This window comes from Salminus brasiliensis, chromosome 20 (assembly GCF_030463535.1).
Source record: "Salminus brasiliensis chromosome 20, fSalBra1.hap2, whole genome shotgun sequence".
Taxonomy (NCBI): Eukaryota; Metazoa; Chordata; class Actinopteri; order Characiformes; family Bryconidae; genus Salminus; species Salminus brasiliensis.
Genome location: NC_132897.1, coordinates 31,572,258 through 31,634,800, shown reverse-complemented (window position 1 = coordinate 31,634,800; position 62,543 = coordinate 31,572,258). Strand labels below are relative to the sequence as shown.

General features: G+C 43.9%; 3 protein-coding genes across 3 annotated transcripts in view; all 3 read left to right on the top strand.

The window, feature by feature from the left end:
- The window catches only part of LOC140541713 (annexin A1-like), a 6,367-nt gene extending 5,764 nt beyond the window's left edge, over positions 1 to 603 (top strand). Inside the window, exons 12-13 of the mRNA XM_072664475.1 lie at positions 32 to 154; positions 424 to 603. Coding sequence (XP_072520576.1) covers positions 32 to 154; positions 424 to 483 — 183 coding nt within the window. The 3' untranslated portion in view covers positions 484 to 603. The remainder of the gene's footprint in view (positions 1 to 31; positions 155 to 423) is intronic.
- A 1,919-nt stretch (positions 604 to 2,522) lies between these two features.
- On the top strand, positions 2,523 to 9,552 carry anxa1a (annexin A1a). The gene is made up of 13 exons (XM_072665223.1): positions 2,523 to 2,595; positions 3,561 to 3,631; positions 5,151 to 5,235; positions 5,421 to 5,515; positions 5,823 to 5,936; positions 6,181 to 6,271; positions 6,409 to 6,488; positions 6,611 to 6,667; positions 7,116 to 7,209; positions 7,544 to 7,639; positions 8,481 to 8,539; positions 8,655 to 8,777; positions 9,392 to 9,552. Exons 1-13 carry the CDS (start codon positions 2,538 to 2,540, stop codon positions 9,449 to 9,451), a joined length of 1,083 nt encoding a protein of 360 aa, XP_072521324.1. The 5' UTR covers positions 2,523 to 2,537; the 3' UTR covers positions 9,452 to 9,552.
- Positions 9,553 to 11,218: 1,666 nt separating this feature from the next.
- On the top strand, positions 11,219 to 39,239 carry mfsd3 (major facilitator superfamily domain containing 3). The gene is made up of 6 exons (XM_072664591.1): positions 11,219 to 11,433; positions 12,675 to 13,449; positions 23,421 to 23,568; positions 29,727 to 29,827; positions 31,637 to 31,746; positions 36,045 to 39,239. The coding sequence occupies exons 2-6, from the start codon at positions 12,759 to 12,761 to the stop codon at positions 36,246 to 36,248; spliced, it is 1,254 nt and encodes a 417-aa protein (XP_072520692.1). The 5' UTR covers positions 11,219 to 11,433; positions 12,675 to 12,758; the 3' UTR covers positions 36,249 to 39,239.
- The last annotated feature ends 23,304 nt before the right edge of the window (positions 39,240 to 62,543 follow it).

Below are 62,543 nucleotides of genomic sequence, written 5' to 3'. Positions count from 1 at the left end.
GCATCGATCTGTACTACTTTTTATTTTGCAGGGCTCTGGGCACAGAGCGAAGATCCTCACCCGTATCATCGTGAGCCGCTCTGAGGTGGATCTGGTGCAGATTAAGCAAGAGTACAAGAAGAAGTACGGCAAGACCCTCTACCAGGAGATTATGGTAAGTTCTGACTGGTGGGTGCAAACGAATGAGCACATGACGTAGGAGGCGGACACCAAAGAAAGTTGTAGGACGTAGAAAGGTGTAGGATAGTGGGTTATAACTTTGCCTTCCCAATGCCTGAGGAAGCCCACCAAGCTACACCATTAGCGTCCTTGGGCATGACGCCTAACTCTACATTCTTCTGCCTGGTATACTTTAGGGACAGAGCTAGTGTTGACTTATTATTGATATTCATATTGACTTGAGCTTGTGACCTGTCACTTTAGGATGACGCCCAAGGAGACTACGAGAAGATCCTGCTGGCCCTGTGTGGAAGCGATCAGTAATACACCATATTACCCTCCATCCTCGACGACGAGAGTCAACGTTTCTGCTAACAAACCATTTGGGGAGAAGAAGGACTGTAATCACAACCTCTCTGATTAATAAATCTTTTGTTCAGTGCCGCTTCTGCGTTCTGTGGTCTGTTGCAGGGATTACATTCCATAACACACAAATGGCTGCAAATGGGAGTCAGACTCCAAGATAAGAAAAGGCCATTGTTAGAGGTGTAGAGTGGTTTGAGCATTCCTGAGTGGTGGACAGGGATTGGCCCCTAGTTCCCTAGTGATGCCACAGTCATCCGTGACTGGAATACCAGTGAGCCTTATTGTCCTTGGGTAGGATGGCCCTCCCTCTCCCCCCATCACTGAGTGCGATGCCAGCCAGTGTGGGCCTCTGTTCACTGATGTGACAGAACTGGCAGTAAGTGCTCTCTTCCAAGCATATTCGAATCAATGTGAAGGTTGGCTTCATGTGACTGATGGTACATGGTGATGGCAATTACCACAAGACTTAAGGCAAATAAATGGAATGTTCCCAAAACCCAGTTGACCTCAACCTAGTTGCCCGAATCTGTAATTCTAAGGATGCCTTTTCTGCCGCATTACGTCATGGGGAAACATCCTCAGTGCACAACAAATGAGTAGGTGAGAAGTACTGTTTGTTAAGGTATAACTAAAATGCTTTAGAAGAAGCGTGTTTGCTCAGTCCTGTTAAGAGGCATGGACCGACAAGCCTGCAGACTGTTGGAGTATCAGTCGGACAACCACACCTACTCACATTCTTACAAGGCTGCCTTTTCACCTGTAAGAAGGGGGGGGGGGTTATCTTTTTTAGAATTCTACACAGACATGCCTGAGACGTCGCACCTGAGACGTCTTGAGTTGATGTCGCAAGCAGGCCGTCAAGCATGGGATATTAACCTGTGACTGATAACACTAAACCTGGCTGTTCAGTGAAGTTTTAATAAAAAATCACAGATCTTTAGGGTTCACTGGGGTTCTGATATCTCGGACAGAGTTACCAACTCTGGTAAAGGTGCACGTATTTGTCACTGTACAGTGTACAGTGAAATGTGTCCTCCGCATTTAACCCATCTGGTAGTGAACACACACTCACACACACACACATGTGTTAGGGGCAGTGAGTACACACACACACACACCCAGAGCGGTGGGCAGCCAACTCCAGCGCCCGGGGAGCAGAGAGGGTAAAGGGCCTTGCTCAAGGGCCCAACAGTGGCAGCTTGCCGAGCCCGGGAATCGAACCCACAACCCTGTTATCAACAGCCCGGAGCTCTAACCGCTGAGCCACCACTACCCCTATGTGCGGGGCGTGGTGGTGGGGGGTCGTATCTAGCCGTGCCGGTATGGTGTGGGCATGGGCAGCAGGCCGCTGACCTTCCCGGCTACAGTGCTGCTCCGGGACCTCCTGTCTGTCCTAGCTTTAGCTCTTCAGGTTGCGCAGACCTGAAGAGATGGTGGAGCCTCTTTTGGCCTTGTGAATGATCAGAGTCATGCTGGCGTAATGCTGGAGTTACCATGTTATTTTTGCTCAACCAAATGACTACACTAATATTACTATATTAAAGTGGTGGTGGTAGGAATCGGGGCCCATTGTGTCTATAACATGTATATAGCCATTTTATTTACTATAAAAAATGTAATGTTGATTATGGAAACACTTTATATATTCCTATGCCATGACTGCATTATTAAAAATTGGCTATGATTCGTTTACATCAGCGCTACTTCATTAATTATGCAGAAATTAGTTTCAATCATTTCAATCGACTTCTTTCGCCTGTTGCTAGGTGACCACGCCCACACGCCACCCCCCTCCAAAACCCAGGCGACCAGGCAAACTCCAGCAACACCCGTTACGTCAGTGGGGCGTTATTTTCTCTCCCCCACCCGTTTCAGCTTGATTGATTGGAGAAATGATCTCGCAGCCAATCACAGCGCAGGACATCGCGGTTCGGCGGTGCTAGCAGCCAATCCCGGCGCGGGAAGGCGGGGTTTGGCGGAATACGGGTGGGCAGAAGGAGCGCTGTGTATATATGCGGAGTCGCCCGCCGCTTCTCTCCGAGTCTCCGCCGTCGCTCAGAGCCAACCTCGGTAAGTGAGGAGGGGAGAGGAGGTTTAAGATTTTTAGGTTTATTATTTTTTTTTAGGGATTTCTGGAAGCTTTTAGAGGGAAAAAAGTTGTTTGCTAGTTGCTGTATTTCCACACGGCCGGAGTTGACTTTTTATTTTCACTCATTTCTCGGTTCCACCTTAAGTGCTGCTGCTGTTCCCCTCTGGTGCCCCAGGCGCTGTGATGGAGCTGCTGCAGCATTTAAGGTGGACCGCAGAAATAAACAGCGCAGCTGGCTTTCAGCTTCAAACGCCTGGTTTAATAAAGGTGCTCCTGCAAAGAAAGAGGCTTTTTTTCTCAGCTTTTAAAGGTTGTTTAGGAGTTTGGACTAGAGTTGCTAAACTGCTGGGAATGGTTGCCTATGTGCAGAAAGGCGTGGTCCTTCCTCTGGGCAGAACAGGTTTGGGAGCCATGTGGTGAGAGATGAGCTGGGCTTTAATGATTTGATATGGAGATGAAGACTGTGAAGACTGATCTATGCTGAGCAAACTTTGGTTGGTCGTAAGGACAAGCAGCAGACCGGTAAAGGGGCATGCTTGGCATCTGCAGTCCTCAGGTCAGGTCCTCAGTCAAGGCCTACTTGCTGGTTGATGTCTGATGTCTGAGCTTACAGCTGATCTGGAGAAACTTCTCAGTGGTGGTGAATGGGACCAGTCTAATGCCTCTGATGCAGGCCACATTATCGAACATCAGTTTTACTAGGTTGTTGATCTAAATCATATGACATTTGCCTCTATTTTACCATCGCTCACATTACGTATGACCTCAGGAGACGTCTGCAGCTTCACTGGTGGGTTTGAATGGTAATTAAAATGGCAGTAGGCATAGTGACGCCTGGTACCAGTAAGAATCCACTGTAAAGAAGCCGTGGACTTCGGTGAACTTCAGTGGAAAATCAGTGGACTGCACCTTTAAAACTTGACCACACTTTTTTGTTCTTGCGCAGATCCGCCAAACATGTCCTTCATTCAGGAGTTCCTCAAGCAGACCATCTATCTGGGCGCGCCCGATGACTTGGTGAGTTTTCGCAACAGTTTCTGTAGCTTTTTTTTTAGTTGTTTTTTTTTTTCCTCCTCTATTTGCCACAGTGTGTGGAAAAAATGAGAGAGAGAGAGAGAGAGAGAGAGAGAGAGAGAGAGAGAGAGAGAGAGAGAGAGAGATCAAGTGAGTAAGCAAATGACTCAGTTGAACTGAGATCAGAAGGAGGAGGGAGTCAGAGAGAGGGAGGGAGAATGAGGGAACAGGAGGTGGAGTGATGAAGGAGGAGGAAGAGGAGGAGGAGAAAAGTAGAGGGCGAGAAAGGGGGAACCAACATTGAGGAATGAATGAGTCAGAGGCATGCCGATCCCCGCCCATCCTAACCCCTCATCATTTCTGGTGGGAGAGGAAAAGGCTTTAACTGTTTGTGACCTCTCTGCACGCCCTGCCCTGTGGAGCCTGTAGCCTGCACCTCCACCATCTCTGCATGTTTCCAGCACCAGCTGTTTATAAACAGTACGTCTGAAACAGTACGTCACTACTTACCCCGCAGGCAGGGTTAAATGCAGCGGACTGATGGGCGAGTCGTAGCGTTCAAAAAGTACATCCACCCGCCACTTTTAGAGGGTCGTCTGGCCTCTTGGCACATTGGAAAAATAGAGTTGGGGGCTGATAATGAGCGTGCAAAGGCGGGAGAGTAGGGAGCGGCCCATCAGAGGCTTTTCTGTGGCGACCAGTGGGAGCGTTGACCTGCAGAAGGGAAAGATTCTTTTTTCTGGTTTTCAGCCTCTTTGGGGCACAGCAGTGTAGTTTTTTTTTTTTTTGTCAATTGTTTTTTTTTTTTTTTTTTTTTTTTTTTTTAATTACCAAATTTTGAAACTAATTTGGTTCTGCCAGTTAACCCACCCAATCACAGTCCCCCTCCACCAAAACATGCTAAGCCTGCCGCTTTGTGCCACCGTCAAACAACCGACACGCCCGGAAAGGAAAGGAATGGGTGCCCAGCTCCACCACACAGCTAACAAGCTCTACCCACCTGCAGAGAAAGTCCAGCTGGTTGTGCTCTCTCGGAGCCACTAATGGCAAAGCGGCGGTGGCGGCAGTGGTGGTGGTGGTTATTGTTGGACAGTCCAGTCCAGACATTCTAGTAGTAATTCAGTGCAATTCTACAATGTAGTTTGTCAATCTTTCCAACCTAAATGCACAAAAATATCTGCATCCAAATAAATATAATTGGTGAAAAGAGGCATGTATAGTATGTTTCTGATGCATACAAATGTCTGAAAGAATGCTCCTGCTCCTGGACTCGCGACTGTATGGGATGTTTTGAGATATGGAAAGCTTCAGTCGTGCTGTCTGTTCTATCTGCGCATGAGATGTGTCTGCCCCTTTCTCTAAAACTACTCGTTGTCTTTCAGTTTCCCCACACACACACAGTCCTGTGTGTGTGTTTGTGTGTGTGTGTGTGTTTGTGTGTGAGGCCTGTTGGCTTTGAACCAGGGTGTGGCTGGTGTTGAGGTCTTGTAAAGGGGTTTAACACAATGTGTTTGTTGGGTAGGGTTCCCAGGGGACTGTGAAGCCTGCTCCTCAGTTCAGTGCCAGTGGAGACGCTGGAGTTCTGGACAAAGCCATCAAAGCCAAAGGTTAGTAGGACTTTAGCACACATTGGCACTGCACAGCCACATAAATGCACAGAGACCCACACACACACTCCTTATTTGCTTGAGTTTACAAGGGATCCAAGCACCAAAGGATGCCTTATACTTAAAGAATTGTAGAATTGTCTTTATTTGTATTGCTAATGTCTGCTCTGTTGCGGTTGTTCCAGGCGTGGATGAGGCCACCATCATCGAGGTGCTTGCGAAGAGGAGCAATGACCAGCGGCAGCAGATCAAAGCCGCCTATCAGCAGGCCACTGGCAAGGTGAACTCTCTCCGGAACTTTGCACAACAAACCTTTTACTCCTGTAAACTTGTGCAAGTTAAAGGTGTGAGCTATGAAAGGCACTCCTTCGTTAAAGTGGCATGTTTCTACACTGACTTCTGCAAGTAAAACCATAAGACACACTCACCCAAAGTCTATACAAGACTCGCTCCCTCAGTGAAGTCGGGGAATCTCACTGACTCAGCCACTCAGCCACTCTGCTAAAGCTTCACACTTCCACTGGTCATCTAAAATCACACGTTTGGAGAGATCTAGTTGACTAACCTTGTGTCTCCTGTGTTCACAGACTCTGGATGCGGCTCTGAAATCTGCTCTAAGTGGTGAGCTGGAGGACGTGGTTCTGGCCCTGCTGAGGACTCCGGCCCAGTACGATGCCCAGCAGCTGAAACTGGCCATGAAGGTAACTGACCACTCCATATATATATCATATGATTATATGACCATGTATATGAAGAGTGTAATCTCAAAGACCTGCGTATAAGCCACACATGGAATGTATGTTGAATGATCCCATTTTCGATCTATTTATTTATTTATTTATTTATTTATTATTACAATACTGAAGTTGAGTTCGTATCTTCATACACACTCATGCTGCTCGCGCTTATTGCCATCCCTACCACCATCTCTGTCTCCATGTTTAGGGCTTGGGCACAGATGAGGACACCCTGGTCGAGATCTTGGCCTCCAGAAACAACCGGGAGATCAGAGACCTCAAAAAGGCCTACAAGGATGGTAAGCTGATGTTAGAGCTTTTTGTGTTGATGGCACATAGCTGAGAACTAACGTAGGAGAAACCGGTATTAGTCAGGGCTGACCAAAATGGGTGATTTGTAAAAGGGGATCTGTCCTGATGAGTGACTCTTCTGCAGAGTTCAAGAAGGAGCTGGAAGACGACATCAAGTCTGACACGGGCGGAGACTTCAGGAAAGCCCTTCTGGCCCTCTGCAAGGTGGGCCGTTTAGTTTCGCACGTAAAGTTTGTGTGTTTGTGTGTGTGTGTCATCCTGTGTTTGTGTTTGTGTATGTGTGTTTAGGGAATTACATCACATCTGTTTCTCATGTACTCATGCAGGGTGCCAGAAGTGAAGAGAGGGCTGTAAATGAGGACCTGGCAGACAAGGATGCTAGGGTAAGTGTGTGTGTGTGTGTGTGTGTGTGTGTGTGTGTGTGTGTGTGTGTGTGTGTGTGTGTGTGTGTGTGTGTGTGTGTGTGTGTGTGTTGTAAAATATTCAACATTTATTTATTTTTTTCTTATTCATACAGAATTGTTGTGCTGCAGACATCAGAGATTTTGGGTGGAGCATTAACCTCTGGACGCTTAGAATTTTTTGCAAATTTGTATTTTGACCAGTCCTCATGTTTAGTATCAAAATACTTGCAATAGCCTGAGATTTAAGAATGATCATAAAATGACTTGTTAAATTAATTATTATTTTTTTTTTTTTAATTCAATACCTATTTTCTATAGGCTATGTTCTATTTAATGGCAAGCTTATTCACTATGTTCGTTTGTTTAGGCCTTTGAATCCAGTTGGGTCTGTTTTGAATGATGTCTCGGTCTCGTTCGGTCTTCGCAGGCTCTGTACGAGGCAGGAGAAAAGAGAAAAGGCACAGATTGTGCTGTGTTCATCGACATCCTGACCAGCAGGAGCGTTCCTCAGCTCAGGAAAGGTAGTGCCCTTTTCACGTTGCCAGTTGTGCAATACTGCAAATTTTCTAGATTTCTACAATTAGAGATGTTGAGACTTTGCTGAGGCATTTTAATGTGGGCGAATATTACTATTATTCCAAGTAAAAAGTAAATATAGTGTATTATTTATGCACTAATTTTTTATATTTATATATATATATATATATATATATATATATATATATACACACTAATATATAGTATTTTATATATATGCTTACTTATATTTACTACAGTAGTGGCACTGTAACCAGATGTCTGCTTTCCAGGAAACGTTGGTGTGTTTACCATGTCTTTTTGTTATTTGTCCTACAGTTTTCGAGCAGTACTCAAAGTACAGCAAAGTGGATGTAGCCAAAGCGATCGACCTGGAGCTGAAGGGAGACATTGAGAACTGCTTGGTTGCTGTTGGTAAGAAATTGGTTCACAGTAGTGACTTTTGAGCTGAATTTATATGATGTAATCATAGCTTCCAGTACAACCCACTTCTGTAACCTCAACTAAGACACATGGCCATGGCTGTTCAGTAAAGCTGTTTAGCTGTCTATTAATTTTTTAAGGAGCTTAGGAATTCACTGAACTTTCTGTCCTTTGGGTTGCCACTCCCTCTCAGGTCTGCTTAATTTCAATAGTCGGAAGGAGTGTATGTGAGGAATGATGTGTTGTAACGTGCAGAGCCCCTCTTGCAGTGTTTCTGGAATGTTGTTGGAAGGAGTTCAGATTTTGGTGATGAAATCTTTTGACTGAATTAACCCTGGTTTCCTGCTTGTCATGAGTAAAGGTGTATGGTCTTCATGCGATGCTGCTTGTTAGCATTTTAGTAGATGACCGCATTTCAAACCATGTAAAAAAAATAAAATAAAAAATAAATAAAGTTTGCAGACTTTAGCAGGGATTGCTTAACACTTTGAGGACTGTGTGTGATTTAGGAGTGCCTTTGAGCATTGCTAAGTGTTACAATAGCTCGCTGCATTAGCTTCACAGCTCTAGATAAAACAAAAGGAGTAAACCTGGGTCACTAGGCAAGCATTTGCATTTGACTTTGGTGGCTGTCGATTCTCCACAAGGGGGTGCTATTCGTACTCAAATAGCTTTTGGTGCATTGCATTAATAACGCTGTGTGTTCTTGATGGCCTAAATGCCATATACTGTACTACATTTTTCCTACACGCTACAAGATAACATTTTATGTTGTACCCTCATGGCTTGGGTTCATCACTCATCTATTGTCCCATATTTGTGTGTCTGCTAGTGAAATGTGCTGGGAGCAAACCTGCCTTTTTCGCTGAGAAACTCAACCTGGCGATGAAGGTAAGCGTCTTAAGTTTGCGTTATAGGTTTTGCGATCCTCTGAATATGCCCTAACAAATAGCTGTGCAGCTCAATGTGAATGCACATGGATTCAGACTGCTTTTCCAATTTGCAGGGCTCCGGCTACAGAGGGAAGATCCTGACCCGTATCATGGTCGGCCGCTCTGAGGTGGATCTGGTGCAGATCAAGCAGGAGTACCAGAAGAAGTACGGCAAGACCCTCTACCAGGACATTCTGGTAGGTACCGACCTGTGGGTGCAAGTTGTTGCAAGTGTAGTTTGCACTTTGAGCCACCAGTAAAAAACACACATTTCTGGACAAGCTGAGGGATACATAATGGTCACTGAAGGTGAAAGAAGCATGTGGACTGAGGCAGTACAGTAAAAGACAGGATTTTACACAGATATGACTCAGTGGCTCATTTCAGTTAGTCAGTGTGTCCAGCCTGGAGTAGCAACAGTCAACACACTTTTTGGCCGCACTCGTCAGTGCAATTAAGGACGCCGTTACAAAGATGTTTACATCTAAACATGCCTGATCTGATCAAAAAACAATAAAAAAATAAACCTTTGGTGCAAACAGCAAAAGTAGATTTGGAGAAATGATTGTGCAGAATTTCATGAAAAGAATATCTTTCCAACTGTTAAGCACAAAGTGGCTCAGTCCTGCTTTGGGCCTGTGTTTAAGACTGTGGCATGAGGAACACTTGGCTGGTAGTGGGAGGGATGGATTAACTTTTTTTACTGTATGAGTGTTACTGGTTGTACCGTTAGCCAGTATCATCAGCTTATGAGGGGTGTATGTATTGCGCTTTACTGATTGTTTTACTGACTTGTGATCGTTAATTTTAGGATGACACCAAAGGAGACTATGAGAAGATCCTTCTGGCCTTGTGTGGGAGCGAACAGTAAAACGCCATATCACCCTCCACGCTCTGTATCGTTTCTGCTAACAAACCGAAGAAGGACTGTAATCACGACCTTGCCCATGAATAAATCTTTTGTTCAGTGCCGCTCCTGCGTTCTGTGGTCTGTTGGAGTCAATCGCTTCATTAACTGTAAAGGCTGTAGGGAGTTAAACTGCAACGTGAACTACAAGATCTCAAGTCTGGGCCGTTCCAGAAAAGAGTGGTGTGAATGGGTGTGTCAAGCAGATGCTGATCTGATCAATAGGAAGCCTCTGGCTTCAGTGAAAAGGGTGGCGTCTCATGATGCTGAGCGAGACCGTCTGCATTCCTCCCCTGAAATCCGGAAGAATGCGGGCAACACCCTGCTGTTGAACTGCCGTCACTCTCACTGAGAGAACATGGAAGCGGTAGAAACGGGTCCCTATGGCAATGGCTATAGTTGATCTTTACGGGCAAACGTTTGTGTTGCCCTCATCTGTATGGTTCTAGTACACTGCAAACACCTTTACAGTCCATCAGACATGGCAGAGCAACAAGTTAGCAGCTAGTTGGCCATATCCCAGCAACCGCTTGGAGCAACATGGCAAAGTAAATAGCAAGACTTTCACATCCACCTTGCAAACCAGCTTGACCTGGAAGCAACACCCTATTAACCACATGCAATCACCATGCGACACCATAGCGGCATCTGTCTAGCACCCACCAGTGCTACCATAATACCATAGGGACTACATGCAAACTCCCTAGCAACCACATGGGAATGGCTGAATGCAGGCCTTGCTAGAGTTGCAGCTGCAAGGTGGTCATGGATTGTGTCATATCGTGGACACTAATAAAATACTAAAAGACTAATACAGATTACCAATAGCTAGGAACAGCGTAAGTGACTTTCCTTAAACTAATCAAAAAGCAATGATTTACTTGTTTTCTGCTACAAAATATTAGTAAAATGAATGACATTTATTGACAAATTTTAGCTATGTAAATTTCTATAGCCATTTTGTTTACCAATCAAACCCACCAGTGAACATACGTGTTTTTTTTTAAAGCTGTAAATATAACGATGATGGTAAATCATCGGGAAAGCCAGGTTTTCTCTGGGGACTACTTTGCCACATGGCATCCTACTAGCACATATCCTCCATAGTTTTAAAAAAACATGTTTTATGCAAATCCCTTACTTCAAAACATGTACAGAAAAAGTACATCAATGCCCAATGCGTCAGGCAGCATATTCATGGCCGTTCCCTGTAATAATTATCTTTGAGGTAGTCTTTCAAAGCATTAGAAGTTGGGTTCTGGCGTCTGGTTCCCATCATCCCCATTGTGACTAATTCTAACTAGTGCAAGTTTCTCCACAACGGAGCATTTCACACCGAACCACTGTGAAGGAGCTTGTTTACAGCTTAAGGAGTTAATTATTTTGAATAATTGGAAAGTCGAATGACATTACCCTTTAAGTGTTATAGGGTAGCAGGTATGTGGCCTCATTCAGGGGGTTCATTCAGATCACAGCAGACTGAAAAAGGGGGGGGGGGCACGGTTAGCATGCACCACCGCTGGAGCACCGATAGGAGCCCTTTTTTTTTTTAGCTTTTAGCAGGAGTGTGTCATGTCAGCACAAGTCAAAGTCATAAATGAAGTCTAATTTCTGACAGAAAGCCGCTGTGTGGTAGTGTGTGTGTGTGTGGTAGTGTGTGTGTCTCTCCCTCGCCGTGGCGGCGCTGTTGCGCGATCAAGCTGTGAGGAGCGTTTCCACTCCAGGGCGCTGATTGGCTCAGAGGCCGTGACGTCACCGCGCACCGGCGTGCTGGTACCGGAGGAGGCGGCGCTGAGGGGAAGGCTGTGGCGGCAACGAATGGAGGCTGTAGACAACTACTTACCTGTGCGTTTCTCTCGCGGAGGGCTGTGGAGACGCTCAGGATGCGGCGGCGTCTGTAGCGAGTACAGTCTGTGAGCCTGTCGGAGGGCCCCTCCTGCCCGCGGGTCAGTGGTCTCGGTAGAAAGCGTGTGCGGCGCTAGCGTTAGCTAGCGTTAGCTTCAGCGGTCACTGGCGTCGCTCCGTGCTTACGCTGTGGTGGTGATGATGATGTTCATTTGTGAATAAGCGTCATTCGCAGTGGTTTTACCTGCCGTGTTTACTGTGTAAGTTGTTAAAGCAGGGGGTTTATTGAGAAACCAGGCGCTTGCTAACGTACCTGAGGAGAAAGGGACGTGTGTGTGTAGGTGTAGCTGCGCGCGCTGTACGGGGTGATGGAGGTGAGGGTGCTCGGATAGCTAGCTAGGCTTTCCAGACGATTCTCTGAGGGTCAGTCAGTCAGTCAGTCAGTCAGTCAGCTAGCTTCAGAAAATATGTTGGGTTTGGTCTGCCCTAATATCAGTCCTGTCCATTCAGTCAGTCAGTCAGTCAGTCATTCATTCATTCATTCAGTATTGGATTCAGTACTATTACATCCTATAAGGCACCAACATGGTGTCAGTTTGGGCTAAATCCACCTGGATAAGCATTTACTGTTTATAAGCAGGGATGCTCAGTGATATCTGAGTAAAATCGAACTAAAAAAGTAACTAAACTAAAACATTTGAACGATATGATCATCGCTGCTGACAGATTCCTGTACTATTCCCCTAACTAGGTCACATAGGATCCCATAAGACTACAAGGGCCTGATGTTCTTCATGTACTGATCTGTTCATATATATCATTTTAATATGCCCTTTATATGTGAAGTCCATATCTTATGATGGGCTGGCACCTTGTTCCGGGGGGTATTTCGGACCCACAGAAACCCTGACCAGCAAGAAGCAGATGAGAAGATGAATGAAAGCTGATACTGATATGATTATTAAATGGTTTGGTTGCCTCACTGAATTACTCCAGATGTGCTGTTGTATTTAATTTATTGGCTTTAAATTGATCAAAACGTCTCTGAGTTGATCACATACTCAGTCATATAAATATTTAATCAAAAGGTAGGTACAGAGGTTTAGATTTTGATTAGATTTTACACAACTTGTTGTTTTTCTGTGTATTTTACAGTGACCCGCTGTATATTAGATGGTCTCAGTGGATTACGCCCATATAAATAGCGAAACCCAATGGCTGCCACTTTATTGATCAGCGTAATTTTAGCCATTTGACTCTTTATACTGTGTAAATTGCAAAGTCACAATCTAGTCTGTAACCTACGCTAATACAACTGAATCACTTTTGCCCGTTTCTCTAGATTAAGACCATGAGCTGAAGGTCCTCCCGCTGTCCTCGTCCGTCCTACCTTCCTCCCTCCATCCACCCCTCCCTTCCAACCTCCATGATGAACGACAAGCTGGTGTTTCTCGGGCTTCTCTACTTCATTCAGGGCATCCCGTATGGCCTGCAGTCGTCCCTGCTGCCTGTGTACCTGCGCGGCGCCGGCCACTCCCTCACCCGCATCAGCCTGACCAAGGTGCTGTACTTCCCCTGGGTGCTCAAGGTGCTCTGGGCGCCCCTGGTGGACCGGACGGGCACCAAGCGTTGCTGGCTGGTGGCTACCGTGGCCGGTCTGGCCCTCACGTGCCTGGCCAGTGCCACCGTGGCGCCCGAGTCGCAGTATGCGGCTGTGGCGGGCGCCCTGCTGGCCATGAACGTGCTGGCCTCGGTGCAGGACATTGCGGCGGATGGTGCGGCCGTGCGCCTGCTGCGGGGGCAGGGCGAGCTGGGCCTGGGCAACACTGCGCAGGTGGTGGGCTACAAGGCCGGCTCCGTGTTTGCTGGTGGTGGGCTGCTGGCTGTCATCGACGTGGCCGGCTGGGGCTGGATGTTCACCTTGCTGGCCTGCGTTTATGGAGGTGTGGCGCTGTTCGTGTGGGGCGCCCCCGTGCTGGACGGCGAGCCAGGCAGGACGCAGGTGGAGACGCGCAGAGGGTCCCGGGATGTGGTGCGCCCCTGGAGGGTGTGGAGGAAGCTGATGGCCGTTCCTGGGACGCCATGGACTATGCTGTATGTGCTCACCTATAAACTAGGTGAGTGTTTGAGTGCCGTGACACATACCACTACAGAGATTAGGGCACATCTCACTTACACTATTTCTGCAATTGATTAATCTAATGACACTAATTCAGTGTCCTAAGTCCTACCTTAAAATCTAAGCCTTCTCCCCCAATCTCAAACCGCTCCCTGCTCACTCTGCCTGTCCGCATTGCCTCCAATTGTTCGTTCATGTGGAGGGCTCGCTACATTAAGGGCTGTCCTAAAGTAATTTATGTGGCGGGGAAGTGGCCAGTTAAACCCTCTAACAGCAAGTGAGCATCACAGGTTGGGAAATGCTGGCCTATTAAGCTTAGGCTCACTGGGTTAGGGTGTGTTCAGAGTTGACAGATTTGGTTTGGTTAAACTTAGACCCTGTAGGTAACCCCACACATGCTCACTTCCTTTAGTAAATTACTGCCATAATTAACATCAGTTTCATAGGCCCTAAAATAAAGCCCTGTGGGACTCCACGAGACGTGATAAGTCAAATGGTTACCAAATAAGCCACGATAATAGTTTCTGCTTTAGGAATACTAACTAAATAATAGGTAATATATAACTCTATGGTTTAAGGGGTTATAGGAATAGTTTGGTGCAAGTCATAAAAACACAATTTGTCACTCACTAATGCGGTCAGTCAGCCAAGACAGGTTCGATATCTGAAGTTTTCCTTTTCAGTTTACTACAGAAGACGCTTAAGCTAAATAACTATCTGCATTAAAAACCTATTGAAAAGCTTAAACGACGTATTTTTTCAATGCCAGAGATAGACCTTATTTAAACATTTAGGCTCAGATTTGTACTACAGTATCACCCACATGAGGTCCTGCTGTGTAGAAGGGTGAATTTCTGCCTGTGGTAGCCTATAGTTAGATATTAGATTTAGATATTTGAGGAGTATCTACCGCAAATAGGGCTTTAATGTCCCACTTCCCCTTTCAAATTACATGCCATGAGAAGCACACACTCTACTTCCAACTCTGGAAAAATATTGAAATTTTTTTTTTTGAAATAATGACTGAAGTAAAAGTGCTTTTCTTAAACAACAAAGCTCCAGTAAAGGATAAGAGGGAAAAAATAATCCATGTTTTTTTTCTGTAATGAGGCAAAAAAATCCTGCCTGCAAACTGACTTAAGAATTTTTTTCTCACATTTATTATCTCGAGAAAATTAATTTGGAGGGGGAAAAAAAGTCTCTTCCAGTTGATTTTCCAGTCAGTAATAAGCAAACCTTAAGCGCACTACCTACTTTAGCCTGTAGATGTCAGCAACGGCATTCACTGTAATCTCCCCAAGCCCATTGTCCGTTGTGTTGGATGGTTGTTGTGGAGTGCTACAAGTTAATTCAGTGATGTGTTCGTTTCTAATGAAAATGGACTGTTTTACAGCATTTTATGTTGAATTGCTCTCAAATACAATATAACAGTGCTCGTCAACCAACACTGTTATATTGTGATCTCTGTCCAGGGGGATGCTGCGTCACATGGCTGGAGGACTCGTTTTGGTGAAATGTGTCTTTTTGAATGATGAATATAGTCAAACACAGCTCAAAAAAGAGTGTTTCATTGTCGTGGACCAATCCGAGTAAAAAGTGCTCAGTATTGAAGTTTTTATTGGGTGAAACACCTTGACATCCGTGGACCTCCGTGGACTGCTGAGAGTTGAGCGATTGTCCTCAACCTACATTGCAAATGGCAGTCATCAGGGACCAAGCACTCTGCACCATTATAGAGCTGACAAAATGATATACACTGTTTTTAAACTGGCCTCTAATTTACAGTATTGAGTATATAATTAACAGAAAGACTAAAATAATGGCAGTTGTCAGTCCAGTGTTGCTCAGATTATAGTTTTATGCCTCATTACTTGTGGTAACAAGCTCCGGAGGAGCCATTCTATACCCCGGTAGGTCCGTACATCTTTAAAACAATAGTGGTCAGCCACAAGAAGTAGCACTTATACGCCGATATCCAGAATGGCCGTCAGGGGAGGAGGTAGTGATGCAAAGTAACGAGATCCATTGCGTAAAGAGCTTAGGTAGGCAGCAGCACGCACTGATCCAATGTCCATTATGGCAGAGCAATTCTAAACTGCCTCTGGAAAGATAACCTGGGCGTTTCGATATCACTTTCCCATAGGTTATGGTATGGAGTGCTCTGTATCCCGTGTCAGGATTCAAATGCCTTCTGAAATCTAGCCCTAAATAGCCCGAAAATACTGACTGCAGTTCTCCTCTCGTGTAATATTGTTTATCTGATCTCCCTGCTTTATAAAAGTATTGGGACGACTGCTCGTTCATTGTTTCTTCCAAATAAAATGTTGTGTTTTGTTTTAGGAGACGGAGAGAAATTGACTTGTTGAGGCTGTTAAGGCTGGGCTAGTCGGAGGGGCCATTCTCAGTACTACTTATAAAGGTAGTACTGTATACAATACAGCCTATAAAGGGTGGCAGTTTACCTCTGACAGTGGCGGATTTTCTTCTCCTCAGGGTTTATGCTGTCTCTGGCTGCCTGTTTGCTTGTCGTTCTGGGTGCAGCTCCCTCTCTCACCACTAGATGGCTGTCTTTTCTCATTTCTTTGCCGTGGACGGTAGCGGCACCTTTAGTCGTGGATGCACAGACACACACATCATTACACAGAGCTGTGAAACGACACATGGCCTGCCCGCTCGACCTCTCGTAGTGCTGCTCCTCAGTTGCTGCTCTGAAAGTCAAGCGCCACATTTTGATTTGCGCTTTTGAAAGCGCTTTTCCCGTCGCCACAGGCTGCGCCAGCAGGCCCGGCCTTAGTGAATGAGCGAGCCTCCACTAGCTGAATTTGGCGTTTTGGCAGCAGAAGGGGATTATGTAAGGATTAGCGTCTCTTTGTGTCTGTGGCGTTTTCATCAAAACCGAAATGGAAAATATGTGCTCGCAGTCTGTGTGTGTTTGTGCCCGTGTTTGTGTTTGTGCTCGTCTCTCCAGTAGTGTGTAAATAACACTTAAATGAATTGATATGAAAACCTGTCTGTCTTTAGAGTAGGAGTTTGTGTGGGTGGAAGTTTGGAGTGTTTGTATTGGTGAGAGACGAGAAACCAAGAGAGAGAGACAGGCAGACACACTGGGGGAGAGAGTAAATCAGATGTGGCTCAGTAATCGGATAAGCTCTAGACAACGAAAGCAGGCAGGACATTAAGTGTCCAGGACCCCCTTAATCTGTCTTATGGTGCTTGTCTTCATCGCCACCCTCATCAGCACCACTGCTAAACAGCACCGCTCCAGTCGACTTTGTCTTCTTTGGTTGTTCTATAAGGATGTTATAACCAGATGTTCTCCGTACAGTGTTGTCAGGTCTAGCACGATTAATATGGTGGGCTGGACGCTGCCTCATTTGTCTTTGGCCATGATTTCTATTCACACTTGCTATGTTGCACAATAAGGATATTAAACATAACACAGATGGAGGTACATCTGTCTTACGTTTTATGATTTATTGATTTATTTTCATTTAAAAGAAAAATACTGGGCGAGGCTGACGACTTGTGCGGTATCTATGCCGGACAAGGCAGGAGATTGCCACCGTATGAATGCTGATGGCACGGTAGTGATGGGGGCTAACAGCGGGCTAACGCTGTGGTAGCGATGCTGGGCGAGGCTGTTGAGCCTACATGCTATCACTACAGACTTTGACACACATATGAATGCCACAGTGTGTCTTCACAAGAGGCAGTTCAGCAGTTTCAACAAAGTTCGCCAGTCACTCAGCCGGTCAGTAGGCGAAATTGCCTCTTCAGTAAGTCAGTCTTGTAAAAATAAGTCATTATTTGGACAAAATGAGTCTCTTACATTAAAGAAAAGAGGGAATGTATTGAAAGTATTAGTAACTACTGAGTAGTGCTAGGTGATATGACCTCAAGTAAATATCATAACCTCAATTATTTAATGATTTTATAAACAGTTTGATTGGCTCAGCTGGCTCTGTGTTTGAGTTCTGCTCAGTATTGGATCCATTTCACAAACTGGACATACCACTGTAGTATGTTTTTAAGGGGGGGGATACAGTGAGGAAAAGTATTAGCAGAATTAAACAAAGAAATACTCAACATTACGTCAAATAGAGGTTCTGAATGTTGATTTTGATACATTTTTAATGAATTGTTTAGCCATCAAAGCCCCCCCCCCTTAAAAAAAAAGAAAAAAAAAAAGACCTATGCTATTTTTCTCCCATTTTATTAAACACACTTTTAATTCTCTACTGCTATCCCTCTGAGACACAGCAGAACCTTTGGAAAACATTATTATTTATCCAGTGCATGAGGGTGATGTTCCCCATCACCCTCATCCACCCAACAGTGTTTAATTTTTGGCTGCGCTGTGTTAGTTTTCTGTATACAGAGTTCAGCACCTCGTCTACAAGTCCCAGCTGTCGCCCTGTGGAGCATGTTTGACTTCTGGATTCACCGTTTATCAGATCAGTTGATCAATTGGAACATAATTCTTTTGACTTAAATCTCAGAGGGGGGGACGGAGGGTGGGGAGGGAGGATTATCCGCACTTTTTTGTTCGCATCATTAAGACACTGAGCCGACTGCTGCACCTCTCTGGCCGGCCAATGAAAGGCCGGCGTGTGTTTGACCCCTGTGCTAGTGGAGGTGGAATCTGCGAGAGGGGTAAACTGAGTGGGACTGGTTGTTTTGTAGCTAGAGGAACTGATGTTAGGTCAGCGCTCTTACTGTTACTGTGGGCGATCGCGACTGATCTGACGAACACTGCTGCTTCAGGATGGGCTCCTCTTCTCTTATAGCAGCTTTGCTGTTTATCTGTTTGAGTTCGAGATGCCTTAATGGCACTTTCCCAGTGCTGGTCTTAAAGATTCTGATTCACCGTGGTGGTGCCAAACTGCTGAGGTGCTTAGGTGCTGTCACCACATCAAAAAAAAAAAAAAAATAGCTGCCGGTTTAGCCAACCTTTACCTCACCAATTCTTTGTCCACAAGGTTCCTCTTCTAAAGAATGAGCTCTGGAGCCAGTTGCACCAGTTGAACGCAAGTCTGATCGAAAGCCCCTACGTTCGAATTTTACGAGCCACTGACATTGAATCGGTTGCACCAAAACAAACAAACATGAAACCCACGTAGTGGATGCTACTTCTGGACGAGGGACATGGTGGAGTGGAAGAAGGGGGGCGCTCGGATGAGGGCAGGTGTAGATGTTCCCTGGGAAGGGTCCAGGTGGAGCCCGAGCTGTCCGGAGTGAGGATTGATGGTGGGATGGAGGGTGAAGATGGTCAGGCGGAGCGTGAAAGCATGTGGTCAGCGCAATGACAATAGACTGGAGAAAAAAAAAAAAGAAAAAGTTTTTAAATTAATTATTATTATTTATTCCCCCCCCCCCCTTTCTCTCGTCTATCGTTTAGAAGGCCTCAGTGCTGCCTGCCTAACCCCTCTGGAGCCTCTGCGGGGCGAGTGATGATGTTTTAGAGGGGGCGGGCAGACGAGGGTCAGTTTTTTTTTTTTGTTTTTTTTTCCTCCTCAGGAGGACTGCAGGGAGGCTGAGGGGGGGGGATGAATTAATGACGAGCTACCACATGGTGCTCAAAGAGAGGGAGAGAGAAAGCCAGGTACGCAAATGATGGATGGCCAGACTGGAGAAAAAGTGAGAAATGGAGTTGACCTATATGTTTACCGTTCTCCAGTCTATTGTGTTGCACAGGTGTGTGTTCACTTGGCCTTTCTTTAAGGTTTGGCTGTGATTACTTCATACACACACACACACACACACACACACACACACACACAGCTCTGTCAGTGGCAGATGTAATGGATGGTTCTCTGCGGATGCTTTCCTTTTGTCCACACAGTTATGTCATTGTGCTCTGCAGCGTTAAAGAAGTAACCCAGATCTGCTTTTACTCTCACAGGAATTCATGAATTCATTGTTTTTGTTTTACGAATGTTCGTAGGGGTGTGGTGCGATATACGCGCACACACACACACACACACACACACACACAAGCATCAGCCCAGTGACCTATATGAACTACGGTCTGCTTAGCTGCCGGTGTTACGGCAGAGGGTTGCTGTACTGACGGCCAACAGGAGAGAACCAGGTTACAATATCGAGCTGAGTCACCACTGCTTATCTTCACATCCATTTGCCCCTGTTAGCTTGAGTTAGCTTTATCCCTCTTTACTTTGACTTACGATCTTAAGAAAATCACTCACTGTCTTGATTGATGTCCACATTTTTTTTTTTTTTCTTGACATTTTACCCAGTTTTCTTCCCAATTCCGTCATTTCCAGTTCCCAACTGCTAGTTTGGACTCCCCGAGCACCCCATGCTATCAGTGCTAGATAGGTGGTGAAGGCTAGCACTGGCTTCCTCAGAGTTGCATTAAGCCAGTCGGCCACTGTTCTTTTTAGACACGTGCTGAGTGATGGGGGAGAGGGAGGGCCAGTTAAGGTGTGTGGGACTGTTGAACTACATCAGATGCTTCTAAACCCGCGATCAGACCGCAATCAGCAATGGAAAACCCTAAAGAACCCTGAACAAGTACATCAGCAGTCAAAAATAAAAGAACAGTCTCTTATTCATCAGAGGAGGATGTAAGCAGCAGCATATGATCTGCTTATGTCTTTTATGTCCCTCTCTCATTGCCATCTCTGTCAATCTCTCTGTATTTCCTGTTTTTCTGTTTGCCCTGCTCCCTTCTATTCCCCATTAGTTATCATTACCTGCACACTATAGCTCTCCGTCGCTCTCTGTCTTGTCTTTCTTGCGCTCTCTCTCTCTCTCTCTCATCCCCTCCCTCTCGCTCATTTCTCTCTCATTCTATCTCTCTCTGCCCCCCCCTCCTCCTCTTCTCCCCCCCATCTCTGTTTTTGTGGATGTCTAATGAAATCCCAGCTGAAATGGACAATTGTTGCTCTGAGATTATTTATAGAAATGAATAATCAGCCTTGTTGTTTGTTTTTTTTTTTTTTTTGTTTTTGTTTTTTTTTGTTTTTCAGTCCCCGCTTAAAAAAAAATAATTAGTTTGAAGCAGCATAGCCGAAAAAAAGAGAAGGGAACCAAAACCCTTGGAAGCAGACTGGAGAACGAGCAAGAACAGACTGCACACATCAAACCCCGTACAAGACGCCCAGCCTGAGTGCTCTGTAAAGCTGTGGTGTCTTTGGCGAGTTTGGGGACTCCTGGTCAAAGTCTTTGTTAGTGGGAATAATTAAGTGAGTAGAGAATGGGTAGATGTGTGTGTGTGTGTGTGTCTCTCTCTCTCTCTCTCTCTCTCCGATGCATCAGAGCCAGGTACAGTGTTGAGAGCATTAATTTCTTATAAAAGAAATTGGCTCCAGAGAACTTTGCAGTCCAACTGCAGTGCGCATCGAGCATCTATCAGCATGTCAGCATGCTCCCTAAAGCCCGATTGAGGGGTGAGTGCAACAACAGAGCAAGAACGGAGCGAAGTCACACACAAGGAGGGAACAGGCGACTAAATGTGAACGGCTAAAACGCAGCAGCCATTTCCAGATAGTCTCGTCCAAAGAGCATGGGAATTTCACCTAAGCGCACAGAACCGAGAGGGTAGTATCGATCTGATATGAAGAGGCGCTTGTTGTTGTTGTTTCCCGCTGAAAAGTTTTGTGAAGGAGACTGCTGGGGTGTTGTTGTGCCTAAAGAAGAGTGGGAAAGAGAGAGAGAGCGGGAGAGATTTGCTGAATGTGAAGATTACCTCTCCAACCCTCGCCTTGCCTCCAAACCCTCCCACCCCCTGCCCCCATCCCCCATTCCCCATTTTTGTTTCGTGTTTTTGCTTTTATCGACGAATCCTTTTACACGTTTCAGTGCCACCACCTCACACAGTCACTCCGCAGAGAGATGGCGGGAAGAGCAAAAAAAAAAAGAAGAAGAAATGTTGAAAGGAAATACCAGTCAAAGCGCTCACGTGGCGCTGTCAGCGTTCTGGCGGGAAATTTGCCGTGCGCGTCTGTCGAACGACGCTCTCTCTTTTTTTGATTTGCTTTTCCGTTTTTTGTTTGGCGCCACTCTTCTCGCTAGTCAGTCTCAGAGCTGTCAGTCACGCGGAAGCCAGGCTCCATAAATAATGCCGGCGCCGTTAAATAATACACGGCAGCGGCCTAAACCGAAGAGGCAGCGACGGTCTCTTTCGCGCTCGTTCCCGTTCATCACAACGCGCAACTGAAGAACAGTGGGGTTGAATGTTTTCTCTGATGGGTTTTCATTTTCCTCTCAACTGTCTGAATTAAAGTGACAAGTCCTTTTTCTCCAAAACAGCAAGGCTAGCCTTTGATCTCATTTACAGCATCAGTGAAGGAAAGGTAGCTGTGGGCAGGGACCCGTACAGGGGCAGCTGGATTACGGTACAGTCAGGCCCATAAATATTCGGATGTCAACATTCATTAGCATTATTAATTTTGTTGTCTACCACAGCACATAAAGTTAAATGTATAACTTAAAATAGTAAAATTACACAGAAAGGATTTACGTACACCCCCCCCCCACACACACACACACACTAATTTTTAGGGGCTCAAAAAGTATGTATTTGTCTCATATGTCCATAAGATGTAATTGCAGAGCAGTACAGGATGTTTGAAGGTGGTAGATGTTCTTGAACTGGCCAGCTGTGTTGTGAAGGTGTGTTTCTCACCAGGGAAACAATACTTTCCTCATCCATTGCTGCTGTACACCAGTGTTCTTCGGGACATTTCGGTGTTTCCAAGCCCCAGTGCATTACTTCTTTTTGAGAATGTACCTGGAGCAATGATCATTTGCTTTGATGGCAGCAACAGCACTTTGGACTTTCTTGGACTTGTTATTGACAGCCACCCAGTCCTGGAGTCCTAGAGCATAGTAGAAGCTGACTGGCATTGAATGGTGGTGCAACATCAATAGTTATGATTTTTCAGTCTAATGATGGTTTGCTTTGCAGTGACTGCTCTTTGTACTTGATATTGACTGCTACCCAGTCCTGGCTTCAGCGTAGTAGAAGCTGCCTCCAGCTAAATGGGTCAACCAGATGCTGGCTCAACCGCTAGGTGTAAGAGGCAGCTGTTAGCTTTGTTAGTTTTTGGTCCAAGGGCTAATGTATAGTTTCTTAAGTTCTTAAGTGCAAACATGATCTAGTGCACAGGTTCCCAGTCCTGGAATGCATGCTAATTGTGTACTAATTAGTAGTAGTAACTAGTTTTTAAGTGTGTAATGTATAATAAAGATAAAACTGTCAACGTTGAGTATACTCAGATATCCATGATGCATACTTGGAACCGGTCAATTTTTGAGTGTGGTTATGGTGGCTACTGTTATCCCATTACACACACATCTGGACCCATTAGAAAAGAATAGTGGAAAAAATATTGCAAGTACAGCAGCAACTTAACAAGAACTTAGGTTACATTATGTTTGTTGGCATAGCAAAGCTTTATCACTTCCTGTTTGAACAGAACGGATACTAACCTGTGAAACCCGCATTATTAAAATTAGCAATTGGGATTCAGCCCTGGTCCTCGAATAGCCCCTTCACCTACAATGTATAGGATGGAGAATACACCAGGATCTCTCTTTGGAGCCAAATGACACCTGTTGATACAATTGAGAAGCTGCTTTGTAGCTAATCATTGGGACTTTTGGGTGCTAGCCGAATGAGCTATTTGTTGAATTGGGTAAGCGGAGATTAGTTCTCTAAGGAGAACAGGGTCAAATCCTGAAGCTAAGTTGATAGCAGTCCAAGTTGTTGTCTCGTCACTGCAAGAGGACCTAATAGTTTGTGTTCTGTGAGAGCAGGGCATTTATTTTAGTTGATGTATTGTATATCATGTGATATCACTGCATGGCTGTGATCCTGACTTGCTTGTACAAGACAGAGATTCAAGCCCGATAATTGATTAGCTTGAATATCTCTAACCTCCTAAATAAGCATTTTAATAAACTGTATGAAGATATTTGACCCTAGATTCTGTCTGTCATCAGGTGAGCAAGGAGCCATCACCATGTTCCCACTCTTCCTGCTGGACCATCACATGACCTCACGTGAGCTCAGCATGTGGAACGGTGTGGTCGCCATGGCGTTCAGCATCTGCGGCTCCTCCGCTGGTGGCTTCTTACTGTCCCGTTACAGGTAACGTTGGCTTTGCTTTTGCTAATACAATTGCTAAAACACCTATAAATCTATATAAATCACCTATAATCTATAAATAAAAACAATAAAGTTAAAAAATTAAGAAAAAAATGTCAAGCATTAAAACCTAAGTGCACAGAAAAAGTGCTGTAGTCACTCTGGGCCAGATTTGACAGATCTCCTTATTTTATATGTGCTTTAAAACTTTCAAGCTTCATATTACTGGCCTAAAATATTCAGCAATTACACTGAACTGCTCAGATTTTATTTGCTATGTTGCATATGACAAACAAACAGACAATATATATATATATATATATATATATATATATATATATATATATATATATATATATATATATATATATTATTTTTTTTTTTCTTAATTAATTGAAAACCATTTTCAATTTAAATGTTTTATTATAAAAATTAAATTATTTTATTGAATTTAATGTGTATGTTTTATTCTGTTTAAGAATCAGCATCCATTATGCCGATCAGTTCATGTAAATAAATATCTGTGTTAAGAGGTCTGCGTTATCCCAAAAAAGTTATGTGCTAAAGCCTACACTACAGGACTCTTAAAGACTGGGTTTCTCACGCTTCCTGATTGCTATTTTTTATGGTGAATGTGAAAATGTCCGTTTCCCACCCGAGGAACAAAGCAGATTCTCATACAAATTGCTGTTCTGTTCCCAATCTGGGCTAAAATCAAGGCAAAATTTGGGTAGTGTGACCTTTTAATGACTTAAGATATGCAGCTTGTCTTACTGGTTTTCTGTGACGTATCTAGTCAGCGCCAATTCAGATGTCTCATCTGGAACTCTGGAATTGGAAGTTGTCTCATGACCTAAAAGCAAAGTCAGGAGCAGGAGCGTAGCTTAAGAGCTAAATAAGGAGAAATAATGAAATTACAATGTAAGAAATATCAGACTACAACAACAACAAAAAGATAACATTTTCCCCCCTCAAGGCTCGCTTGCTCGCTCACTGGCTTTTTCCTGTTTACCTTAGATCACTGTCTTTCTGTTTATCTGTTTGTCTGTCCTCTGTTCCCTTTCTCATTGCATTACCCAGTGAGTACCAGCACAAGTCTGTGTGTATATGTGTATGTATATATATATGTGTGTGTGTGTGTGTGTGTGTGTGTGTGTTCTAGTCAGACTAGCCCTCGGGAGAGAGAGCAATGGAGTAATGGAAGTAAACACAGCTCTGTCAGGGAGGTGTGAGCTCTAAGCAGAGATAGAGAGCGTGCGTGCCTATGAAGCTTATATCCCTTACAGTGCTGAGTACGTACAGCTTGTATTCTGCTACACTGGTCCACTAACAGGGCTGCTGCTGAAGCACAGTTTGTACAGTTATTCCTGATGGGCTTCTTCGGCAGCAAGACGTCAGACGACCAGAGTGACGTAGTGTTGTTTACTGTTCAGTGTTACCGTATACTCTTCCCCAGACCACCTCTAAAATACAATCCTCCTGATCCATCACTGAGAGCCATGCACTGCTCAATTATGAATGCGGTTCAGCTGCTAGTTTCTTGTTGGATCTCCTTTACCACTTTGAACATCTTACCCACCGTACTCCACCGTATACTGTCCTCCGTATGGTCTGCACAATCAGTAGAACCTCCAGATCTTTTTCCCGTACGACCAAGTATTACCTTGTTGCTTCTACCCAATGCCCCAGTTCCTATAATTTGGCAGGGATGGACCATAAAAGGACAGGGAACCCTAAAAATTTAATAATGAGGTTTTCCACCAGGCTTCCACCGGAATGCTTGAATATGGAACGAATCTTTCATAAATTGCATTGATAGCACTGATTGAAGCTACGCTTCCCATTGAGAATGAATAGGATATGCTCCTTTCCATAGTTCTTCCTCATGTTTTTTTAAAATTTGTCTGTATTTTGGAGTTCAGAGTAAGGGTTTTAATATTACAAACTTTATTATTATCCACATATTGAATCCCATTCAACAGAAGTGTTGAGTGTGTTTCCAACTGTAATTACATTTAAATAGTGTTGGAAGTCAAAACTAACTTTTTATCTGGGTTGATGTGCATCTTCACTACTTCTGTAAATAATTTGCGTACATTTTTGCTGTTTTCAGTCTTTCACAGCAAAACCAAAAGTTCACCCCCCCCCCCCCCTCTTATCTGAGGTGGCTGCTTTGCATTTCGCCGCCAGGCAGAAAGCCACTTTTCACACACTTAACCCACTATTGATGTTAGGTTACATAAGCCCCCCACACCTGCCCCCCTTTCGTATGATGGGTGCGGCCCCTTAGCTAACGTGACGTAATACGGCTCCGATAATAAGCTGAACCTGCTGCTTCTTTTTGAGGTGTGAAGTGTTTTCACACCGTTCCAGTCCAAACGTGGGTCTGAAATTATAATGTAGAGAGTGTTGACCACTGTTTAGCCTGCAATCACTGTTTGGCATTATGGAGCCAGTAGAGCATGCATGGCCGGCGGTGCTTTTAGACTGGCCTTTTATTAAAATAGATGTCTGGTCACAAAAGGGTAGTTTTTGGACATGACTTGAACTCGCATAGTTGTTTAATTCTGCAGTCTCGGAGTACCCCAGAGTTGTACCCACGAGTTTTCATGTCTGCATTAGCCTCACCAGTGCAAAACTAAAGAAGCAAACTTGAGATGCTGGACATTTCTTGGATTTTCTAGTCTGTTGTGTCCAGGCTTTTGAGCAGTACTGCTTTAGTCTGGTTCAAGGTGGCCTGTCGGATAAGATTGGTCAGAATTTAAGCTGGAAATGGAAACCCGTGCAAAACGCCTGCTAATAGAAGGAGGTAGTGTGTCTCCTGTCGGAGAGTGTGTGTTGAGAAGTGTAAAGTAATTTGTCTCTGTCTCTCTCTCTCTCTCTCTCTCTCTCTCTCTCACTCTCTCTCTCTCTTTCTCGCTCTCTCTCTCTCTCACGCGCTATCTGAATGGAGTAAGAAGGTGTGTTTCACACAGTTGCTCATTCAGTCCTCGGCTTCCCACAGATAGGGTTTCGGCTGTTGTCCGTTCAGGGCTGCTAAAAGCTAATTTGGACACTTATCCCGACCCCCATCTGAAGCGCTCGAGTGGCCAAAGACTGACCCCCCCCCCTCCTCCCTGGACACCGATGGCCATCAGCAATCTGAGAGCGCCCCGCTTTATCGGCCTGCTGTACGTGATACCGCAATCAGAATCGCTCTCTCTTTCTGTTCCCTCTCTGTTTTCCTCTCATTCTCTTTTTTCCATTGTTCTGATTTTGTTCCCTTTCTTATCTTAATGTTTTTTTTTAATTTTTTTATTCTGTCCATCCTTGCTGTCTTTGCTGTCTTTCACTTGGCCTAGCTCTGATTTCTCTTTTAGACCAGTAGAGGTAGGTGTTAAGGGTTTTGAAGCGAAGTCTGTCACGTCTTTCCTGGCTGAATTCAGATTCAGGGACCTCCGGGGCTGAGGTTAGGTGAGGAGGGGCAGAGTGTGATTAAAGGTGGGATATAGGCTGCTTGGGGTGTGTGCTGGTGGTACGGGGTTATTGAGGTTGTGAGTAAAATCCAGTTATATAGTCATCACAGCCATAGCTCATATACCTTTATCCCACTCTTTTAATGTAAATATGCATCATGTTCCCGTGCAGAAAACTAAAGAAACCTTGATTTGTGGAAACAGTGTCATGTGCCTGTCTTAACATTCGCCGTCTTCTCGTCCCATCTGTCCTTCTCTTCCAGGCTTAAAGGAAACTATCGCACACATGTCAGACATGTGAAAAGCCAAATCTGATTCGACTGCTCGTCCAAGCACAGGCTCCGTCGAGCCGCTGCCATTTCTCCCGCTCTTAACACTAACCAAAGCTGACGTTGGATGGCCTTCTCCTATAACTAGACCTTTTGGTTCAGACAAGGGACGCAGACTTCACCTCATGCGAGCGCAAAGAGGATTTTCATAGTATTCACCTTGGTTGTTTCTGAGAGCCAATTCTTGGACTCACCCTCATACTAGGTTTCTTAGATGAAACCCAAGCTTTCATAATAACCCTGTATTGCATTCAGCAATCGGAAGATGCATCAGGTTAACGTGGATGTCGTATGTAGTTTCGGAGCTTGGAGTTTCAGAGTTTCGGAGTTTCGTTAGCTGTCTTTGCTAGTTCTGCTGTGTTCTGATACTCACTGTGCTGGGCTGAGTGATGGACTCTCGAGAGGTGTATCTGGTTAGTAGTGTTAAAAGTCTTTACTCTGCTTTCTTCATGAGGCAGAGTGTTACACAATCTGCAAATATGTGAGTATGTGAGAATACGTGAGTCAGGACCAGCTCTCAGGATCGGCTAAATTACCGGCTAACTGCCGATTGCATATTTGGGCTGAAAATAACCTGATACGTAGCTGCTTAATCGCAGTTTCTACATTGAACTTGCTTTTGATTATTTTCTTTTTATATTATTTTTGATTACTTTTCCCAGGCTTTTTTAGTTGAAACTCCACATTCCCACCAGTTTAATTTGACCTGTTTATCCTCACAGCCTTTAGTGATGTGAATCCCAAATCCCAAAAACAAATATATCCCTCAGTTCTAGTGGCCAGTAAGATTAAACATGGCTTCACCACAGCCCTTCAAGTCAACTGGCCAGTTATTAATTACTGCAATTTGGCAGCTATGGGCTGTAAATTCCACTGACTGACTTTGGCATCCCAGACTGGCCCTTGATAACCCTCACCCCTGAATGCGCGCACCCACACATCCACTCACTTCCTGTGCCCCCAGGGTGCTTCGGGTATGTGTGTGCATAAGTGTGTGTGTGTGTGTGTGTGTGTGTGTGTGTGTGTGTGTGTGTGTGTGTCTTTGATTGACAGGGTCCACTGGGTGCTCTGATTGGCACTAGGGAATAATAGTGTGTGTGTGTGCGCGTGGCATCTGATGGTCACTAATTAGACCCAGTCTAATCAGCCAGTGGCAGTGGATCTTGTCGTGTTATTGATTATGCCATGAAGCAAGCCCACCAGGAGGCTCTTAAACTACTAACAGGGAATCAATTAGACTGTCTGAGGAAAAACGTGTGCATGTGTGTGTGAGGCAGATACATTCCTTTACCCCTCTTTTGTGTTGCTGTCTTTCTGCTCCCATGACCTCACACGTCAAGGTCTTTACTCGTGGAAACGTTATTTAAGTACATCAGCGTCTCGACATGGCCCATAAGATTCTACGCAGCGAACCATTATTTCTAAACTATAAAGACCGGACATCACCAACTAATTAACTAAACACATGCAAATGTTTGGGCGCTGCTGTTCAAAATACATCGTTTTAGCTAGAAGTGTAAAAAAGGTTCACATCTACACATTAACAACAAAAAAAACATAACAATAAACCATGTGGCGTGTGCAAAAGTGATGGCACAAATAATGTTATTTAAATTTTTTCTTCTAGTATGTTGAATTTAGGGGTGGGGGATAAGGATATATATATATATATATATATATATATATATATATATATATATATATATATATATATATATATATATATATATATAATATATGTGTGTGTGTGTGTGTGTGTGTGTGCAGTAACTAAACAACCTCTTAAAATATTTAGGCATGGGTCTCCTGAGTGCCATCTTACACTTGCTGGGTAGCCCTCCCTCTCCCCCCTCACTCAGTTTTGATGCTAGCAAGTGTGGCTAGAACTGGCAGTTAACGTTCCCCTCCAAACATGCTCAGCTCTCCGATGCGGTGTGTTGGCGACAGTTTGAAAAGATGCATTTGGTAGCTTTCACCCACCCAGCAGTGTTGGCATCGTGTGATAAGGGGAGTCCTACGTAGTGGGTGGGAATAAGAAATGTTTAAATTTGGGGGGGGAAATGGTCTATAAAATCTCTTATGTACCTTCTGTCTTGAAAAATGGTGCATTTACATACATAATTATTAATTAGTAGCTTTTTTATGTATTTACAAATTGAATAGGTTTGAATATTGGACAAAGAACCTTGACGGTCCTCATTGCCATCGCTTTGCAGTAAAACCCAGTGATGCAACTCTCGGGATGTTCACAGCACCCGATAAAAATCCTCCCGCAGTATCACTGACGTAGACCAATGTTCACAGTAGCGAATTGCAAACCACATATTCCTTTTGTGAAAAGTGTCTCTTAACATTGTGTTTGTGTGCTTTTATTCAGTATTGGCTTGCTAATGAGGCGTGTGTTCGTGATCCGGACCATCAGCATGGTTTTCCAGTGCTCCCTGCTCACAGTTCTGGAGCCTTCTCCACTTATGAAAGGTAAGACTCATGTAAACACACACACACACACACACACACACACAGGTACCAGCAGACCTTCAGAAATGTGTCAGGGTTATTGGAAGTGCATGGAAAGGTCTCTATCATTGTTCTCCTCCCAGACCGACCTAATTTGTAATTAGCTTCACGACTGCAACCCCTGTGTGAACCCCTGACCTGTTTCTGAAAGTTGTCGTTCTGCAGCTCACTCCTCATGGCGCTCCTCACCCACCTTGTTCACTGTTTAACATTTGCGGTGCATATACTATTGTTTAAAACTATTGATGGAGCCTTGTTTCCTTCATCACTACCTGTTGGATTCTGAGTGCTGTGCAGAAACTGGAACTGGCAAAGTCATGGTAGTTGTGGCAGCTTGTCTTAGACAAGTGTGAAGGCTAAATGTACTAAATGCTAAAAATACGCTATTATTTTTAATAGTATGGTTATTATTTACAGTCAGAAAATAATGGATTCATTATTCATGTTTTTTTAATTGTCAGTATTTTAAAATACTGCGATATACAGTATTACCGGTGTACCGGTCAACTCTAACAGAATTTTAAGTCAGGCCCTCCCTCTCCCCCCTACTCAGTGCAGGTGCTAGCCAGCGCTGATGTCTGTTAGCTGATGCAACAGAAGTACTAGTGTAGTGTAGTGGGTTACAACACTGTCTTTCTTTTGACAGACTAGGGTTCGAGTCGCTGATCAGGCAAAGCCCATCACAAGCCCGTCACACTGCAACAATAAGAGACCTTGGGCAAGACTTTTAAGTCATTCTCCTACCTGTGTAACCCGATTCTGATAAGAGCGTCAGCTGAATTGCATAAATAGTATAGTATTTTTACTTCATTCACAGCTGAGGCATGTTTTATGAACACGACCTAACCTGGCTTTACATTGAATTGTCAGTGGAATCGAAAGTGTGATACTTCTCACCCCCAGGTTTTGCATTTACACCTAAAACATTGTCACATCCACTAGGCATGGTAACCAGCAGTACTCAGGCAAACAGTATTTCTACTGGAGTCTTATGAAGCAGATCATACTGAAGTTGTGTCAAACATTTTCTCCCATGTCTCCCAGCTCTGCTTGGTAATGGAGATTTCCGTCGCTTCCGCCTGTTTTTCCTTGAGTCTTCTCGCTGTTCGCTTTGATAAATGAATAACCCCCCGCTCTCGACTCCCGTCACTCTTTCTCCTCCGCTGCAGCTTTTCGGATGTTTATTTAATGACAATAAAAAGAGAAAATGTGGAGAAAAGCTCAGGGTTTTAGCTGCCTTACTTTTGTGTTTTTTTTTTTTTTTTTTTTTGCTTCTTTTTCCTGCTGCTTCCCCTGAAGTCGTGGCTTTTTAGTCAGGGTGTTTTTTTTTTTTTTTTTGTCAGCATGTGTGTTTGAAGAATTCTGTCTCGCTCACTCGCTTGCTCATGCTCAAAGCTAATATCTGCTCCCCCCCCCCATAAAAAAAACTTGCTGAAAATATTTCTCAATATTGTATGAGTGTGTCTAAGCTGCACGTCTGTGGTTTCTCGATTAGTAATGGAGAAGTCTTGTTAGGCAAAGTTGATCGGAGTGGGGTTGGGAAGACACACACACACACACACACACACACACACACATACATTACCGGTCCCGCTTAATCCTGCTCTGGAGAGGCAGCCCGTAGCTGGCTGAAGGAGAGACCATCATTGTGACTTCCCTGTGTATAAGTTTGATGTTAGAGATGTAACCTTATTGTGAGGATTATATTAATCTTAATAATAATAATAATCATAATAATTAATAATAATGACGTATTTGTGTCTCTTACAGGGATGTCGGTGTTGAGTCTGAGTGTGCAACACTTCATAGCTGGCCTCATTACCACGCTGACCTTCACCTCCATGATGAACTGCACACAGAGAGCTGAGGAAAGCATCCAGGTACAGCACCTGATCCTAGACCAAATTTCAAAACTTCTCCAGACTTGGTAAAAGTAGTAGCTTGTTTTACAAGGTCCTCCACACCCATTGACATGCCATACTAGTTCCTGCTCTGCCCTAAACATGGCTATCATCAGGTGGCAATCATAGGGGGACATGCAGTGTGCTCCATTCTGCAGCCAGTAGAGCACAGATAAGGGGCATTTTTTATGGGTGCAAATTATATAGATATAGTAAAATAGAGTAAACCTAATAAAGCAAGTAAAACCCAACGCTACTGACTGAATAGAAGACCATTGGTTAGTATCTGTAAATATGACTACCTCAGCAGAGTCTAATTAACATCTTGTTGTTCAGCTCAGATGACCATGAAAGGCTCCACTCTGGTTGCTCCAGCCGACGTCGTCTAGTATGTTGCAGGTTCACGTACGTCAAAGACTGTTTAAGTGTCTGAAAGACTCGAACTGTGAAAGAGAAGAAATCAGTCGATGGAAACGGTTATTCTGCCTGTATTCTGTCCTGTAGTTCATGCTTCGGCAAAACATTGGAGTCCCCTGAAAACCATAAAAACCTGCCCCAACCAATCTCTAGGGCATCCAAGGTTGCAGATTAAAGATCATTTATCCCTTTAAATGATCAAATAATACGTTATTAAGATGATTAAAAAGGATATACATTTGTAAAACAAACAGTATCAGTAATCAGTATCAGTGTTTGGGAGGGTTGTCTTCGATCACCCCCTCCAATGGTTACCCTTATTTATTTATTTATTGTTTCTTTCATGATCATAAACTGGTATTATGACATTCTACACTGAACAGGATACCATACAGCTCCTCTTTCCCTGATCCTAGACCAGTTTTAAGTCCTATATCTCACTGAGAGGGGATGAGAGAATTCCCTTTCCTCTCTCCCTCCTCTTTTACCTGGTGTCAGATGAGCTCTGAGGCCTCCCGCTGCAAGAAGCCAAAATAGCTGTTTGTCACTCTTCTCCATATTAAACGACGACTCAGGGATAAAAAAAAAAAGAAATGTCCCGGCCTGTCTGATACAGATGACGAGCAAGTTTACAGCGGGCATTACTGCGTGTTAGCTCTGCGCGAGGCTTGAAGTGAGAGCAATTTTGGGACTCGTTGCGTTTGAATCCAGACGCGGGGCTGTCAACCCTCGCCCCGCTCGCGCTCTCACCTGCCTGTCATAACGGGGAAAACTTCAGAGGGCACGGAACGCCCATTCAAGTGTCACTCACCGGCTCCGCACTGTCAGCTTGGAGTGTTCTCCTGCCTTTTATATCAACACATCAAGAGAGATGACGCTACCTTCATTGCACAGACGCCTCATCAACACGCGTCAATCATCTTATAAAGCATAGAGCTTTGAAATAATGATGATAATAATAATAAAAATACTTTGTTGATATAGCAACACATTTATAATGTGCCATACAGGAAGATTAGCATACAGCAATGAATATAATGGATTGTGGCATTTATCAAGCCTAATTATGAATTAGGTCTAAATATAAATGTAACTAGAACGCAATACAACATTCTGTTTTCAGATTACTCTAAAATTACTTGCCAAAAGTTAAATATTATTTGCGCAAAATGATTTATTACTTATTTTGATGGCTTTTAAAGGCATTGTCCACAAATTGTTTCAACGGTGGTTTTGTTGCAAGCTATTAGGTCAAAGTACAGCAGATTTCCCTTGTCTCAGCTGGGTTTGTAAAGTTGTGTGTGAAGAAAATTCTACTCACTTGTATGTTGCAGGTGTGCAATTCTCCTGTAGTGGGCACAGGTAGCAGAGGTCCCATACTATTGCAGTTAGACCATTCTTTAATAAAAGTACAAATATTCCTGTAAATAAAACTTCTTAAATAAAATTATGCATATTTGTAGTATATTAGAAAGTAAAATTTGAAATATTGCATTTAGAAAGTACTTAATTAAAATTACAAATATTCCAGTTAGAAAATAATATAAGTAAATATTAAGGTACAATTTACAGGAGTAATAAAGTATTTTTTTTAAGTAAAAGCACTTCTTTTTGTTTCAGATGATCACAACCAGGACATTGAGTAAATAAAGGATTATAGTAGAACTGCAGCATCATCTGCAAAATCATACACAACCTTGTAATCTCTGCTTATTTGTACAATAACTAAAGTATTGTTACACTCCTGTGTAACTGTGTTGGTTTCCAGTTATTTGCTGTGCGAGTGTGTCAGTTTGAGAGAGCAGGTATTATTTGGGTGGTGGGTCATTTTCAGTATTGCAGTGACACTGACTGACATGGTGGCGGTGTGTTAGCCGTGTGTGTTGTGCAGCTATGAGTGAATCAGACCTGTGGGCAGCATCCTGTGGGAAGCGTCCTGTGAGCGATGATGAAGGACTAGAGGATGACCAACACACATGACAGATGAGCTCCTGGCTCTGATTTTTACATGTACAAGCTGGACCAACTAGGTGGGATCTAATCCACTCTATGTATCTAATAGAGTGGACGGTGGGTGGACATGTTGTTTAAACACTCCAGCAGCACTGCCGTGTCTGATCCATTCACACCACCAACGCTAGCAAAGTATGCAGAGAAGATCTACACAGTGCTCCTATATGACAAGTGGAGCTGATTTAATGGACAAGGAGGTGGTGTTAATGTTATGGTTGATGTTAATGTTCACTTTTAAAAGTGAAGACCGTACCTGGCCAGTTTAATTAGTCTGGAAATGCCTGACCTCACTGAAGTGAAGATGGCGATGATGGGCAGTTCTCCAGTCGAATGGGCAATGTCCTACTGACGCGCTATTTATACTGTATGTTGTTGGGTATGAGTGTGTGCTGTGCGTATGCGTGTTTGTTTGTTCGTCCGCTTGTGTTCTTAAGGTGGTATTGGGTGGCGGAAAGCCGATACTGTGAGTGCTTGTGAAAAGCCCCGGAGAGAGAAACGAAACACCTTAAACAAGTCTGCAGGAATAAAAGTACTTCACTTAACTCCAGTGGCAGGACTGTGTGAGCGAGAGAAGCCATCGCTCTCTCAGCTTCAGTAATGCTTTAAATGGAGGAGTGCTGGTTAGTGTTTCAGTCACCAAGCCCTTGTGTAGGGGGTTGTATGGAGGCCTTCACATGGGAGCACTATGCGAAGTGTGTGATACCTCACTTGGTACGGATGGCAGTGCGTTCAGAGTACGATTTGTGGTGCAGGTTCAGGCTTTTTGTTCCGTCCTGGGACGGCCGGTAATGAGGTAGATTTTTAGAAATGAAGAGGATTTAGAAACACATGAGCATCTTTGTACTAATATGTTTGCTAGATATGCTGCACATTTATAGCATTATCTCTGCAAAACATATGGAATGTGAAAGTGTAATGTAAGCAAGGCATGAAAACAAAGTACAGTAGATCAGTTTTCAAGTCCTGTTGCTGTGGAGTAACTAATACTGACAGTGCTTGCACCCACCCAAAAGTTGTCCTGGCATTGTAGCTTATAGGTAAACAAATAAGTTCTCTGTCAGTGCAACCTTATGAAGATCAGTTAAACATTGCTAAACATCAAAATGCGGTCGACATTGGCGATCTGCCCAAAAAGCATCGATCTTTCCACCTCTTGTAAATTTCAGCCGAAATTACTGCAGTTCTTAATGTGGTTGAGTTTCTGACCTAGAACACTTTGGGAGGGAAAAAAGGCTCAGCTGAAATGAAAGGCTTACAGGATTTCAAATAATATCATAATGACAGAGGTCCACCAATAATTCATGATTCTGTCAATTATGACAAGCCACCCTGGCCATGAGGCAACAGAGTATCCCACACCATCACACTACCACCACCATGTTTAACTGTTGGCTTGATCTTCTAATTGTTGAATGCTGTATTAACTTTACGCCAGATGTAATGAAAATTCAGTTTGTTAGATTACGCTCACGAGCCCGGACCAACCTTCCTCAGCATCTAAGATTTAACAGAATTTCTCCTGAACAAACAAGAACAAAGATCTAAATAGATGTTAAAGATGTTTGTTTACTGTGTTTATTCCTGATCCGGATATCAGGAGCTAGCTAATGTGATTTTAGTCACTTGGGCAATAACCCTCATTACTGAAGTTTAAAGAACAGACCACTGCTGGCAAAGCTTCATCAGAGCCAGCAGGCAACTGGCGTAAACAAATCGCTAACTCCGGCCGGTGAATTGGAAGACCCTACATCATATTTAGTCCCGCCCACCTCATATTGAACAGAAGAAAATATGGCAATGGCATTTTTTGACCTGCTGCTTAATCAACATCTCCTCTTCTATTTCAGGCCACCCACTACAGTTTCTTGGCTACCCTGGAGGTGTTGGGGAAGCTGAGCTTCAGCGCTCTGGCCGGAGGAATGGTGGACACGGTGGGCTTTCCCATAGCCTTCCTCCTTTTCCTGTTCCTCACGTCCAGCAGTGCCCTGCACGTGTGGAGAGCCACGGAGACGGGTGTACTGAAGGAACAGCTGAAAGGGCAGCCCCAATGATCAACTTTAACTGCAGCACAGGGGGACAGGCAGGAACAGTGAGGTGTGTGTGTGAGAGAGAGTATGTGTATATGTGTGTTTGAGTGTGTGCAAGTGTGAGAGTCTACCCTATAGAAAAGAAGGCTCATAGACCGGCTTCTGTGAACAGTTTTAACTGCAGATAATTGGGCAATGGTGGACGTGTGAGTGTGAACAGAATCAGGACGTAGCTTTACCCACACAGTAGCTTTACCCACACAGTGTGTGGCAGAAGAAGCAGTGAGGTAAGTGTGTATTTGTGTGTGCCAGGTGTTCCTTGAATGTTCTGAGGTGTATTTAAGAAAAACTGAAATTAATTAAACTGAATAAAAAAAAAAACTTCATTAATGAAAGTAAATGAAATAAACATGACCAGATATGTATACAGTCAACCCAGCAGCTAATAAAGCAAGTGTCACATCCATATAGTTAGACCCAACCAGCAGAGAGCTAGGCTACAGCTACAGGGTTTTTGCTTTTCACTACCTACAGAGATGTACTAGCAGGTAGTGGGACCGTACTGCACTGTACAGTTTAGTGTTTCTCATGCTCTAACTCATCCATAATTCAACCCAGGGGCTTGATCATCTCAAGCAGTGCCTGAATATGTGCCTTGTGTTCATGTGTTGGTGTTAATGCCTAAATGCGCGCACACTAGGAGCATAGCAGTGCACATATTGTCAAGTTCGAAGATATATATGTCTATCTCAATTACCGTATATCTAGTAGTATGATAATGTATGGACAACTCCTAAATTGGGTGCTATTTTTACTGACATAATTAGCAATAATTGTTTTATGTCATTGCAATGTTTATATGCTTTAAAGTAAAGATTTTTGATGGCCAAGACTGAGCTTATATAAAAAAATGAAATACTTTATATGTATTTGCCAACTGACCGAGTGCAGAAATTCAGGTCAATCTAAAGGGTTCAATAATTTCTTCATGCTTTACCTTTTTCCGGTATTCTCCACTGTTTCCTGCTTATGGCCATATTGACATATATATATATATATATATATATATATATATATATATATATATATATATATATATATATATAAAATAATAAATTATAGGTCAAATTTACTCCTCGACCATGATTAAATGACTCATTTTTCCAAACATTGAAATGCCACACTCCTCTCATAACATAAACTACTAACTGTAAACAAGTGCTACCTTCCCTTACAAAAATCCTTATAAACAAATCACAGGCTTTTGTGGTAATGACGATAATATTGTTCACAACTTTTCAAAAGTGAGGTAAATATTACAAAATACAAAACAAAAGCCTTGACTTTATCATACCTTTATTAAATGCTCAGCCATTATAGAAAGGGTGATTGATCTGTATTGAAATCATCAAACCCTTATTAGATACTGGTTTGTTAGAACTGACAAAACACTAAACCCCCTCAGTGCTGTTCTTCTCGAGGACTGGCATCGCCTGTCCTCATCCTAGTGCAGCTCCACTGCTACCCATTAACAGCTAAAGCGCTCCGGGCAACTACACACTGCTAGCATGAGAAATGTCCAACTTTCTTTGTTGCTCAGCAGTTAGCTAAACCAGGTGGCCGTTTCTCTGAACTATTTTCAAACTGAGCCATGGCATCGCTGAGACTGCCAAAAAAGAATAGACAAGCTTATTAATGCACTTAATATTAACTTATAATGACATGTTTCTTCAAATGAATTGCAGTAATTCAGGTTGTAGTTGTTACGCTGGAACGGGGGGAAAAAAAAAAACGGAATAAAAGTAACGGTACGGAATAGAATTGCGATAGCGTGTAGTAGGTATGAGGTTGTCTTTGTCACAGTGTTCTTATTAAGGCACAATATCTTATTATGAAAGAGCGTATCATATGGATGTAATGGTGCAGGAAGTTTAGAATTTGTATGTGTAGTTTTTAAATTCCATTTAACATTTTTTGTAATGATCATGAATTGTGTCCATTTCAGCCTTTTCTTTAAAAATCACGTCAGTAGTTGGACAAAAAAAAGTGTAATGTCAATTTCTTTGAAGTACCACAACAAATGTTATTACCTGAAGTGTTGGATGTACGATATCTTTGCCTGTGGGTTTAGAGCACATCGATTTGTTTTTCAGTTCTGTGTTAAACTCTGCATTTTCTATGCAACAATGCAATAATATGTTCACTTTTATTCAAAAAAAAAAAAAAAACTGTATTTCCATCTGAAACTGTACTTTTTATTTAGTTCTCTTGTTGAATACTAGCCCAGACAGGCTCGCAGGGGCTAGTTAGCATTATGCAATTGACAATGGAAGCCATGATTTAGCTGGTTACATGAGGGTGGTGTTGACCCATTTGTCAGTCAGTCTACTTTAATACTGAACCATGAAGCTGCACCACGGGGCTGCAGGTTGTTGTTTTTTTTTTTTTTTTTTTTTTTTAATGTTTTTTTTTTTTTTTTTTTTGGCATTTTCATATGTTGATTTCAACATCAGGAGATTTAATGCGTACAGATGTGTCAGATATGTATTAATCGAAACTTAACGAGTTTTATGGGGCCTTACAAATGGACTTAAGGCACACTGTGTCAAACAAGGACACAAGGTTTCCTTGCGAAGCACCATAAGGTATTTGAGTATGAGCGCCCCCTTGGGGTGAATATTCAGCCTGCTAAACGCGAGTCAGCTGCAAGACAGATCTAAGGTGCTTTGCGTCTAAAACATTAGAAAATAATGAATTCTTAGGGTAATTAAATAAATACACTTCCAAGAAAACAATGCAGACTAACTACATACAAAACAATAGCATGGAATGGTTTGATCAGTCAGGTTAATTGAGGCTTCTTAGGGCTGTCTGAAACAACCATATCAGGTGCTCTCCTTTTATGGTGTGTGTTTGTTTTTTTCCCTTGAATTCACACAAAACCAGTACACACGTTTTATGATATACCAGCAACGCCTTGCACAAGATATATAAATAAAGACTATGAACTACTAACTGGAAAATCCTGTCCTTGCTTTCAGGTTTTAAGCCCGCCAGACATTTAATGCAAGTGTTTTAAGTTCCTTTGTTGTCATTATGCTTACATGTCTTGAACAATTTAAGGAAATTCTTCTCTTTGCATCTCAGATCGCAGGTTCAGCCGTGCTATGGCGCACCTAGAGCAGGGAGGGTTATGTGTCTTGCTTGGCAGTCTTAGCAGTCCTGGGTAAGGAACCTTCAGGCTTCCCTCGCATCAGTCAGACTAGTCATATGATGTCCTTACTAAATGTAAATCATAATTGGGGAGTTGTGCGGTCTTTACAGGACCTCTGAAGGGGGCATCAAGACGGGGCATGTCTTTTAAGTCTTGTAAGTTTACGAAGAGAGGCCTGTTGCCTTCCTTGGAGCACTTTTGGTAGGTTCTGACCATGTTTTGGAGATGCTCTGACTCGGTCTAGCCAACACAGTTTGGTTCTTGTCTCAGATTCTTATGCTTGTCCATTTTTCCAACATCACCTTCAAGAGCTGCCTGATGTATTCCACCCTTGATAGATAATCAGGTTGTCCAGTTAATTTCCTTTCACGCCAGTGCTTCTAATGTCATATCTGATCGCTGTGTAACATTATTTGTCTCCAGAAGCTGTCACTTCCTTAGTGCTCTATTAAGATGAGATTACAGGCACAAGTGGCATTGGTGGACTCCTCCAACTCTACACCAGCATCTCTGTTGTCAGACAAAAAGGTCTATACTTTCTTCATATTCATATATAGTGTCTTTTCCGAAGGTTCAGGTTGGACAGACTTAGTGCCTTTGTGTGTTTTTGGCAGAATTAGTGCCAGGCCTGTAATGGGGATTGCCTTGCCTTGACTATGGGCAATCCTGGCCTAAAGGTTAGAGAAGTGGTCTAGGACTGACGAACAGTTATTTACAAAAGGTCGCTGGTTTGATCCCCACGACCAGCATCAGTGGCAGTGGTGCCCCTGAGCATGTGAGGATGTGTTCTCCAGTTGATTAAGTTTTCTATATGTCCAATGCTTCAGTTTTCCCAGTCCATGAGTTTGAGCCAGCGCTCTGTCCGTCCGAAGAAGACGCCGCTTCACTGCTGTGAGTTTCTGATGGTGTGGAACTGATATCCTATAAGAAAAATGTAACAAGTCTGTAGGTGGGGTGGTCAGCGACACCAGACTGCAAGTTTCGCATTTTCTGTGAAAGAATTGGGGGGTGAACACTTGTGTCTTGGGAAAAGCGCTGTGGATATAGGAGAGAAGCTGGCAGACTGTGAGAGGCATGCGGGACAGCCTGTCCCGTGGTGTCGATTGGAGAGAGACCCCCAACCGTGGAGGCGAGATTGGGAGAAGTTCTCCAGCTGAGAAGAAGAATCTGTAGAGCACTCTTTGTCAGCTCACTCAGCACCGCCCGTTCCAGAACTAAATGGGTTTGTGGGCTGTCCTTGCATGCCTCCTCATGCCAGCTTGCTGTTCTGACGGCCACCAGCACTGGTCGGTTCTTAGAGGACCTAGTCCTATGTTGGTACCTGCATCCACAGTTCATCAGCATGCTTAGAGCACTCTTTTGTGAGGCGAAGGAGATGCTGTACAGAAAGATAACTGTTAAACCCTAGAACACGTGTCGGACTCCCGTCCTGGCATGGAACAGCACCGGCTTCAGTTTTCAGACTCATTAAACACGCTCGATTCGACTTATCAGCTAATGTGCAAAAGGTTCCTGAGTTCATGAGAATGGAAGCATTCCCAAGACCTGTCCTGTGGTATCTTTGGCATCCAGACGTTAGCAGCACATTTTTTTAAGGCTCAGAGATCACACTCTTCAGAGATCACATCAATGAACCATGGGCACCCATGACCCTGTTGCCACTTCACCCAGTTGTCCTTTCTTGCAGCAGCTGATGTGCAAGATCGTCATGAGTTCTTGAGAATGGAGAAACTTTATACCTTCGGCATGCGTTCCTTCCGGTCACAATCAGTAAGATCGGATGCTTTGCTACAGGTGTGAACTGAATGAATGGAATCCTCAATACAAAAATGTAACTTTTAATACAGAACAAATATATGAAATAATATATGTGGTCATTTACGAATTAAAAGTAAGGAAACCAGTGTCCCAGTTTACAAAGGTTTCAAAGGTATGACATTTTCATTCTTCACAGTTTTACGCTATCACAGTAAATGCTTTCGCAATTCTTCTTCTTGGTCTCCTTTGTATTATCATCTATACTGACCCTTAAGGGAGTAAAAACAGATTTTTTTGCCTGAACAAAATATTTACTATCTATAAATCTATACTATATATATATATAATGTATTTGGTTAAAACAATTTATTAATCAAAGTGTATTTAAAAAAAAAAAAGAAAGAAAAGAAAGCTCCACGTAATGGTGGAGCTCTTTTGAACTGTTTTGTTTCCAGCTTATGATTATTTTATGTTATGTATTAATTATTGCAGTTTTGGTCGTGGAATGTGTCTTGGAGAGACTGATGTGTCTCAGACCACTTCCTGAATCACGTGTATTGGGTGTGTTTACACTTGCAGTTTGATGTGGCTTGGCCTTATCCAGATTTAATCTTGTAACTCAAGGCAGATGAAGTGACCAGGTGTAAACAGTGTCTAAGATCTTGTAGCTTTAGGACAGTCTCGAGGCTGTGGTGTATTCAGAGTATGTTTTAATTCCTACCCATACTACTTTACATGTTACCCAGTTTAAAGTACAGCAGCTACGTTCTTTCTAGTCCTAAGAAACCTTCAGCAGTCAGGTTCCTTGTTCACTTTTTGGTACAAGGAAGTTCTTCATTTCAGATCATGAAGCTTTTGTTTATGCTGTATATAAAAAATAAATGGACCGCAAGGCAGTGGAGGCACCTGTTACGGATGCTGCTCTTTAGCAGGACGGAAACAGGCAAGGCCTTTTCAATGGCTGCCAGGCAAATTCCATCACCAGAGGCCGCCAACTTGGACAGATCACAACAGTCCAATATCTTCCTTCTCCGTGTTTGAAAGCAAGATAAACACGGAACTCACATTAAAAAAGGTGAGGCATTACTAAGTTACGCTTTCCGTCCGAGATAAAGCGTCCTTTCCACAGCTAGGGGCGATCTTGCGACATGTCGCAATCTCGCCCGAACAAAAGCGTTTTGTTGGGGTGCCCCAAAGGGAAGAGGTGTTGGCTCTTTTTTGGCCGCAGCTTTTGTACCACGGCCGGCAGAACTCGCTGGTGGCTCTTTGTTGGAGAGGGAAATCCTACCCGGGAGGTGCAGGCCCAGCGTGGACGCGGCGGCATCGGATGACCCCCTCCGTTTCCTCTCTCCGCTATTTTACCCGCCTTTTTTGTTTGTTTGCCGAACCTGATGAGATCAGATCTGCTTTCCACACGCTGCTAACCCCTCGCTTTCTTTTTTCCCCTCCTCATTGTATCTTGTAGTTCTTATATTCACGCTTTTCCACCTCCTTTTCTTTCTCCGAACGATTCTATTCTATGGCCGCCCGGCTCTTTTGCCAGCAGTTTTCTAACACTTACACCCCATTTGGAGTTGGTGTTAAATGCGTGCCTCGCCGATTGGATCTTGCGCGAGCTCGGATGTCTGTGGGCAGGTGTAGACACTCAGAAGACACATTCAGATCACAAGGAGATTGCATCTGCTCGGCTGTCTCCTGAGATGGCGCTGTGGGTGCATTGTGCTTGTGTTCCAGGCACAACTTTGTTGTACAGTCTTAGAATATGTAGGGTTTCTATAGTTGCCTATGGTTGCATTATGAATATTGGCCTTCAGTAATTACCATGTTGTCTATACATAATACCATACAGTGGTTTAACAGTTGGAGAGATGTTCTGCACCTTTCTGCACCACAGCTTTTGCTGTTAGTTCGGCCCCGCCTCCAGGCTTATCCAACATTGCTACCTCAGCGTTAGCACAGCCTAACTTGCTTAGTGGAAACTAGAATTTTCTTTGTATGTCTTAGCTAGCATTAGGTAGCTACATTAGCCTTGTACTTGTGGTGCTAAAGACCAAAGAACGAAACTGTGTGTGCTCTTCCTGGTTCTGATTTAGCGGGTCAGCGTCGTGGTGGAATGGTACAGTGCGGCCTTAGTAACCATTTTTGTTTTGCAGTGGAAAAGAGGCCTACATTTTGCTGTGAGGAGCTTGTAAAGGTGCCCAAGCTTTTGCATGGTCCTGTATATAAATACCCTGTAGGTCTCACATGGAGACCATAGTAGCTCATCTGGATGGCATATTGTGGGATTTAGTAGGTCCCCTGTTTAGTACTCCCCTGTTGACCACTGGACCTTCATCAGTGGCCACTTCCTGACTGATTTTTGGGTGGGGAACTGCTCTTACCCCAGTAGTGACATCGCTGTCCTTGAGACGTTTGTGCAAGCACCTCTTAGTACCATGCCACTACAATGTCAAGGTGACTGTGTGATTCACTACCTGAATAATATCTGGTGTGTAACAGATGGGCTACAGACATACAATGGATCTCTAAGGTAGGTGGGGCTCACAGAGTGACCGATAAGTGGACATACAAGGTATGTACTATGTTCGTTTAATTCTCTCTGTCTAATCCGATGGTGATTTGATAACGTCTCAAGTGATCCATCGATCCGTCGGACCACTGCTTCAAACTGCGGTTGCGGAATAGGGTCATCTTCTACCTTGCGATCACAGCTCCCGGGCAGTTTGATCTTGCAGTGTTTGCGAGACCCTCCATCAAGCCCTCTGACGAGAGCGGCAGCACCGCATCGTCTTTTAATGGAGAAAGCTGACGAAGAGGAGCACGGTGACCCGCAGGGTCGCAGCACCCCCTTTTATTCCTCAAAAGATAATAACACTTTTGAATTACTATGTTTTTTCTCCCTTTTATTTTCCTTTTTTCCAAGCACAGTCTCTTTATTTCCCACTCAGTACCGACCCTTTTCTCGAGTGCAGACTTCTTCAGCCAGGAGTTTTTCGTCAGCCTTCAGTACCGCCTGTCGTTTTTTCGCTTTTCGAGAGAAGGCCCTGATTATCTTCTTTGATGCTGGTTGGGTTGCACTGACCTTCTGCAACTCTGAAACTGTTTGGTGGTGCCTTTGCATGAATAGGTAAGCGTACAGATTATTATTGTATTGGGATCTTAACATTTGCCTTACATCGACCAGGTTGTGGTGCTATTTTAGTAGCATCACTTATGTCTGTGTTTTTTTTTGTTTTTTTTATGGCAAGTGAAGTAATTTTAAATCTAGACGAAATGTCTTGCACAGAAGTTTGTGGACACCTTCATATCAGTGAATTTAGCTTCATTCAGAGCACCGGAAGCTTTCTCAGAGGACAAATTGCTTATTTTCAAAGGAAGGTATCATCAATAGAATGGAGGAGGACCTGCAGAGGAGCCCGAATTAACTTTGCCAATAGCATGTGGGCTGTAAGGTGTACGAGATCTTCACCCAGCACCTTTATGCTAAGTTGGAGTGACCCAGAGCTAATCACCCAACATCAATACCTGTTGTCATTAATGCAATCAGATCCTCACAGCAATGTTCGCAAATCTGGTGTAAATCCGGTTACTGCAGCAAACGGGGGGGTGGGGGATGGAGAGAGTTCCCTCAAAGCAACAATGTTTTTACCACTGTGGTGACCTTATTAGCAATTAACTGAAATTGACATGATGATGTATTCATACATAATAATGACTAATGCGCAGCGCCTGTTTGAGTGCCCAAAATGGTCCAAAAATAATAAATAATAAATTCCAATAAAAGAGGCAGAAGCACTGTTTGGTAAAAATATAGCAGTAAATAAACAACAAATAAATAAATGAAAAAGCTTGAATAATAAACAAGGTCAACATGGTATCAAATGTGGGGCTCCAAGTGGTCCAGCAGCCACTATGACCGAGTCCTGGGTCATGTTGCATGCCTTCAGAAGCCAGAGCCAGAGAGAGCACAATTGGCCTTGCCCTCTCCAGGTGGGTAAATGGGTATCTCTCTCTTCCCACATCCCTGCAGTGTGATGCTGTCTGGCATCGGCTTAGAGGCACCCTGCCCTGCACCAGGATCTGGCTCTGTATATCTGTCATTGTATTCCTTTTCCCGGCTGAAGCCCTTGGCGTATGAGGAAACTTGGGGAAGCCCTGACTGGATTTGATATGCAGTAATCGATGTAAAATTGTAGTGTTGAAGAATGTGGTAAAAACACTGACGAAGCTGATGATGATTGCAGTAACAAGCTTTGCAGTACGGGAGCCAAGCACCAGGCAGGCTGTAGCGGTGGAGACAGCATTGATGGAGATGGATGGTTTGGACAGCGTGCGCTGGTTAATGCTGATGCGTCGGTTCCGCTGGCGCTGGTCGGCGGGGATGGGGAAGCAGGTCTGAGCTGATATGTGGGGTAACAGCAAGCACTGTGTGTATGTGTGTGCGTGTGTGATGGGCTGAGTTATGACATGCTGCCAGCTCATATGGCGTGGAGGCTGAGTCAGTGCCATGTCTCTCGTGCCGGCGCTCCTGCCTCACCCCTCCTGCTCGTTTGGGCCATTACCACAGTGGCAGGAGACGTCTAAGGGCTACAGACTCTCTATCTTGCCCATCCCCCTCGCTTTTCCCCTTCATCGCCCCCAACTACACGTCCCCCCCACACTGGTCTGGCCTTTCTCGGTCTGTCCCTTCAGCTCTGGTGCTTCTTCATGACATAGCGGCATGCACTTTGCTCTGAGTCCGGGGCGCAGGGCCAAGCGGTAGCATTTTTTGGGGTGTGTTTTGGAAAAGGGGGGCAGGGATGACTTATTCAAGCCTTCGTTTGTGCAGATTCGCTCATCTGTCAAGCAGGCTGCTGTAGACAGTACGGAAAGACTGGACGCTGGGTGCTTAGTAAGACAGCACTAGGAGTATCAATAGTGCCAAGAAGAATTCCTGCTTGGAGCAAGCTGACGTTTTAGAGTTGGATGGCAAGCAGATGTGTTATTATTGCACAGGCACAGTTTAAGAGTGGTAGTTTTGTAGGGACAGCGGCATGTTTACACAATTTCTTCTCATCAACCAGACATGTTTGGTGCCTGAAGTTTGCTTTTTGGGTTTTGGACCAGAGCTGCAAGGCTAAGTTCTAATAGACTGTCTTCTAAAAGTCTGTCACCCGGCAGTTATTTCCAGTCATACAGGACCAGGCTTCCATCTCTGTGAATGGGGGGAGTGCAAACTACTGGAAACTGGAGGTCGGATTACCTTTTCAAAAGCACCAGAAAATCAGACAAAATTCTTATAGTTTGTAGCATTTGGCTCAATAATGCACTTTTGCAGCAAATCCAGCAGGCTGATTGGCTCATTTTGTTGGAAGGTGGGACTTTATACGTAAACCCACACCATGCTGAGCATTCTGAGAACTCTCATTCATATTTCAACCAGTTATACAGTCTCTGCTACTGGGTCATATAAATAGTGCACATCCCTACACAGTACCTCTGTATGACAACTCTACCATGGCATATCTTCCCATGTGCCATATCCTGTCCTTGTGTGAAACAAATGCCTGCAGTTAACACCAGAAACCAGTGTAGCTACGCTGTACATTGTACATGTGGTCACTTGAGACCAGTATAACCACACAGGCTGCAGCTGCTAATTTAGCACTCATCCTCTCGCCGCGTGTTTGCGGTTTCTGCTGAGCCACGGTGATTTACTGACACATAACCTAGTGCTAGTAGGGCAACAGGGCTCGGGTTTCATTTAATCTTGCAGTAACAACTGTAGAAAAGGGCAGGGATTACCTGCTGCACAAAGGCGTGCAATTAGTCACCCTGATATGCTATTTACACCTGAATTACAGCACACAGGGTGAAAGTGATATCAGTCGAGCTTATTCAGTGTCCCTCGAACAAGACATTAAATATCTCCCTTGTCAAAATATGAGAAAAGAAAGCCTGGTGTGGCTTAGAGTGGATTGCTAAACCTTAGGATTGCTTAGTTCTGGGGTGATGGTTGTTGACCATGTTGAAAACAAGGTAATCCAATTGTGTTCACACTCACAGGGCAGGGCTTCTATAATGACTGTAGCTCATGTTTCAAACACAGGGCCTGAAAGCCACAAGAGGCCGATATTTATTAAGATTTTTGGTGTCACTTTATAGATTACTAAACTCTTAAGCGTATCCGTAGCAGAACAGCAGCAGTGCAGCATCTGAATACACTGAGGTAAATATCTTGAGGATGTTCTGTTGATGCATTACTGGCATATAGTAGATGTACTGTTGATCGGTTACATTAAGTAGACTTAATATCTTACTTTCATTAAGCAAAACCTGACTCTGCCTTACCCAATGCCTAATCCTGACCCTGGTCCTAAACCTAACCTTAATTAACCCAAAACCTAACCCTCATGTTGGCCTTGGTCCTAACCTTAATCCAAAACCTAATCCCAATCATCAACCTGGTCCTTATTCTAAACTTAATCTTAATTTAAAACCTAACCCTCATATTGGCCTTGGTCCTAACCTTAACCTCAACCCAAAACCTAATCCTGACCCTCATGTTGACATTGACCCTAACCTCAACCTCAGCCCGAAACCTAATCCTGACCCTCATGTTGACATTGACCCTAACCTGAATCTCAACCTAAAACCTAAACCTAACCCTCATGTTAACCTTGGTCCTAACCTTAAATCAAAACCTAATCCTAACCGTCGTCCTGGTCCTTAACCTTAAGTCAATACCTAATCCTAACACTCATGTTGGCCATGGTCCTAACCTTAACCTCAACTCAAAACCTAATCCTAATCATCCTCCTGGCACTACTCTTAACCTTAACCTCAGACCAAAACCTAATCCTGACCCTCATAATGACATTGACTCTAACCTGAGTCTCAGCCTAAAACCTAAACTTAACCCTCATGTTGTCCTTGGTCCTAACCTTAACCCAAAACCTAATCCTAACTGTCGTCCTGGTCCTTATCCTAACCTTAACCCAAAACCTAAACCTAACCCTCATGTTGGCCTTGGTCCTAACCTCAACCTCAACTCAAAACCTAATCCTAATCATCCTCCTGGCACTACTCCTAACCTTAACCTCAACTCAAAACCTAATCCTAATCATCCTCCTGGCACTACTCCTAACCTTAACCTCAACTCAAAACCTAATCCTAATCATCCTCCTGGCACTACTCCTAACCTTAACCTCAACCCAAAACCACGACTGTTCGGAACCACTGGGCGCGGAATCGTTGGACAAAAGGCAGGTATGCGCTCAGGACAAGGTTGCTCGTCCATGGCAGGGTGCTCACATACTGACACCTAGGAATCAGCTATGGTTTTACCCACCATGTATATTTGTGGGAGGTAGAAAGTAACCTGGAGAGTACCTGGAGGAAATCCACAGGAAGAACACACCAAGTTCCTCTTGGACAGGGACTGGAGCATGGATCGACCCCACAACCCCTTGGACCCTCGGTCCTCATTCTAAGGTCCAGTCAGAACTCAGAACAAGTCCGTTTTGTGTAGATGATCATTGTGATCCCGGATCTGAGCAAGCCAGTGGCGACAGTGGCAAAGAAAATCCCTCCTCCTCTGCTCGACTCCGGATAGTACCTCCGAGACCCTGCGTCAGCTGCCGCCATTGTGGAAGAAGCCTTTATAAACAACTGTTTATTTCAGGTTAGGTCTGTCACCTTGAAGGGTTCATCTACGGCATATGGGTTAAATGGTAAAGCTATATGAACTCTCTTATACCCCCACCTGACTCACGCGGCAGGTTTCAGCAGAGGGGGGGGGGCTTGACTTTGAGAAGCGCCTGTCCTGAGGACAACCCAGAAAAGGTGGTTGCGGCCAGACGTCCTGTGATATAATTAAACAGTGATCCGGAGATGTGTTAGGATGATGAGAGAGAGAGAGAGAATCCGTGACCCGCCTGTTGACGAGCCTCCCAATGTCACTGGTCTTATTTGGCTTAATTCCTTCCAAAGTCAGGAAGGTGGAGAGAGGCAGGAGGGCTCTAAATCACAGCACTACAAACCTGCCTCCTTGTTTATTTAGTGATTTGCTTTTTAAGCATGTTTGCACATCTCGGTCGGTACCCTTCTGTCTGACTTTTGATTTTGAAGTTTTGATTGGTTTGAGGATAGAAAGGATGGAGATACTAGCCAGCAGTTTCTTTCACTGGTCTCTTTATGGAAAGGACAGAGGATACATTCACTGACCACTTGCTGAGGAGCCCTTACATTGTAACTCCCGCATCTGGTCACTGGAAGGTCCACCATATAGGTTGCCCATTGCTAGACTGTAGTTCATTGCTGTCTTAGTTTCTGACCACAGTGCCATTTCTGAGCAGGGTGGTGATTGGACAGTAAACGTACAGCAGTTACCAGGGTTTTTAATTAGTTTTTAATCAGTTAATCAGTCCTATGTACTGCTGAAGCTAAAATAGAACGCTTTGACTGCAGTAAGGAAAGCTATGTATAAGCTATGTATTACACATACAAGCTATATAAGTATTTGGACTAATTCTGCTCGAGTCAGCATTAAATTACTGTATCAATGCTTGCACTGGTACACCTTCAGTTCTCTGGGATAATTGATGGAGTTCAACTCAATTAATCAGGGTGAGGAGATCATGATATGGGTCTGCATTTCTACTAACAAGGACAGCTGTACAGAGGGACTAAACTCTATCTGGCGTTATTAATGAGGCTTAAGCAGCGAATAGCGGATGAGCCCGACAGGCAGACCTGTCTTGCTCTCAGACGCAGACGACAGCAGTGTTGGGCACTGTCTCACGGCCTTAAAACGGGGGGAGTGGAGGTCTGCATGAGAGGGAGTTTATTTTCACTCATTGGCTTTGTTCACAGCCGTACCACTAACCGGTGAAGACGAGATACTGGATTTAAAAATTCCAGACTGAAGTAGAAAGTCCCGACTTTGCCTGCAGAATGTGTGTATATTATAAATGTTTTAGTGTGTGTGTTTGTCTGTGGGCTCTGTTCTCTGTGTGTGGACTTACAGGAGTTCGTATGGAGTGCTACGTATTCCAAAGGTGAATGGATAGCAAATTCAGTTAGAATTACTTGTTGTAATTTTTTCTATTAGATTAAAAGAAATGACACATTGCTATACTATTTAAAAGTGCTTAAATAACGGCCACAACTTGATTATCTTGACTCAATTGCCTCGTTCCCACATCTTACTAAGTAGTGGCCACAACTTTAATTATCTTGTTCCCATATCTGACTAAGTGGTGGCCAGGACTTGGTTGTCTTGTTCCTGTGATTTACTAAGTAGTGGCCACAACTTAATTAAGCCTTACTAAGTAGTGGCCATGACTTGATTATCTTGTTCCCACATCTTACTTAATAGTGACCACAACTGAATTATTGCATTTCCACACTTACTTAGTCATGTCTGTGACTTATTTATCTCATTTGAGGTAAATTGTAATGCAGAAATATCCAAAAAGTATTATAAAAATGAATACTTGATTTTCACTTGCACTGTTTTAATGATATATAGTGGCCACTTAAATTCACTTATGTGAATTTGTATTGATCATATTTTCAGTTCAGATGCATTTTTTGTTATAAATGTCTTTGAAATGGCTCGTTTTTTTTTTTTATTTAAACTCTGTTTACCTGCATTTGCATAGATTTTTAAAATGTACATTTTTATTGGGTTTGTTATTGGCTTTTAAATGTTCATGCATTTATTGACTCTTTAATTAACATCAATTTGATGAACTCTGTCAATCCGTTTTTGTTACTTTTAGCCCCCATTTACCACCTCTGAAGAAATCAGAGGTGATGGGTACAATACAATGAACCATTTCACATCAGTCAGTGGAATCTTCCATTAACTGGACTAATCGTTACTCTTGATGGCTTCCTAGTGTCAACAACTGGATTCTGTGTGTGTGTGTGTGTGTGTGTGTGTGTGTGTGTGTGTGTGTGATATCTTTAGCTAGATAAAGCACAAAAGCTATGTCTGGACATTAGGTCATGATGATGCTCAGGTTTGCCTTTGCCTAATCAGATTTGTGTGATTTGGAGCAGCTATTAGTGAAATGTCTATCGACTAAAATCACCCAAAAAAACAAATCACAAAAATCTTTTCGCTGCCTGGCCTAGCTGGTTTTGACTCATGCCTTCCATACACAGGTCCGGTTAGAGATGAAAACACACAGGCCAAAAGGTGTTCGATACTCCTGGTTCACAATGACGCATCACCCTGGCACTGCGATAGCTCTAACGGCTGCGGGATGTTGTTTGTGTTGGTAGTTCTGGTAATTGGACAGAGAGAGAGAGAGAGAGAGAGAAAGAGAGAGCGAGAGAGGATCATGAAGAAAGCGCATCTGCAGCTTTGTATGATCTCTGTCTGCGCCCCCCCACCCCTTGTGTGCATGCCCCCAACCCCTCCACGCCAGCACTACGCACTCTCATTAAGCCGTAATTGGGCTGTATTTTCATAAAGCCTCCCATTTAAAGAACACTAACTAGCGTGCACAGTTGGCAAAGGGAACGTGGAGGTAACAAGCAGTGCATTGTGAGCCGGGCGAGATCTGTCTGTTCAATATTAACGCTTTGCTGATATCATTTTTTACGAGATTTGATGGAGCCAGCAGATTTCCAGAGCTGTTAGCTTAGCATATTTTTATTTAGCATATATAGTTTTCTGACATCTCTGAACAGCAACAGGCTTGATTAAAGTGAGTGGCCAATGTTGTGAAAATGACCACATTCAGCACAGTCAGTGGCCCTCAGGCTGGTCAGAAGCTGTCGACTTACACATGGGATAGACAACCCCGCCTCCACCCCCCCACACACACACACTACCGGTACCCTAACTGGTGGAATTCCTCTACATTGTTGAGATGCAGTACTGTGGTCAGAAACCGGTCAGTGAAGAGTAGGTGGTGTAGAAGATACTGTTTATATTACAGGAACCTGGAACCTGCAACCGGAGGGTGGAATTCAGATTTTACAGATATTACTTTTTCCCCATTAGAACTTTGGAGGTCTCGTCCCAACACCCCCCGAGACGCCTCACCAAAGAGCCGGGGAGGGTAACTCGTTCTGCCGGATTCCCACGCGTGTTGTTCCTCGGAAAGACAAAAGGGCGCTTCATGTTCTTGCTCGCTACCCGAGGATGCAGCCCCCGCTGATGCGGGGGTCAATACATATTGTTTATGGAAAACAAAAGGATAAACGTGATGTCACGTCTAGACGAGATGCAAATGAACGAGTTTGTAAACCTTTACTAGCCGGTGTGTTTTCTCTGAATGTGCAAACAAACACGGCGCTCACGCATGGCTTCCCAAAACGCGCAATTATGAGAATAATCGTGTTATTGTTTATTATTATCCGGAGACACTGACGATTCTTGTTATTGTAATGGTCTTCCTCAACCCCCTCTGAATTAGCTGTAATCCAAGGGCATTCCGCTGTACAGAACAACTGATTGACAGATCCTCAAAGGGAGGAGCTATTCTCCTTATTTCCATCCAATCATCTCGCGTTAGTGGGCTGTTGATGTTTTTTTCTTTTGTAGCATGGGAGATGCTGGGTGGACGATGCCTCTTGCTCTCTCTCATATCGACGATTGAGTTGATCGTCCCACAGCAGGATTAGTCAACTGTAGTAACGTCACCCCCTCCCCCAGTGCCACCGACCCCCTGTCTTTTAACCCCCAGCCAGCCTTCATCACTTTTGGGATTAGAGAACCTGGGTACAGGCGCCAGCCTGAGGGTTTAACGCCCACATTGACGTCGTCGTACCCCACCCCACCTGCTACTAAAGACCCACCCAGCCTAAACCGAGCCACGTGAGCCACCTCACGTGATCACACCATGACAACCAGCTCACGTGAGGCCAACAGCTGCGCATGGGTGTTGTTATTGTGGTTTCTGCGAGATACGGCCTTTATAGATTATAGATGTGTGTTTGGCGAAGCTCCTACAGGAAGCCCCGTACGTTTCTGCGCTATACGAACAGCCGGCTCCGAGGATGTGATGGACATGCATGCATATGGCTCTGATGAGCAAGCATGTGCTTATGAGCTATGTCTCGCAGCTCTTTTTTAATGAAGCATCTGTGCCCGTATTCAGCCCGTGCTACGTGAATCATATCTATGCTGCGGTCTGGCGGAGAGCTTGGGTCAAACTGCAAAGGCTTGTTTGACATTTCACTTTTTTTTTTTTTACTTTTTGATGTAATGTGAATCTGGCTGGTTTTCAACATTTCATGATGACCGGACCAATAGAAATGCACCAATATGAGTGATTTAAAACATAATATATTAATATAATATAAAAAGATATGCTAATGATGATTGGTGCTGTATGGTTGCTGTATGTTAGCATTTAGTAGGTGGTTGGTGTGGTGGATAACACCACTGCCTGTAAGCTGCCAGTCAGCTGGGGGTTGAATCCTGATCAGGGTGGCTATGCTACATCAATAGGAGTCCTTGTCTCATGCACTAAGAATTCTTGTCTCTTTTTTAAAATAACCAGGCGCACGTCGGGCCAGCCCACTTGATATTGACCCTGACATTGACCCTGACATTGACCCTGATATTGACCTTCAAGATGCCATAGAATTCATTTTAAGCCTTTAACCCTGTTAAAGTTCTGCTTTTTCATTGGCTTGTTTACGTTGCTGCAAAAGCTGCAATAGCCTAGCCTAGCGTAGCCTAGCCGTAGCACTGTAACACACATACCAGATCATTGTGATTATGCTCACACGCAAGTTACCCGCAGCACTACCTTCTTCGGTCAGCCCTTCTTACTTCTTGGGTCAGTCTAGCATTTACTTTTAGGCTGTTTTCAGCCTTGCTTCCACATTCTCCCAAAGCAGCTATTGCGTTTAGCTCTGAAAGGCTTTCGGTAGATTTTAACATGCTGTATTTGCGACCCATTTTTTAACGCTCAAGCCGCAGGCTAATATGTTGGCCGTGAGCTAACCCTCTAGCCACAAGCTTAATATGATAGTAATAATATGATACAATACAGCACAATGTATTGTCACTGTCCTAAGCAGGACAATTTGTCATCGCTTATTAAAAGTCTTTGCTAATAACTTTCATTTTTCTTTAACCTGCTGAAGTGAAACTAACTATTGCTGGCACGTCCATGCCATGTTGCATTCTTTCCACCAGTAACTGGCAGTAGCTGAATAGTGCTGTGGAGTCGAGGATTGATCCGACTGATTGATCACAAGGCTGATGGCTGGGAGTGGTGGTGCGTCACTAGCTGAGATGAAAAGAAAGCGAGGTGCAGCCAGATGGCCGCCATTGTGCAAGAGCGGCTTTACGCAGCCCTCGTAATGGCGGGAAGGGAGGACAGCAAACATATGCACTGCCCATCAGGACTCAGCCACTGTGAATAATAAACATACGTCTGACCCTCAGTCCATACTCCCACATCTTATGGACAAGAATGCCTGCTCTACCAAAAGGCTGTAAGGGCTATGGCAGTACCTTCAGCTTGCTCCTCTTGAGCTATTCCATTGTGGCTTTAAGGTGCCACTGGCTGCAACGTAAGCCTAAAGCCTGACTGATCTTCCTTTGTGCTTAACAGTTGGAAAGGTTTTCTATTTTTAATGAGTTTTTGACTTACCTTTGACTTTACCTTTATATTTCAGCCGACGAGTTGATTAGTCCACAAGTCCATCAGGCTTCCTGATAAACTTCTGACACTGAATTATCCAAAGTTATCCAGAAAGTTTGTGCACCACCACTTCAGGGTCTTCGAGATCTTTCAGAAGATCTCACAAGCAGCTCTTTCTCAAAGTTTTCATGGTCAACTTAATTTGCATCCATATTTTCCGCTACTGCCAGTTAACCCACCCATTCATAGCTCCCTCTAGCACCAGCAATGCCCTTGACAACAGGAGGGTGAGCCAGCTGCCGCGTTATGGCTGGCATCGCCAGGCAGTCGACACACTGAGAGGAAAGGTGCCCAGTTCCGCCGCCCCCGGCAAGTGGCATGGCTTGGGATACGAACTCACGACCCACCCAGGCCATATCAGAGCCACTCAGAAGCCTTGAATGAGGCTCAAGTTGAGTCTCTACACCTTTGCCCGATAATTAGCCCAGTTTGATGATGATGTATTACGTTAGGCACACACAACATTCAACAGCACTGGAGGCACGGAGTTGCTGAGGCCCGTCACTGCTGTATTCCTGGCACTGCCAAAGAAACGCTTCACAGGAACTGTGGTGTTAACACTGTTAGATGCTAGTTAGCGTGCATAATGCTAGTGTTGGAGATCCAGGGGGAAAATGTGTTAATATGGTGTCTTAGTACATGTGTGTAGAGCACCCACCTGACTCAACAAGGTCTGGATAATTAGCTGTTCAGTCGGAAATGTTATGCTAGCCACCTCAACGTTTGCCAAGACATCTGGGTTTGCTGTAATGGGAACCGAGAGGAACAGTTCTAATTGCTTAAATGTGTGATGGTGAATGCTATCTTCGAAAGTGTGGCCATTTATCTACCTTTTTTAAAGCAAAATGTCCCCAGGAGCAGTAATGAGTGGTCATGATATTAAATGGGAGGGCTAAAACACACCCAACAAAAGCTCATGCTCTTAGCGTTACATCTGAGAGCCGTTTCCATATATATATATATATATATATATATATATATATATATTAGGTAGATATAAACTTCAAATGCTTGTTTGGAAATTTACCATAATGCAGTGATTTTCAGGATTCTTATGATGCAAATGAAAAATTTCTGCCAAAAATGTTGTTTATATGCCAAACCCTATTGTTCTGGATTCCACATCAGCTTTGTGGATGCCCAAAAAATAAATGCTACGGACCCTTTTCACAATTCCAGGTTCTTTCTTCCGTCGGTTTCTGACAGTCCAGCTTTAAGGTGTTTTGCTGTGTTCCTCAATGCCACAAATAAAATAAAATAATAAATGTATTAATAAATAAATAAAAGCCATATCTGGGTGGTCATGAGTCTGACTGAGCTCTAGATCTAGATCTAAATCAAAATGTCAAGTTGTACTACTCATAGATATGTGCTACTTAGCAGCTCAGCTCATATTTCTTATATATATATAGTATTTTCCATGATAACTCCGTTCTCCTCTGGTGGATTGTACCACCTGAGCTTACTGTTATTATTTGCTTGAGTGTTTCCCGTTACCCGTTATACCCCCTAATACAATGGTTTTGGCTGTCCAGATATCCTATCCAGATCAAGTCACATCAAGGGTCTTACTGCCATGTCTTAAAATGCCCAGCAGGCTAAAAGGGTGTGATTTTACCTGCTTTGTAGCTAATTTAATAGCTTACTTTTAAAGGCATGGAAGTGTGAAAAGGGTCCATTTTGAGGATCTTCCTATCTCTAAATGAGTGTGTGTGTGTGTCAAGAGGGGGGGGGGGGGGGGGTTAGCCTCACTAGCCCCACTAGCCAGTTTATGTCAGCCATGTTTTTTTCACATTGTGGTGACAGATGGCTCCCCATAAGGAAAATGCCTAAAATAAAATATCAAAAAATGAGGTTATGGTTAATGTGGGTTTGCCATAACACTTGGCAACACCTAGCTACAGTCATACAGAATGCCATGAAATACTTCACGTCAACCATTTGTCAATCATTCAGATATATAATTATAATTGTTTCAACTTGCAAAGATTGAGTATGAATATAACTAATATAGACAAAGGCAAACTCTGTATTTTCTGATTTCAGCCACATCTGCATTCATTCGTTCCTCAGGCAGCGACACTGAAACTGATTTCCCTTCTACAGTAACTCGGGCCATTGTCTTCCCTAGCATTAAAGTTTCCTTCATGACATATTCATGGAGTCTATAGAGTAGAAGCTAAACACTCACCTAGAGTTACCGGGCCTCTGCGTATGTGAATGCGGTCTGAGGCCGGGTGTCGCCACCTGATATCTTCAGAAGAGTTTAGCCACTTAAGTCACATTTCAAAGACTCACAGCAGCGTTTGCTGAGCACTCTCAACCAGTAGGATTTCCATTTTTACTGTAATGATGATTACTTTAAATGCACAATGCAGACACCCCATTCCCAACTCATCCCAAAAGTATTTGATGGGGCACCATCCATCATTCCATAGAACACAGTTCCACTGCTCCACAGCTCCATGCTGGGGGCCTTTAACCTCTCGAGCACATGGCTGGTGCCAAAATCTTCATGTGTATCTGCTCTAGAGAGTCCTGTTCTATTGGTAGTACTTCTCCTCAATTGTGTGTTGGTTTGCACATCTGTGTTCGCAGTGGATGCAACCTAAAGTTGCGGAGTTGACAGTGGAGTCCTTTCTATTAAAGCCTGCATTAACTTGGGCGGTTTCTGCTATAGTAGCCCTTCTGTGGGATCTGATCATACGGGCTAGCCTTTAAACCATTATTGAGCCCTGGGGGTCTGTTTGTGGACGACTTTTGGTAGGGACTGACCGATGCGTACCAGAAACGCTTCACAAGACTCGCCTGATGTTTTGGAGATGTTCTGATCCAATCACCAGGCCATCACAATTGGGTTCTGGTCAAAGTGTCTCAGATTCTTGTGTACTTGTCCTGCTTCCAACACGTCACACACTGTTCTCTTGCTGTGTAAGACTTCCCACCTCTTGAGAGGGACCATTGGAACCAGATAATCAATGATTTTTGCTTTACCGGTGGTTATAATGTTATGGCCGATCAGTCCATATAACATATAACCAAGGTAGGCAATTAAAGCCCAGTCTTAGAGGGCAGCAGTGTTCCTCACTGATCTATAAGGGTCACCTCATATGGCTCATGTTATACCACATGTCTTGGTCTGTTCACTAATCAGTGTGGGGGGGGGAGAGAGAGAGACACTGCTGTTGTCACAAACCTGGACACACTCTTTCGCTCTCTCTCTCTATCTCGCTTGCTCTCGCTCTCTAACTGTAGCTGACAGGCAGCAGCTCATTAGAACAGACGCTCATTTTGTTTCTCTAACCTCCAGCTCCCCGGGACTCCAGCCACAGGAGGGGGCTGAAAGGGGGCGCCGGGGATGGCCTGCCCCAAACAATACCCCTGTTTGTCCCCCCCCTCACGGACTGCCCTGCGCCCCCCACCCAGGATCTGCTCTGAAGGAGCAGGGAACGGGAAACAGGGGGCAGTGGGTGGTGTGTCGTGTGTGTGTGTGTGTGTGTGTGTGTGTGTGTGTGTGTTATGGGGGGTGGGGGGGGGGGGGGTGTAAGCTAGCTTCTCTGTATTCTCTTGCACAAAGACATAATTAATCAAATGGGCAAATGGCACGAGAAATTGGCTCTTGAACATTCTGTGCCGTGCCGAGGTTACTATAGAAACGATAGTTTTGTGTTTTGTGTGTGTAATAGAGAGATGTTCGGAAGAGTGAACGAGTGTGTTTTTGTGCATCTGTCACAGTGTGAATAGCTCTCAGATGTTACTGTGTAGAGATGGGTTAGTTAGTGATAGTAATAGGCAGTAATAACGATGGCACATAGTAACTTAAGCTTCCTGCATTAAAGCTCCTCATCTGGGCAGCAAGTGTTTATCATCACTTTAAACAAAAATTCATGGTTCTCATTAGACATCTCCAAAACTCCAACACCTGCTTTGGTAAATCAGGGCTTAATGATGCTTAATAATCTTTTCTCCAAATGTACCTTCGCTGATAGTGTCCAAAAACTTTCCAGAATTCATCTGGCTTCTTTAGATGCTCTTGTCTTCCCCGCCACAGTTCCCCAGAACTGCTATTTCTTACGCTACACACTGTAGACACTGAAAGTTGAAAACACTTGGCTGTCTTCTCATAGCTTTTTGCTGCCTCGTGGCATCGATTACTTTAGTTTCTTTAGACTTTTGCTTGGAGGAGTCCATGTTTGATGAGTGATGAGTACAAAGTTTTGAAAGCCAGAGAATTTATGATGCTTGGAAATTGGATTCAGCTAAAAGTTCCTAATTCTGGCCTGATTTGCTTTTTTTTTTTCGGCACCTTTGCAAAAAAAATCGGCACCTTTGCAAAGCTCAGGGTGTCTAAAGTGGTATTTTGAAAGTCTATAGCTGATAGACTATGAAATGCTGCTTTTGAGTTATAGCTGCACACACCCATACACAAGCCAACGCCCTCCCGGTCCATATCCATTAAACTGGGCTCTGTGACTGGTCTGACACTCTGGACACTCTTTGAATTGCCGGAGAAGGCCAGCAAAGAACCAAGCCGAAACAGCCAATCAACATGACCATATTTTTGTCCCCATGTTCCTATTGTAATATATTTGATGTGCTCGTAATCACATTATCACACTGGCATGGAATGGTTGTTTCATAGAGTGCAAGGGAAAGCTATTATGTTTGTCTGCTGTTGACGTGGACAAGGGGGTTTCATAAGAGTATTAGCCATGGGAGAAAAAAAAGCTCTGATCAGTGGTAAGAAAAGGTTTTATTAAGAAGTTCCAGTGAGTCATCTGACGAAGAGGATAATTATTACATGAAAAAAAAAATCCACAAAAACTAAAACAAAAAAACCAATCCTATTTCCTTTCTGTTGATGAAAAGTCTGATTTCCGCAGGACGACGAGCAGGGGTGTGGAACGAGTGGCCGATCAATTGATGATTGATCAGTGGCGATGGGAGACAGACAGGCGTCAAGGGCACGCGCTGACACCCGATCGATTAATGAGGCTGAACCTGAGCTGCGCGGGGCAACTGTTCGTCAGCTTCAGTGTAGTTACGCAACGGAAACAAACCCATCTGCGTAGCACCTGTATAATGCACGTTAGTGGAAATTGGGCTCAAGCCTTTCTCGACAAGCCGTGTTTCGTGTCCGCCGGTTCGCTTGATGTTGGTGTGAAGAGTTTTGAGACGTTCCTGTTGTGGTTCCTCCTACTCTCTCGACTTGCTTGCTCCACTGAAAAGCTATTAACCCTCCTGCTGGGATGAAAAGCTTGAAGAGACAAATAGTCGATTTCCATGTTCCTCTCAAACCTCTGATTCGTAATTGCATTAATGACTATGAACCCCTGCATGAACGTCTAACCTGTTTCTGGAATTGTGTAGTCTCTTCCTTTTGAGTCACGGCTCTTATCTGTGTTAATTCTACATGCTCCTTGAACCTGTTCCTCTTTGCTTGCTCATAAAAGACACTCTACTCTGAGTTGTGTGCTTGATGGTCTAGGGTTGCTTGATAGCTTGTGGTCCAGTCTACCGGAAGCAGGTTCATTTGAAGTTCTGCTTGGCTTTAGATGTCCAGTCTGTGTGAACTTGGACTTGGATGTTTAGGACTTGGACTCAGGGACTTAGACCAGGCATGTCACGGTGGACTGACTGTTTAAATTCAGCCTCATTTCAGGATGTTTAGTAATCTAATGCCTGTTTAAGGTTAAGGAGTTCTACCTGAAGACTCCAGAGACAAGCACCCAGGTATCGCAACATGCGGATCCTTGCCAATCCTGCCGTATTTGGAAGGCAGAGTGGAGCCAAGAAGGCAGCAAAGAAGGCATGTCAGTAGACAGTTGGATGCTGGTGATTGACTAGATCACCTTCAAACCGTGCTCTGGTGCTCTGGATCATTGTTTTGCTACATCGCTCAGTTGCTGAAGCACCAAAGCGTCCCATATCAGTGCACTACCACCACCATGTTTGACTGTTGGTTTGATATTCGTACATGCTCTTAACATGACCCCAAAAACTTCCACTTACAACCCTTACTGGCCCACCGACCACTTTTTAAAAAGACTCATGGAGATGTTTTTTTTTTTTTTTTTTTTTTGCCAGGGGTGTGAGAGAGGGCTTTATGTTCCTCTCAATTAGCATTAGTTTTTACCTTGCGTCTCTCCCATGGATACTGTGTTTGATTTAGCCTTTGGCTAGCCTTATCAGAGGCTAACGAGGTCTACAGTTTTTTTTTAGTTGTCCTTCATCACTCATTTCCCCATTTATAGGTAATGGCTCTCACTGTGGATTGCTTGAGTCTGCAGCCTTAGAAATGGCATTCCAGACTGATATATTTAAGTAACTTTCTTACTCATCTCTTCCGGAATATCGATTGAATACGGCAAAGTATGCTGCTCGTTGAGACCCTGAGCAATGCTTCACATTGCTGGAAAGTTTCTGAGAATCTAAAAATGCTTAGATTCAACTCAGATGAGGCTCATGTTTAACCCCTCCTGGTCCCATCACTGACCCTGGTTGACTTCATCCATATGTGGGGCCAACATGCAACCTGTGGGCAAAACTTTCTGGTTCCCAGTTGGGCTACCCATACAGGCCCTACATGAACGTGTTAGCTGGCTTATTGCTTCCTGCATGGATTGCGTAGCGCTGTGAGCTGGTGGAGGCTTGGTCGAATGCAGAAGGTTCTTACACTTTAGGAAGAAAGCCGCAAACTTCGGCCTCTTTCTGGCCTGACTTCTGACAAGACTGGAGGGAATGGGAGTTGTGCTTTTTTAAAGTTAGTTTGTGTATATTTGCATCCTCTGGCACGATGCAGTGGGTGGGGAGAGCGTGTGTTTGTGTGTTTGTGTATGTGTGTGTTTGTGTGAGACGGTGAAAGACAGATAAACTCCCTCCATCACACCCCTCTTCCCTCTCGCAGCCCCCTGAGCCAAAACAACAGGCTCCAAAACAGCTTGAGCCTCCCCTTGCGAGCGCAGAAGTGCCCCATTTTCGCGGCTTTTGAATCTGACATTTTTGGCACATTAAGTATTGGACATTAATAAATTAAACGTAATGAAGTGACATGAAAGCCGGAGAAGTCGGATGGTACAATGCGAGAAAGTATAAAAGGAATATAAAGAGGGAAAACTTTCTTTAGCTCCAATTAGCTAATACTTCTTTTTTCCCCCTCCGCATTTGAAAGTCTTCAGAGAGTATTTTTCATCTTCATTTATTCAACCGTACGGTGAATAATTAAAGGTGGAAATGGAAGAGAAAATAAAAATATAGGAGTGCCAGGAAATTTGCTGTCTCTGGACATAAACAGAGGAGCATTTTTGAATTCGCTTTAGTTTGACGTTCAGTTTAATTGGGGATCCTTTGGGTATATTTGTAGCATTGAAAAAATCATATCCAGACCCGTACAACATTGGACTGTTCGTTCTTGCTTTGATTGGGAAGTTGCTCTGGCTTTGATTGGAAATCGAGCTGTGGATCAGTTTGCTTTACTCATTTGAGAAGTGCAGCTATCCTGCTGATCTAGGAGCAGTTTAGCCTTTCGTGTCTTGGTTAGTCTAATTCAAAGGTTGCTTGACGCATGAAGGCCTATCCAGCTTATTTCGCCACGCCCACTTTCATAGGTTTGTTTCTTACCTTTGTGTTAGAATGTGCGGCCATTTTGGATCATGGTTTTATGAATGAATTAAAGACTATTTCCGCCGT

What these genes read in the sequence shown, in the direction of transcription:
- anxa1a (XM_072665223.1), top strand. Translation starts at nt 2,538, where the DNA reads ATGCGGAGTCGCCCGCCGCTTCTCTCCGAGTCTCCGCCGTCGCTCAGA. An exon ending in GTCGCTCAGAGCCAACCTCG is followed by an intron (nt 2,596 to 3,560) that starts GTAAGTGAGGAG and finishes GTTCTTGCGCAG; the next exon opens with ATCCGCCAAACATGTCCTTC. An exon ending in ATCAGCAGGCCACTGGCAAG is followed by an intron (nt 5,516 to 5,822) that starts GTGAACTCTCTC and finishes CTGTGTTCACAG; the next exon opens with ACTCTGGATGCGGCTCTGAA.
- mfsd3 (XM_072664591.1), top strand. Translation starts at nt 12,759, where the DNA reads ATGATGAACGACAAGCTGGTGTTTCTCGGGCTTCTCTACTTCATTCAG. An exon ending in TTCTTACTGTCCCGTTACAG is followed by an intron (nt 23,569 to 29,726) that starts GTAACGTTGGCT and finishes GCTTTTATTCAG; the next exon opens with TATTGGCTTGCTAATGAGGC. An exon ending in GAGCTGAGGAAAGCATCCAG is followed by an intron (nt 31,747 to 36,044) that starts GTACAGCACCTG and finishes CTTCTATTTCAG; the next exon opens with GCCACCCACTACAGTTTCTT.